General features: G+C 36.2%; 7 protein-coding genes across 15 annotated transcripts in view; 4 read left to right on the plus strand and 3 right to left on the minus strand.

Moving 5' to 3' along the window:
- LOC138900785 (uncharacterized) overlaps positions 1–950 on the plus strand; it is a 9,407-nt gene extending 8,457 nt beyond the window's left edge. Inside the window, exon 2 of the mRNA XM_070188345.1 lies at positions 534–950. Within this exon, the coding sequence (XP_070044446.1) occupies positions 534–778 (245 nt within the window). The 3' untranslated portion in view covers positions 779–950. The remainder of the gene's footprint in view (positions 1–533) is intronic.
- Positions 951–8,209: 7,259 nt separating this feature from the next.
- LOC104098123 (calcium-dependent protein kinase 8-like) lies at positions 8,210–15,240 on the plus strand. Of its 2 annotated transcripts, XM_009604788.3 has the most exons (9): positions 8,210–8,623; positions 9,550–10,087; positions 10,815–10,938; positions 11,029–11,172; positions 11,904–12,056; positions 12,176–12,291; positions 12,459–12,626; positions 13,072–13,302; positions 14,697–15,240. In XM_009604788.3, exons 2-9 carry the CDS (start codon positions 9,572–9,574, stop codon positions 14,850–14,852), a joined length of 1,608 nt encoding a protein of 535 aa, XP_009603083.1. In that variant the 5' UTR covers positions 8,210–8,623; positions 9,550–9,571; the 3' UTR covers positions 14,853–15,240. The 2 variants fall into 2 exon arrangements, with proteins under 2 accessions (XP_009603083.1, XP_018626972.1); XM_018771456.3 differs by lacking the exon at positions 8,210–8,623 and having other exon boundaries at positions 9,534–10,087.
- A 3,129-nt stretch (positions 15,241–18,369) lies between these two features.
- Positions 18,370–23,102, minus strand: LOC104098124 (uncharacterized). Its single transcript, XM_009604789.4, has 8 exons — positions 22,415–23,102; positions 22,197–22,290; positions 20,615–20,682; positions 20,379–20,425; positions 19,975–20,081; positions 19,162–19,211; positions 18,940–19,022; positions 18,370–18,858 (listed from the first exon to the last, which is right to left on the minus strand). Exons 1-8 carry the CDS (start codon positions 22,463–22,465, stop codon positions 18,744–18,746), a joined length of 615 nt encoding a protein of 204 aa, XP_009603084.1. The 5' UTR covers positions 22,466–23,102; the 3' UTR covers positions 18,370–18,743.
- A 519-nt stretch (positions 23,103–23,621) lies between these two features.
- LOC104098125 (pentatricopeptide repeat-containing protein At5g38730) lies at positions 23,622–30,171 on the minus strand. 7 transcript variants are annotated; one of them, XM_070188081.1, is made up of 4 exons: positions 30,064–30,171; positions 25,645–29,111; positions 24,098–24,142; positions 23,622–23,998 (listed from the first exon to the last, which is right to left on the minus strand). In XM_070188081.1, exon 2 carries the CDS (start codon positions 28,943–28,945, stop codon positions 27,173–27,175), a length of 1,773 nt encoding a protein of 590 aa, XP_070044182.1. In that variant the 5' UTR covers positions 28,946–29,111; positions 30,064–30,171; the 3' UTR covers positions 23,622–23,998; positions 24,098–24,142; positions 25,645–27,172. The 7 variants fall into 7 exon arrangements, with proteins under 7 accessions (XP_070044182.1, XP_070044181.1, XP_070044180.1 ...); XM_070188080.1 differs by having other exon boundaries at positions 24,098–24,153; XM_070188079.1 differs by having other exon boundaries at positions 24,098–24,153; positions 25,640–29,111.
- A 2,427-nt stretch (positions 30,172–32,598) lies between these two features.
- LOC138902076 (uncharacterized) lies at positions 32,599–39,517 on the plus strand. The gene is made up of 4 exons (XM_070189886.1): positions 32,599–32,958; positions 33,039–33,338; positions 34,195–34,423; positions 38,685–39,517. Exons 1-4 carry the CDS (start codon positions 32,599–32,601, stop codon positions 39,515–39,517), a joined length of 1,722 nt encoding a protein of 573 aa, XP_070045987.1.
- Positions 39,518–45,074: 5,557 nt separating this feature from the next.
- LOC138902077 (uncharacterized) lies at positions 45,075–46,034 on the plus strand. Its single transcript, XM_070189887.1, has 3 exons — positions 45,075–45,399; positions 45,544–45,721; positions 45,881–46,034. The coding sequence occupies exons 1-3, from the start codon at positions 45,075–45,077 to the stop codon at positions 46,032–46,034; spliced, it is 657 nt and encodes a 218-aa protein (XP_070045988.1).
- A 16,283-nt stretch (positions 46,035–62,317) lies between these two features.
- Positions 62,318–68,130, minus strand: LOC104098127 (uncharacterized). Of its 2 annotated transcripts, none has more exons than XM_009604792.1 (6): positions 67,591–68,130; positions 66,429–66,588; positions 65,480–65,785; positions 64,052–64,237; positions 63,130–63,348; positions 62,318–63,039 (listed from the first exon to the last, which is right to left on the minus strand). In XM_009604792.1, exons 1-6 carry the CDS (start codon positions 67,944–67,946, stop codon positions 62,479–62,481), a joined length of 1,788 nt encoding a protein of 595 aa, XP_009603087.1. In that variant the 5' UTR covers positions 67,947–68,130; the 3' UTR covers positions 62,318–62,478. The 2 variants fall into 2 exon arrangements, with proteins under 2 accessions (XP_009603087.1, XP_009603086.1); XM_009604791.1 differs by having other exon boundaries at positions 66,429–66,591.
- Positions 68,131–71,038: the final 2,908 nt, after the last annotated feature.

Consider the following 71,038-nt stretch of genomic DNA (forward strand, 5'->3'; position numbering starts at 1 on the left):
TAAAGCAATAATTTAACTCATGAATAGCCTCATTTTTTCAGAGTCATGGAAAGAAGAAGATAAATGCAGAAAGAAAAACATAATCTTGCTTTGACTCAAGATATGAGATTCATTTCTGCAGGACGCCTTAATAGCTATCTGTTTTTTCTTTTCAGTCTAAGTTCATGGTACCTGTTGTCCCCTTTGGCCCAATAGAACTCACCAATTTGTCCCTAGAGTTATGATGCATCGAGCCCAAAAGCACATATACCATGTAAACTTGTACTTTGTCTTATATAGCGCGTCACTTTCCTCTCCCTTTCTGATGTGGCATTTGCCTCAGATATCATATGTATCCCTTCTTAGGAAGTTTGCTACCATAAAAGCCTATCAGTTCTTCTTCTTGACTCGCCACTATTAGTCTCCCTTTGTCATGGGCGTCACAAATTTTCATATGTAATATAGTTAACATAATTGGTACTAACATGATGAGTTTATTAGCATGTCTGTGATGCCAATTTTCCTGACCCAAATACTTCTTGAAACATTTGCAGCTTCGGATTTGAGCCGCGATAGCTTTCAAATGACAGAAGAGAGTAAAGATCTTTCAGGATCTTTCTTAAATTCATTAGCCTTTGGTCTCTTACTCTTCACTATTTTCTACAATATACTCTTCATTACTGTAATCAAACCAGCAGTCGATGGGCCAGAATCAATTCCAGAAATAGACTTAACGCTTGAAACTCTACAAGCAGCACCATTACAGCAGTTGTTATCGATACCTCGAGTTTCAAAATGATCTGTGAAATTACATTGTATTGAGGCAGAAAGGCTGAAGCAACTGTATATTTCTTGTTTCAAAATAGTATTATCTTGATTTAGTCTGTTTAATGATGTAATCTCAGGATAGTGAAACTGTGATGACCCAAAATGTCATCTTTAAAGTTAATAATTAATTCTATATTCTAAGACCTCGAAGAGCACTATTTATCATTACTCGACTTGCGTGCGTAGTCCGTAAAATTTTTCGTAAAGTTTTTATGTGAAAAATGGATTAAAATGTGAATTAGAGCTTTAAAACTCAACTGAGTTGATTTTGGTCAACATTTTGAGCAAACGGACTCGGATCAGTGTTTTAACAGTTTCGGTAGGTCCGTATCGTGATTTGGGGCTTGGGTGTATGCCCAGAATCAAATTCCGATGTCCCTAGCCCGAGATATGGAATTTTGATGAAAAATTAAAAGTTTAAGTTCAAATAGTGACCGGATGTCGAATTATGTGCAAACTATCCCAGAATAGAATTTCGATGATTCCAACAACTCTGTATGGTGATTTTGGATTTAGGAGCGTGATCGGAATTTTATTTGGAAGTCCGTAGTGAAATTAGGTTTGAAATGACTAAAATAGGAATTTAAAGTTTAGAAGTTTGACCGGGGAATTGACTTTTTGATATAGGGGTCGGAATCCAGTTCCGAAAATTTTCATAGCTTCGTTATGTCATTTATGACTTGTGTGCGAAATTTTAGGTCAATCGGACTTGATTTGATAGGTTTCGACATCGAATGTAGAAGTTGGAAATTCTAAGTTTCATTAAGCTTGAATTGGAGCATGATTCGTGATTTTAGCATTGTTTGATATGATTTGAGGTTTCAAATAAGTTCGTATGATATTTTAGGACTTGTTGGTGTATTTGGTTGAGGTCCCGAGAGCCTCGGGTGAGTTTCGGATGGTTAACGGATAAAAAATGGGACTTAAACAACTGCTACAAAAGCTGCTGCAAATTGTCTTCTGCTGAGCAATCGAGCCTAGAAGTCGAGCCCAAAAATAATCGAAGGCCAGAAATCGAGACGAGGATCGAGGCAAGCTCGAAAGCCATAATCGAAGGCAGGCTCGAGAGCCATGATTGAAGGCAAGCTCAAAGGCCAGTGATCGAAGGCTCGGGATCGAGGGCTATGACCAAGGCCAGTGATCGAAGGCCATGACTGAGGTCCAGCCCGGACAGATTTGTAAGTTTATAAAACTGGGGATTTCGTCCCATTTGCCATTTTTGACGAACTTGAGCTTGAGTAGAAGCGATTTTTGACAGATTTTCAAGGAAAAATATTTGGGTAAGTGATTCTAACTCGGATTTGGTCAATATACACGAATATATCATTGTTTTCACCATTTAATTAGTGTATTGAGATGGAAATTTGGAAAAAATTTAGAAATCTCATAAAAACGATTTTTTGAGATTTCTGTGTCGATTCGGAGTCGGATTTGAGTGAAACTGGTATGGTTGGATTCGTAATTGAATGAGTTGTTGGATTTTATAAGTTTCGCCGGATTCTGAGACGTGGGCCCCACGGGCGATTTTTGAACTAATTTCGGATTTTATTGAAAAATGTAATATTTTCTTATGGAATTGATTTCTATAATTTTATTTGATTGTATCGAATTAATTATGACTAGATACGAGTCGATTAGAGTCGGAAAATCGAGGAAAAGACATACTACTTGGTTAAATTGGAGCAAGTCGAGGTAAGTGACTTATCTAACCTTGTGTGGGAGAAATTTTTTCTAGGATTGGTATTGATGTGATTATTGAAATGTGTTGAAAGTCGTGTACACGAGGTGACGAGTGTGTACACGGGCTAAATGTGAACGATTATATTTTTAAATTGTGTAGATCATTGTTGCGCATTTATTAAATTATTTTATCTTGTTATATTCTTCATCATTGATCTGAGATATATACTTTAAATTTGTTTGACTTTTTCCTGCTAATTGTTTTACCTGTTTAGTTGAAACTTGGTTTCTTTTATTCTGTGCATTATTTGAAGGTTGATTTTCTTTAAATTAAATATTATTAATATGAAGTATTTGACATTTTTAAACTTGATATTGAAGCAACGTATTAAAGAATTTGAAATATTATTTTCCTGAATTATTTATTTCTGAATATTTTTGTAAGATTTTCGTACTCATTGTGATGGAGCCGTGAGCTCTTTATTGTGGAAAAATATTATTGATGATTTATTTTGGCATGAGCCGTGAGCTCTTTATTGTGGAAAAATATTGTTGTTGAATTATTTTGGCAAGTTAAATTATTTGAGCACTTGAGGTACAAATTGTGATATATTGTGATATTGATACGCATGCGGTGGTATAAGGTCTGGGTATTGAAACGCATGCGATGAAATAAGAGTGGCTTGATACGCGTAGCTAGTAGGGGGAAACTACTAGAAGTCATGCGGTGTGATAAGGATGGCTAAAATGCGGGATGCTATTTCGAGAAAAATATTTTCTTTCAAGTAAATTGTGAAGGCTCCCGCAATGAGATAAGGAAATGAGATATTGTGAATTTATTTATGATTTGGGACTACGAGGCGGTATCTCGTGAATGCCCTTGTTGATATTGATTTATGGCCATAGTTGCCTTTGATTATTTGTTGTGATTTTCATAAAGTTGAAAGGAAATTCTGTTTTGATTCCACGAGATATTAATTGCCATTATTTTGTTTAATTAAATGATGACATGCTACTTGATTCATTTCCATTGTCATTTTATTTTATTATATTGTTAAACATTTTACCATGCAATTATTATTTTCTAGTAGGGTCTGACCTGACCTCGTCACTACTCTACCGAGGTTAGGCTTGGCACTTACTGGGTACCGCTGTGGTGTACTCATACTACGCTTCTGCACATCTTTTTGTGCAGATCCAGGTACTCCTTACCGACATCAGTGAGTTACATGTACACGGAGACTTCGAAGTATATCTGTCAGCGTCCGCATACTCCGGAGTCCCCTTCTATCATTATTGTGTTGCTTCCTTATTTTCTTTAGACCTTGATATATATAGAGACATTGATGATAAATTCTTAGAAGCTTGTGACTTATTTCTATCGGGTTGTGGGAGTTGAAATTGTTTGAATTGTAGCTTATTTATTTCAGATTTAAATTTTTATTCCGCATTGATAGGCTTACCATCACGACATCCTACAGAGGGAATTTGGAGTCGTGACAGAAACTGATGTATATCAATTTATTAGCACTAGCACAGTATCTTTCAAATTTGACTGTTAAAATTGCACATTCTGTTACTCATCTATACTATGTAATATGTTATGTTTTGATAGATGTCAATCAGTTGTATATACCTATAATATTCACTTCAAGCGTTTATATCGCCAGGACAACAATACAGTTAAAAGACAGATTCTTTTATGATTTTACACTTACTACCCAATGAATCATATGCTTTTTTAACCTGACTCGAACTCTTAACACATCGCTTCGAGGTAAAGGTGCTTTTTTCTATAGCTTCACCAACTGAAACCATCCTTGCTTGTCATATAACTATGGTTTGTGCTCTCAATAATTACTACGACTAATCTTTTTTTAAAAACATATTTTCTTATAAATTGTGCAAAATTAAGACGACAGTATATCATAACTAATAATTGTAATGCTGTCAGACTTTTTTATAATAATACATGGTTGGTTTTTTTTTTTGAACCAATTTTTTATGTTATGTTATAATATATATTTTTTTATAGCAGTTAAAAAATATCGAACAAATGAAGGTTGTATAGAAAGATTTGACTATAATATCTAAAAGCCAAAGGAACTGTCCATTCATCACCAAATTGGCTTCTAGATTTTGTCTGCAGTTCTAGCTAACCATATGGCTGGCAGTTATACGAAAATCATTCTGATCTCATAAATAAGAAGTGTCAATTTCATTGACTTCTTTATACCTAATTTACCGACATGCTGCTACTCTTTATGATATATTTTGAGTTTTGATATAGGTTTAACAAAATGGTTTTACTTAGAAAAAAGAGTTACGTCGAGAAAATATGTCGAGAAATATTGTTCATGACATTTGTGCCCCTCGGCACAAAAAAGCATTAAAAGGCGCGTGATCCATCACTCTCTCATACGCATATTTTCCCTTCCAAAACTGTTACATCTAACTCTTATCGGGATCCTTTCCACCAAAAAAGAATCTTGGGATGTATTTTCTCACTCGCATCATATACCTTTCACGCGCAAATGGAGTTTCCAAGGGTATAATGGTCAAAAATATTTTTTCGACGTTTTCTCTACGAATTTTCTCGATGTTTAACCGCACTCTTTGACTTATATGTGTTGATAGTGTAATTAATTTTATCTATCAATGCAATTTAATAAGCTTTAATTAATTATCTGTCTTATTTTTCAAGTTACTGTATTACGCTTATTGCAACAATTACATATAGTTATCTTTTACACGATATGATAATGAAAAAATTCTCTTACATTATAAGTATAACAAAGTTAAACTCTTAAAAAAGTAATTAATTAATAACTACATAATTGTGTGATTTATATTACCAAACAACTTAAAAAATAAGAAAATCGTGTTATTGTATACTCACTTGTTTGAACTTTTTAAAATTGATAAAATTTGTCATACAAGAAAAGAGGGCATATCTTTGACGAACTAAAATAAAAAGTTTGGTCAATCATGACAAATAAGTATATATTATTTCAAAAGCTTTCTTTCTGGTGTGTTTCTAGAAGTTTTGACAAACTATAAATAGAAGTAGTTGGGACTCTATATTTTCAAGTTCCTTCATATTTGGACAATAAGTTTCACGATTATTATTTTTTTTTTTTTTAAACAATGAATTTGTTGCCAAACTTTTCAAACGATTATAATATTTGTTGACAATCTTTCCAAACTTGGTTGTCTACCCTATTAACTTAGAGCAAAGTCGTCTACCCTAATTCTATAGCAATTAAAATCTGGCGGCTCATTTGGTTATTTACATAAAAATTTGGTTATCCATTTTATTTTTCGTTCTACGTAGTTTTGTAAATAAAAAAAGTAGTATAACACTTTCATGTGAGTTTGTTCTATTGGAACAAAGATAAAATAAAAAATTACTCGCGCTTGATGTTTGCACTCCAACCAATGAATACATGATACATGTTTTCAGAAATATTCTTATCACTAAGTCATACTAATATACATCTCCTATTTAATGTAACCTTGCATTATCATAACTTGTGGTATAATTTTAAGTGATATTTAGTGGGAAGGATCTTATCTAATTTCCCTCTGCAATCTGTTTTTCTTTTCCTATTTCTATTAGTAAAACCATGTCACCTCTTGTGATTTTATAAAAAATTTTAGTGTAAAATTTGAAATGACTGAAATAATCCAAGAATAATTTAGGCACAAGTAAAGTAATTCAGCAAAGGTTAAATAGAAAAAAATTATCATACTAGAAAGAGAACGAGGTATGAAGCTTTTTCTTCACTAACTCTTGAATCTCTCTAAATTATAGCTAACTCTCCACCTCTAAAAATTATATAGCAACACCCATATCTATAATACTACAATCTAAATATGGATACACTAACAAAACTTATTTCAATATAAACTTGGTAAACAAATCTACTAGACGTGAATTAAATAAACTAATAAATACCAAATCATAGACAACTTACGAATACTAATTAATCTTGGTTTAATTTCTAACAAAATTAGATATTCAAGTCATCTATTTTTTTAATTTTTTTATTCTCCTCTCTTTAATCTTTTAATTTCCGATCATTCTTCCTTGTTCTTTATTTATTTGGTGCCATTTCTACTTTAGAACTAGTTAAAACGTATCTTAACTGAGTAATAGTATGCATATTGAAGGTGTTTAATCATTCTTTTCATCTTACAAAATTTTAAAAATTTGGCCAAAATGAGTGGATCTCCTTACTCGATTCAAAATAAATTATACACGTATTATCGTAAATTATCAAACTCTATTTGTAGTGTCAAAACTCATTTTTTATTTTATCAAAATAAGTTTAATTTCTCAGCACGGTGACGGTTTGGAGCACCTTATCTGCTCGCCCTTCTACGTATCAGTAGTACTAGAATTATCCTCGTATTATCATATTTTGTAATTTTTTTTATATTACCTGTTGTTTTCTTTGCGTCGACTATCTTATTATTTTGCTGTCATTATTGTTTTTTTCTCTCTCCAATATTTCCAACATGACCTCTTTACTACCAATTTTTTTCTCAAACTTGCTTTTTTCCTTCTTTGAACCCGGGGTCTATTAGAAATAACATTTCTACTTCATACAAGATAGAAATAGAGTCTGTGTACTCATTATCGTTCTCATATCCTACTTGTGGGATTGCACTAAATATGATGTTATTGTAAATTTAATTTCTCAGTACTTGCTTATATAATTATATTATGATGACCAACATAAACAAATAACTCTATACACAGCAATAATTTAGTAACTAGCACCTTTAATGTAGTAAATAACTTACTTTACTAACGAAAAAATTTGATTTAACCGGTTAAGATATACAAACAAGTTTATATTAAATCATACTAATTTAAATAGAAAAGCAATTCTCATTATTGAAACTTTGAAATAAAAAGCATCCCACGACAATTTTCCAGGCATTCACCCTGAACATTTTGTCTGTATAATAGACATTGTGCTGGCTGTAAAGTGCCACAAATAAAAGAAAAAAAAAAGGAAAAAAAGTGAAAAGACGAGAAATATTTATGGTAAAAAATGTATTTACGAAAAAGTTAAAGAAAAAAATGCAAAATCATAAAAAAAAAAAACATTATCTATAAATAATTGATTTTATTTAAATATTGAATATTCTCTTGAACGTTAAGGTTTTGTCGCATTCTTTGGGAGGTACAATAGCAGAAAGGGTTGAAAAATCAGAAAAAAGTACAAAAGTGAAAGAGTTGTTCTGTCTCATTATTCTGTTTGATAAATTGATAGATCTAAAGATTCAAATAAACACTACAAATAAAGGAATACCTTACTCCTTTTCAAATTAATAGCTTTATTATCTTTTTCTCTTCTTTGCATAGGTGTTGATTTAAATTGGACTAGAATCAAACACAAAATAAACATATTTTTAATGTCTAGAATGATATTAAAGAGTTCTAAAAATATATTTTTTTATCTAGAAGTTGAATAACATATCGCGATTACCTAGGAAAAATTTGACTAATCGTTTGGCTGAAATTGAAAAAACATGACTACACGTTTGCTAGTGAGTAGTGATCATCACATTTATCACGTTAAGATAGAATTCCAATTTTAAAAAAATATTTTCTAGCAAAGGGCACAAAACAACTAAGATTAAAGTTTTACACGATAATTTAGGGCACAATTATAAGGTGACTTCCAAACATGTCAATGAGTCCCGGTTCTCAGGCTCTCAATTTTTGTCTTTTATAACAATTTAAGTTTCAAATTCTCAAATATGAAAAAAATTATTTACACTTATTTTTTTTCCAAATAATTAGAAAACAAAATAGAGAAAATATTCTAAAATTATAGAGAAATGAGAGAGAGAGGCAGGAGATGGGGTTCCAAGAGAGAAAAGTCTCTGTAAAAAAGAGCTTTGACTCTCTCTTCTCCAATGGAGGATTTAATTTTCACACCTTCTTGAATTAAACCTTTTTCCCATTTTCACATTCTTTTTCTCATTTCACAACTACCCCTTTTTCTCATTTATCATTTTACTCTTCATTTCAGGTCTTTGCCTTTTAATTCATTTTATCTCCATACAAACCAAAATCCAGATAGAACTAACCAAAAAAAAAAAACCTTCTTTTCTGCAGGTTGGTTTTTATTTTCTGCTGCATTTTTATTTATATTTAATGTTTTGTCGTTTCTGAGGGTTTTCCTGTATATGGGTATCTTTTTCTCTTCTTGTTTGTAAAAAGTAATTAGATTTATCAGAATCTTGAATAATGTGTCCAAATTATAAAAGATCTCTTAAAAATCCAATCTTTTATCTGTTTTCTTCAAGTTTTGAATATAAAAGTTAGAATCTGCATCAATCTTTGAATAACTTGATCTTAAAGCTCAGATTTTGATGTTTAGATTCATTTTTTTATAGGCAAAGAAGTAAGAATATAATATTTGGTTCATATTTAGCTCAAGATTATATTTTTTGGGTTTTAAGAATATAACATTTGGTTCATATTTAGCTCAAGATTGAACTTTTTCGGGTTTTAAGGGTATGGCGTTTGGTTCATATTTAGCTAAAGATTGAATCTTTTTGGGTTTTAAGAATATAACATTTGGTTCATATTTAGCTCAAGATTGAATTTTTTTGGGTTTTAAGAACATAACATTAGGTTCATATTTAGCTCAAGGTTGAATGTTTTGGGTTTTAAGATTCATATTTAGCTCCAGGTTGAATGCTTTTGGGTTTTAAGAATATAACATTTGGTGCATATTTAGCTCAAGATTGATATTTTTTTGGGTTTTAAGAATATAATATTTGGTTCATATTTAGCTCAAGGTTGAACGTTTTTGGGTTTTAACAATATAACTTAGTTCATATTTAGCTCAAGGTTGAATGTTTTTGGGTTTTAAGAACATAACATTTATTTCATATTTAGCTCAAGAATGAGTTTTAAGAATATAACATTTTAGTTCATATTTAGCTCAAGGTTGATTTTTTTTGGGTTTTAAGAATATAACATTTGATTCTAGCTCAAGACTGAATTTTTTTGGGTTTTCTTGATTTTTTTGTCAGGATTTGATATTTTGAAATTGTTATGGGAAATTGCTGTGTGACACCTGGTAAATCTTCTGAGAAAAAGAAGAACAAGAAGAAGAACAAACCAAACCCTTTTGCTATTGATTATGGGGCAACTCAATCATCAGCTGAAGGTGATGGAAACAAGCTTGTTGTGTTAAAAGATCCAACAGGGCACAATATTAATGAAAAATATGATCTTGGTTGTGAGCTCGGAAGAGGGGAATTTGGGGTTACATATTTATGTACTGATGTTGACACAGGGGAGAAATATGCTTGTAAATCGATATCGAAGAAGAAACTTAGGACAGCTGTAGATATTGATGATGTTAGGAGAGAGGTTGAGATTATGAAGCATTTGCCTAAGCATCCTAATATTGTTACCTTAAGGGATACTTATGAGGATGATAGCGCAGTGCACATTGTGATGGAACTTTGTGAGGGTGGTGAGTTGTTCGATCGGATTGTTGCTAGAGGACACTATACAGAGAGAGCAGCAGCTGGTATTATGAGGACTATAGTCGAAGTTGTCCAGGTATAGTTTTACAAGTTGTTGCAGTCTTGTTCATATATTTCATGTATTGTGTGTTGTTAACTCAGGATTATTTTAGTGAAGTCTGAGTTCGATAATTTCAACTGAAGATATCAAACTAGACAAGAAAGGAATGTTGTGATTGAAGTTTCTTGTTTGTGAGCAGATTGAAAGTTCTAGCTGAATATTATGTTTGAAGCTTAGATTTATGAATTTGTTGTGAATTAGCACTTACCATTTAATTGGATTCATTTCACATGTTGACCATATAGCAATTATTTTACTACATTCTATATTTAAAGTGGAGATCTTTTGTTATGAAATTGTTGCTAACAGAGTTATTAAAACTGTAGTTTATATACGGAAGCAATTATGGTCTAATACATAATAATGTGAGAGCTCAATTTACATAATGACAGAATAGAACGAACTGACTCAATTTCTTGATAAGGATTCCAAATGTGACACTTTTCAATAGAGAAAAGACTCATTTTATGGAATGTGTTTAAAAAGTTCATGTTTCTACATTAGTTGTTTGAACTGTTATCATAAAAGGGATGGTAACCGAAGCTAACATGAATGCTGATTATCCCAACTTTATACAGTTTAAACTATGTGGTCGCACATAGATCTATTGTCAAGTTTTACTCTCTCGTTGAGTTATGTTTCCTCAAGCAATGTCTGCTCCTCCATCATGTTCTACTTATGGAAAGTTTCAACGGCATTGCAGATGTGTCACAGGCATGGAGTAATGCATCGTGATCTCAAACCCGAGAACTTTCTCTTTGGTAACAAAAAAGAAACAGCTCCACTGAAGGCTATTGACTTTGGGTTGTCGGTGTTTTTTAAACCTGGTAATGCACTCAGTAATGTTACAGTGTGTTTGAACCTTTTTCATGCAAAAAAAAGGTTAATATTTGGAATAATCTTTATTTCTTTAACAGGGGAACACTTTAATGAGATAGTGGGAAGTCCTTATTACATGGCTCCAGAGGTCCTAAAACGCAATTATGGCCCGGAGGTTGATGTGTGGAGTGCTGGAGTTATTCTTTATATTCTTCTCTGCGGTGTTCCACCTTTCTGGGCAGGTCTGTTTCTTTTATTTGTCTTGTTTTTGTAACATGTAACAAACTTTGGTGCATATGTTTTGGGTTAGGCAACTTCTTAGAAGTTGGCGACTATTTAATTAGAGAGTGTCAAAAGGAAGAGTGACTACAAGAGTGAATCTCACCTCTATCTGAACTAGTGGTGGCAAAATGGTTAAAAGAACACAGTTATCCACCCATATTATCCATTAAAAAATGGGCAGGATAATGAACTTTATAAAAACGGGTTAAATATGGATAAGAACCATATTATCCACTTCGAAAATGGATAACCAATGGATAACTAATGGGTTTAACTTTTACATTTGTAAAGCTTGCAGTGGATATTAAGACAATGTGATCTCGTGAATGGGTTTAACTTTTACATTTGTAAAGCCTCAAATTGGGGGTTCCTCAAGTTTGGGAGACTAGGAATTCTCTAAAAAATGATCATATGCAAGAAGTCATTGATAATATGGATATCCATATTATCCGCCGGTTAATCCATTTTTTATCCGTATTAAATATGGGTCGGGTCGGATAATTTATCCATTTTTGCATTACCCGTTTTCGACCCACCCATATCCGGTCTGAGCCGCCCGTTTGCCACCCTTAATCTGAACCAATGAAATCAAATTTCTTTTTTACTATGATAGTCAGTACTTTGTGCCTCTAGCTATGAATTCGGTTATCATTTTCTCAAAAATTGCCTAAATTTTTCCAAATATGTGTAGAGACTGAACAAGGAGTCGCCCAAGCAATTATTCGCTCTGTAGTTGATTTCAAGAGAGATCCATGGCCTAAGGTTTCTGATAATGCAAAGGATCTTGTAAAGAAGATGCTTGATCCAGATCCAACTCGACGGCTCACAGCTCAGCAAGTTCTTGGTAATTTTTGTTAGTCATTGAGATGCTATACTTTCATTCGCTTGTTGTCTATTCTCTCTATTTCATAGTTTAATTTACTGACTTTTTCTTTGGGCTTTGGCTCATATACTTGAATGCAGAGCATACTTGGTTACAAAATATAAAGAAAGCACCAAACGTCTCATTGGGTGAGACTGTCAAAGCAAGGCTCAAACAATTTTCAGTTATGAACAAGCTCAAGAAAAGAGCTTTAACGGTAAATATACACTTTTCCCTGCAGTTATATACATATTCTTAGCATTCTGCACTATCTCAAAAGAATATCTTCATATATGCTTAATGTTTGAAGCCCAAATGATCGAAGATTCTCTGCTTTCTCATAAACGTTTCTCAATCTTATGCTTTCTTTCATTGCATGCACAGGTTATCGCGGAGTTTTTGTCAGCGGAGGAAGTGGCTGGAATGAAGGAAGCATTTGACCAGATGGATACAGGAAAGAAAGGCAAGATTAACCTTGGAGAACTTAAAATTGGTCTTCAAAAGCTGGGCCATCAGATTCCTGATGCCGATCTTCAGATTCTCATGGAAGCCGTAAGCATTCTCATGCCTTTCTTTTCGCCTGGTTTGATTTTCTTATACTTTAAAGGGCTAAATATATCATACAAATCAAGTTACTAATACTACCTAATGCTACAGTCCGCTTCGTATCTCTTTAAAATTTTCAGATTTCAGCTTAGAAAGGAAGGCAGGCATTACGATTAAATATTTAAACTTGCTATATAATATCTATAAATGATTGATTCTATATATATTAGATCAGCATAAGTTGAACCAACAAAACTACTATTTTATTTCTGCTGTGATGACTTTCAGTGTGAATCTGTCTTTAGCCATAAGAGAAGCCTCTCACTTTTCTTTGCGTACCTAATTGGGTTCTTATTGTTTTTCAGAAATTCCTTACTCTCGGATTCTTTTGCTCTTTGATAGAGTGATTATTATAATTGTTCCCTCTTTTATCTTCTATTCGCTTTTACAGGCTGATGTTGATAGAGATGGATGTTTAAATTACGCGGAGTTTGTCGCTGTATCGGTTCATCTAAGGAAAATGGCAAATGATGAGCACCTGCACAAAGCGTTTTCATTTTTTGACAGAAATCAGAGTGGCTACATAGAAATCGAGGAGCTGCGCAGTGCCTTGAGTGATGAGGATGATGGCAACAGTGAGGAAGTCATCAATGCCATTATGCATGATGTTGACACTGACAAGGTAAGTATTTGTGTCGATTCATATGCATCTACCGGATTTGGTACTTAGTTCATATATTTGTCATACAAATATGTATCTTTCATTGCATGTGGATCTATAAATTTAAGTTTTAACTAATGTAGTTTAAGCTGATGTTACATCTTAGTGAAGCCTGATCTTGAAGATCCCTCTTGACCCCGAGTTCTTATTCAGAGTTGGTGCTTCTTTGCTTTTATCAGTCATAAAACCCAAACAATATTCTATCTTGCATTTTTATGGCAGTAAAGACTAAAGAGCACCACATATGCTCTTACTTTGACTTTATAACTGCTTTCTCTACTACATATGTATTGACCATGACCAGATTTATCGAAAGAAGACGATAAGAATTGACCATGACCCTTTAAGAGTTGTGATATTTTTGCATTCCCTGCTGCTCAATCAGGATCTTATATGCCTTGCGATTTCACAGATCCCTAGAACTCTAGCCATTTGAATTGGGTGATGTTTGCGATTTTCTTTATTTTTTAAATGAATTATTCATAAATAACCCCCTCGACTTGTCCTAAGTTCCAAGAAACCTATTACCCAACGTACTGTCAAAATTGTATCTTCCATCACCCTGAGAGGTATATAACCAAATGAAAACATGGGGGTGTAGCACACGCTGCTACGTGTTAAAAGATCGCTTGATTTTACATATTTAAGGTTGTCCAGCCGCTGAAAATGAAGAGAGCTTCTTATTGGAAAGAATGGTGTTTACCTTTTTTTTTAGTTTTCTGACAACTCAAACAACTCTAGTCAATACAAAAAATCATCTGTTCCTATCAAACAACTCAAATAAGTAGAAACTACTATACTTGCACCAAACAAAAACGAAGACAAAATCAAACTCATTCTCTTTAAGATTCCTTCTTCCTTTTCTTTGAGAAGAGTGATAGCTAAGGAAAGAAGAAAAAGAAGAGAAACAAAAAGAGTTAATTTTAGTTTTTTCGATCACCTGGGAAGAAGAAAAGGAAGGAAGAGAAAGACAAAGAAAAGAAAAAAAAAAAGAAAGGAAAAGATACTTGATAAAAGAAATGCTACAACACATTATTTTGACCTTTTTTTTCCGTTCACGCGCATTATGAGGGTAATACACTCTCTATGTGACGTGGCGTCTTAGGGTTGCGGTAGATACATTTTGGACAAGAACCAAAGAGGTAATTGGTCTCCCACAAAGTTTAAGTGTGTTGTTGGAACTTCGGAACAAGTTGAGTTTTTTTCCTTTTTTTTTTTTACCCTTTTTAAAATTGTAGCTTCTGTTCCTTCATTTCTACTAAATGGCATTGAAGTATGTGGCAAATACAAGATTTTCAGCTTTTAGCTTGGTTACCAGTTTGGAAGTTCATCAGTTTCATTTTGTCACCTTACAGGATGGTCGCATTAGTTACGAAGAATTTGCTGCAATGATGAAGGCTGGAACGGATTGGAGAAAAGCATCGAGACAGTATTCTCGTGAACGTTTCAATAGTCTCAGCTTAAAATTGATGAGGGACGGCTCATTACAACTTGGAAACGAGGCTAAATGAACAAATGCAGAAGAAAAGAATTGTTAAAAGAGGAAAAAAAGGAAATCATTTTATGGATATTTCCCTTTTTTCTTTATTGAGTATGAAATTCTTCTTTACCTCTCTCACTTTGTACTCGAAAATTTTGCCCTCCCGTCTGAGCTCCATCATTGGCATATCAGAATATTGAGGTGAGGTCTGCAACTTGTTACCCCTTAGGCAATCTTGAGTTTTGCTAATTCTGCAACTTGTTACCCCCTAGTAAAGCAGAAAGCATTTAACAAAGAATCTTTGAGTTTTTTTTTTTTTTTTTGCCTTGTTGTAAATACATGGATTTGTTAAAAGCTCATTGTCATACTATCAAAAGCAAAATTAACAAAAAGAAGGCTCATTGTCATTGATTATATCATTGCAACTCTCCTAATGTTGAAAAACTAGATGTTAGCACAGCAACATTCTATTTACCTTTAGTTGTTTTTTTGTTGTTGTTGAACTTAGGTAGTATATACTAGTATCAGGTAAGAGCAGGGTTTTCTCTTTCTTTTCTTACTGGATATTGTGGTTAAATCTACTACTCTTTTAATACCCATATCAGGTAGAAATCAGGTTCTTCTCCTTTATTTGAGAAATGATAATTTTTGGGCTAGCTTGTTTGCACTTCAACTATTTTACCATATACATGCGATCTTCTACTTTTTTGGCTATTGTTACTGCTTCTCTTTTCCTAGTTCTGACATTATTGCCGTGATTATGCTTTCCTTGAGCTGAGGGTTTGTCGGAATCAGCCTCTTTACCTTCGCAGGGTAGTGTTTAAGTCTGTGTACATACTACACTCTCTAGACCCCACTTGTGGAAATACACAGAGTATGTTGTTGTTTGTATATGCGATCTTCCACCAACACAAGTACCAGATAATCCGGCTCACCACAACTTAGATTGATGGATATAAATCATCTAACATTTTGTCTCTATATATTTTGATTTGAAACCTGCCTAAAAGCTGGTTATTCCACTGGACTAGTTATTGATATACATTTAAGAGGTTATGTGTAGGTGTTAATTATTCTCATTGTCTAAGTTTCTGAGTTAGTTGGATTATATACCTAGGCAACTAGTACACTAACTACTGCATCTAGTAAGATATTCTACTGGACTAGTGGTTGATATTTATTCAAGACTTGAATGAATGTAACACCTAACTGAAGTCTTGTTGGTAAATTTGCATTGCAGTGATAAGGACCACTATCTAATTTATTCATTTCGTTGTCAAAGTTACTACTCATTATATTTAAAATTAATGGCGAAGCCAGAAAATTCAATAAGAGTGTTCAAAATTTGAACGCCCTTTGCTAGTGGACGGATGTTTGAAGTCTATTTTTTGGTCAATAACAAGTGTAATATTTTAAAATTTTAAGGTAGATGCTAGCATTTAGACAAGAGTGAGTTGTTCTAGTGGTGAGCACCCTCCACTTCCAACCAAGAGGTTGTGAGTTCGAGTTATCCCAAGAGCAAGGTGGGGAGTTCTTGGAGGGATGGAGCCGAGAGTCTATCGGAAACAGCCTCTTTACCCTAGGGTAGAGGTAAGGTCTGCGTACACACTACCCTCCCAAGACCCCATTAGTGGAATTATACTGGGTTGTTGTTGTTGTAAGGTAGATGCTAGCATTTCATCAATATAATAAATTGGCAAGTTCCATGCTAATACCTATAATATTTAATAAAGGTGCAAGTCTTGCCCAACTCTAGATACTCAATTCTCCTAAGGCTTGATGCCCAAAAGATGAAAAAAATTAATGTGAAATTAATAATGTCAGGTCGAATCAAGAAATGTATGAGACAGATACAAAATACTCTAATTTTTGTTCTCTTAGTTGTTTCTGTTCTTATACCTACCACTCCAATAACAATAATATCAAAATGAAGTCGAAAATATTTTCTCCCAAAGAGTGGATTACGAGAGATAGCATTATTGTTTGTGAGGAAAACTAGGTAAAATCATGGAACAAATGTAAACCATGTATTTTTATTAACCTAAATAGGAGAGTAAATTTTAGATATTCTTTCCCTCGAGTAAGTTTTATAAAAATCCCCTGAATCTTTCTCTTTGATTCCCTGAAGGTGAGGATTGAAGATTCAAATCTCTCCAGCAAATAAACATAATTAAAGAATTTTATATCTTAAGTTAAGACTTTGAATTATTCTATTTTTTTATAAATAAGTTTGGATAAATCTTGAGACAAGAATTTTGATTTTTACATTCGGATATCTAACTCTTATTTCTGCAATTTGGATCGTTCAATTACTCTCCTATAATAACAACAGGTGGAAACCTGTTGGAAAAGAATTCTTTATGGAAACCTGGTCATTTCCATATTTGGAAAAGAATGATGGATATCAAGATTGAGGCTAAGAAACATATTAAGTGGAGACTTTTTAATGGAAGGGCCTCGTTCTGGTGGGATAATTGGTCAGAACATGGCTCCTTAGTCAAGTTTATAAATGACCCTAATAAAGGAAAAGAGACAGTTATGGACTTCATTCATGAAGGTCACTACAACCTTTCTGCTCTTGAGAATATTTCTGCTAGGAATAATTCTCGATGTGAAAACACAGAGCCAGGGGCTGACCTTTGAATAGGAAAAAGAGTGGATCTGCAGGGTCCCAAATGAATTGGCTTATTCGAAAAAAGGCCTTATTCTTTGGAAGATCTATCTCGTGTCTGGTACTGCATGGTTTCACTCTAGAAGAACTCCGAATCATTCTCTTGAAGCTCATCCTCTTCATCATAAATGATCCGCTTGTCCCGACAAGGAGGTCAAAATTGAATCTGATTCCCTAGTCCTAATCAATGCTATAAACATTCATGCTGGAACACCTTGGCAGATTGCTCACTTGGTAGAACATATTAGAGAGCTAAGGCAGAAAGGCTGCTTCATTTTCTCACACTGTTATAGGGAAGCTAATTGCACTGCAGACTCACTGGAGTTTATATAAGAAGACTTCTTCTACTGTATTTTCTTTACGGGCGCTGACATTTTATCTATGAAGGTAAGAGCTGCTTTGAACAATGACAAAAATCAGTTAGTCAACTTCATAATTAGGACGAGAAAGAATTCCTTCGTCGTTTAACCATTTTCGTAATTGCTTTTGTTTATCTGGAAGGATTAATACCTTCCTCAAGCTACTTTTAAGTACCTTACTTTATACTCCACTGGAAGGTGCTCCCCGACTCATGATTTAGGAGTTGCTTAGTTTAGAATTACCAACTCCTCATGTAATGATATTTTATTTCAGAATTAATAAAGTTGTTTCGTATTTATTAAAAAAAAAAAATTGCTCGGTGCACTAAGCTCCCACTATGGACTGGGTTCAGGAAGGACCGGACCACAAGGGTCTATTGTACATAGCCTTACCCTGCATTTTTGCAACCAAATAACAACCAAATTTAAATAAAGAAAAAAAGAGATACATCATCTTGCCTAATCACCAACTACCTAACCACCACTGCACCTCATATTTAGAATATACATAAAGCAAATAATAAAAGGAAAAATATAACATAATAAATCATACAAGAGTTGTAGATTGATGCAACTTGAAATGACAACAAAGACACTTCGTTATGCTGATTTGGCACAACTGTTTAACCAATGTCAAAAATGCAAACCTAGAGAAAAGATACACCAACAAAAAAAAGAGCCGAGCCTTGAGATATTATCAATAAATAATCAATCAATTCTTTTGACTAAATGTCTAAACAACAGCTGACTTTGGTCACAATTTCCAGCATAATATGTGATGCCATACTCACCCTAAAGGTATTATTATACACTCACTTGTGAGAGGACTACAAAACTGGCATTGATTTTTGGCAGATCCCACCAGTAATCTTTTATCCATGTTAGAGATTCTCTAATGTGGTTTCGGCTTATAGCCATCAACAGCAAAGTTTCTTGTGGCTGCAGGAAGAGCTAACCGAAGTCCATCAAGTTCAGGTTTTGCAATTACTTGACAACCTAGACGAGACCTGCAGACAACGAATGCAGAACATATGAGAAGCTTGAGAAACTAGAGTAACTGATAAGTAATACGAATAGAAGGGACCTACGTCTCTGTGAGGCCAAAAGCAAGATCCAACATATCATTTTCTTCGTCTGTTGGATCTTCTAGCTTGTTGTAGTAGTCCACATCCTGTCCAAAGTCGTCGAAGTTCAGATAACAAATGTAGCTCAGTTACAAGATCACAACATTCAAATGGATTCTTGACCCAGGAAAGCCCCAGCTGAGGTGGAAGGGTTTACGGCATTGGCCTAATCATATGATTACATACCATAACAATCACATGACAGGTGGAACAGGCAAGTGACCCTTCACATGCTCCTGCATCAAAGCCAATGTTGTTTGGTTAAACTTGACAGACAACAAGGTATGGAAAGGTTGATATGCTAAGAAATGTAAATTCCACCAGAAACACCCAAAATTGTGTTGGCATACAATTTGTCCCAGTGCCCTAAATAATTGTAGGGAGTCAAAGATGTGTCATCTAGTAACGTTAATCACATCTGTGTAAAGGAGGCTGCTCATATTAAGAGTCTAAAAATAAAATTAAGATAGATTAGACCATAATTTGGCAAGAACTTTAGCACATGTCTAATATGCCCAACTACCGTTTCATTGGCACCATGCTTCTTCCCATGCTAGAGCTCAGTGGCATTGACTCTCTAGAGGATGTCTCAGAGATGCATTGCCAGCTTTTAGGCACATTCCCACACTCATCCCATCACTATCACTGCTTCACCGGATCTTCAATATGAAGATGAGAAAACTTGCAGTGCTCCCGGTATTACTTGTGAATTCCTTTGAGCTACCGTACACTTTCACTAACTTGGAAAAAACTTAGGAACTTCCTTCACATTTTTTCCAAGACTCAAAAGATGAACTTAGATAATTGTTTTATCTAATTACTCTATTTTTTCAGATAATAGATCACAACATCATCCCCAACAAAGGCATACTAAGTAACTGAAAGCAATGACCAGATTCATAAAGGTTTCTCATCACCCTGAAAATCTATATTAATTTGGTTGAGGATGACCAATATTGATTAGAAATATAAGAATTAACATGCCTCAACAAGGCTAACCTTCGAGCTCGATGTCATTTTCATGTGCAGCTTCTAACATAGACATTCCAACAGGGACCTTGATATGCTTCTCTTCTCCATCCTTGTCAACAAAGGTTACTGATATTCTGCAAGCCCAAGCAAAGAACATGGAAAATTTGAGGCGAACAAAAAAGAAGAGGTCCACAATAACTTCAATGACACTCTCCGTCAATTTATATGTCAAAGACAACTGCTCTGCTTCATAGCAGACTGAAGTTGCCCTTTAGATGTTCATAAATTTAGTTTTCTCTTTTACATAAAGGCAATGGTGACTAGCACCATATATGTATATCCAGTTTACAGAAACCTATTTCCTAGTTTAAGGAGAAAAGCAAGTGGTATAAGACAAGAGAACGGTGTTAACAATTCCTGGAAGAACTTACGTTTGCTTTTCCTCGTTCCCTGCAGTAGTGCAATATTGTTCATGCCTCTGAAACACAAAACGAAATTCAGGTCATCCACAAGAGGTGAAGAGATGAAATTACAAAGAAAGACACTTGTTTCCCAGAAAGAGATAAACGAAAAAGAAACCAAACCAAACAGGATTGGGTGCTAAGGAGCCTCGTAATTAATAATTCCACGAAAAATTGTATTACATCTATCTACCAAAGCTACTGACCAGGACCCGCGAAAAATGACATCTCGACAGAGGATCATGTGATGTCCCTGAGGTACAAGCTAGCAGTGCTGCAATACATCAACAAGAGGAAGAAAAAAAAAGTAATTTAGAACATGAAACAAGTTAAGCCCATGAAAATTTAATATATCTGAAACATGGGTTTCCATAATATCTAGATGTATGGAAAAGAAACTTCAAGTTCATTCTTCATTGCACTAGCCTCCTAATTTTTCGAAGTAATGTTTTAATAAGTAGAAAGATTTTATTCAGGGAAACAGCACCAAATTGGTGTTGGTTATATAAAAAATGTTATAAGAGATCCTTGTCCCTTTAAGCTATGCAGAGAGCAAAGGAAATCCGTCATGGCATCTTATATCATTTACATTTTTTCCAATTACACCATAAAGTTAGTAACTGAAACTTTGTATTCACCTCAAAAGACTTTTCCTAGCGAAGGTGTATGTCTTCCTTTCCATTTTTATAAATCCTGTTAACATAAATGCCAAATCGATTTACACTTCACATCACCATATCATTAGGTCTCTCTTAGAGAGAATAGTCTTTTACGTTCAATTCAAATCTATTTTCCAAGCCTACCAATTAAACATGAAGAGATATATACCATGCTTCCTGAACACTTCATTTCCCTTGACACGCCTATCCTGAAGTGGTATAAGATAGGTACAAGCACTTCATATGGACAGAACTTGCTTGTATAATTGAACTTGGTAAATATCAGATACATATGGAAACACGAGTCCATGCACGTAATCTATCTTAAAACATAGCAGCATCAAAAAGTCCCATTTAAGAGGTACATTTCTGCCAAATTTGAGCAGTGAGAAAAGTAGAGCTTTCCTTCACCCACATCTCTCCCTAAACTCCATCAAATTCAAGAAGTACAATCCCTCTTAACCCTCTCCATTCCCTTCTCACCTATTTCCTCAAACATCTTCAAACAATCTCCATTTCCTCGATACTCGAAGCAAGGGAGGTGTCACTATTTGGGTTACTTTTATTCTTTCTTCTTAGTCGAGTATAGGAGTATACTTACAAGTTTTTACAATTACAAAATTTACTCACCAGTACCAGACCTATTTTTATGACGGTAGTGAGCGGGACAACTTATTCGCACCTCAAGTATTCTATTAGGTACCTGTTACCTCCCCCAACAAATGTATCGGATAACTTTATTTGAACCCGATACCTCATTGTTCTACACTTCTAACCCACACTAGTTGCAAAAATACAACATGAGTAGACCACAAATTGGCATCAATTGGCACCACTAGGACAACACTAATTGGCCACTAAATAGCTTTCACATACAAGTTCGCAACCACTCTCTTGTTTTGGTTCACACAATCCAATAGAAGGATAGAAGCAAAACCCAGATACAGAAAGGCAATACCTTTACCAAAATTTACACTAACCCATATATAAATGAGCCTAGATATGACATACACCACTTAAAGAACTCTATGGAAACAAAAACCCCAGCAAAACCCAGATACAAAAAGGCAATAACTTTATTAAAATTTGAACAACTCCAAATACAAATAAGCCTATAAATGCCATATACCATTTAAGGAATTCGATGGAAACAAAACCCCAGCTCGATTCCTCGTTGCTGTGTTGTAACTCCTACACCCTACTTTCAAAAATGATCCAAAAGCCTACATTAAACAGAAAAACTTCAGAAATCACTCAATTAATATGCTTTGATATAAATATCTGCATAAAGAACATAATTAAAAACCAAATAAAAACACCATTCGAAGAAGAGAGAGAGAGACTTACAGAGCATCGAGAAAAGCGACGGGCGATTCGGATGACATGGAAGCCGACCATTTTCTGATCGTTCACCGTTACACCAGAGAGAAATGGAACACGGGTCGGGTTTGGACTCAATTTTTCAGATTCAGCTTCAGTTAAAGCCCTACTAAACCCCCAATTATTTATTGGGAGATTTGGGAGAGTGCGAAATTATGAAAAACTAGTTTGTCCTTTTCATTTTTTTTTTGTGGTGAGGTGGCGAGATGTTCCACATATCTTATGGAGTTTTTATTTTTATTTTGTGAAAAAATAAAATGAAAAAGAAGATGGAGGGAAAAAAAATGAGGGAGTATAATTTCCCTTTAATTAATAGGTTATCATAATCCCTTAAATTTTAAATATACTAGTTAATTGGCCGCGCTTCGCGCTGTCAAACATCTTTGTTTTATATTAGTTGATTCAAAGGAAATAAATTACTTATACTGCCAAAAATAAAACATATTATATAATGCAAGATGTAACATAAAAAAAAACTTTTGAAAAAAATCTAACAGAAAATCTAATTAAAATAAATAAAGCATTCACTACTTATTTAGTTTTAAAAGTACATGGTTCTCGAGGAACACCTCTTTCAATTTAAGAGGTGAAGTTAAATGCTCATTTTATAGTGAAAAGCTTATCAGACAACACGGATAAGTGTTATGGTTATTAATATAGTTGTAATTATTAATTTTATCGGAAACTAAAATGGGATGTTAAATCCATTACAGTGTAAATATTCTATAAAATTAAGAGGCAACGTATAACTGTTATATTGGTAATTTTTTTAGTTATTATGTTTCCTTTGAAGTCTAAGAGACTAAAAGATTTAAGGGAAGATAAATGCTGCTAAACAAATTTTACAATAATCTCGTGCGTAATTTTCTTTTCTTCAGCATATGAAAATTGAATGCCAAGTGCAACAAACTTTTAACACATTTGATAGACTGATGAAAGAAAATCCTCTTCTAAAATTAAAAAAAATACATTTCGGAACGTTTTTGCAACTTTACCTCAAATTTAGCCACTATGTAACATTAAAAAATTATATTATAAGCAAACAAACATACCATATGGTGAGAGGCTTCATGTTCCTGTTTCAAAATTGGTTAAGACTACTATTTTCTTTTTCTAACGAAACATATATTGTATCAAAATATTAATGCTATAAAGTCAGCATAAAATTATATACCAGTTCCAGATTGTGCATGTTGATTAACTTCAAGACTTTTGCAAAAGAGAAGAAAAGCCATATGTTGAATAGTAAATGAATTCTCAAAACCACAGGCATAGGTTTCCTTCACAAGATTTTCTTGCAAACCCATGTATCTAAGCTGCTGTAAACCTCATCATATGATGTGAACAATTCTTGTTCTATCCCGAGGCTCTTTGGTGCTGCAAGCTGGCCATGACTGATACCCAAGCAATATATTAAAGGGAGACTGAATACTTGAAAAGATTTGAGGATGATAGTTTTTAGGGACTGTTGCTTTGTCCAAAAAGTGCTCAGATATACTATATCGCAGAGTTCAGGAACCCAACATGAGAGAGGCAGAGAACTACCAAAAGCTGTTGATACAATAAAATAACTTCATGCTTAAGAGATGAACAATGATTTATGTACTAAAGGACACCTTCGAAATATTTCATATGGTTTCAATCATGTACCTCAATCTTCATTGGTCTCGACAGTTCCACTTTAGTCACTGCTATCTGCAACTCCTCTACAAGTTACATACGATACAAAGAATTCTTATAAACATAAAATCACTTTTAAAACTGTAAATACTTGCACATATAAGAATTCATACGCATTAAAAATTTTATCCCACAATTACAAGTGTCTACAGGAAGGTAAAGAAACAATTGTCATATTAGAGTTAGGTACTCAAATAATAGAGCCATAGTAGATGGATTCTCTATCGACGGTTCACAAATTTTTTAGAAAAATAATCAATCACATAGTCATTCACAAAGTATTATATTATTTTACACATATACTGTAACTTGCAAGTTAAGTCATTCTCTTTCAATAAAAGAAAATTCAATTCACATCCAAGTTCTTCATAAAAAATGACATAGTAATTCGTGAAGCAATCAAGATAATGATATTGCATTCAAACTTCAAAAACATACAAATACTACTGTCGTAAATTTTGGGTTAACCAAACTCTGTTTTAATTAGCAAAATAATTATTTAACAAATGAACTCAGTAACATAGTATTCAATAGTTTTCAAATCAAGGATCATAGGCAGAAAATGAGAAATTTACTCCTAAAAATTAAAATAGACAAGCATCCTAACAAATCAGATATTTTCAATTAAGTTTTTTCAAGGAAAAATGCCTCCATCTCTCATTACTGATCTAAAAAAGAACATGACTCAGCATGAGTAATGTCAGTAAATGCACATTAAAAGAGATCAATCATGTTTTCAAATTGGATGGTAGACCGAAAATTAAAATTCTAAGTTGATACCCTTGAAAAGCGAATATGATGCCCATTTTAGCTATTCGATAATATTGGTCTTACAAATCATTGCAAGAATGATATTTTTATATTACTCATTTGACAAAGCATAATTTCTATTACAATAAACCAACTGTAATGCAAACGTCATTTAACAGACAGAAAATCACTATAAAATACTTATGAGTTCTCGCTCAAAATTGAGTTAGATATGTTAAATGAATAAAAAGATGTAATCTCCAGATTAATCATCATTTAAGAAATAAAATAAACACATCAGAAAATACATTAGTATAACATAATCAGCCACTGTCACATGAGATTTGATGAATATCTTCTTGCAATAGGCAGAAGCAAAGCCGAAAGAGATGAACAGAACCAGTGGAAGAAGCAGAGATGCAAAGGGAACACAACCGATTATCGAAAAATCAGTCTTAAAGGATAAAAGAAAAGTAAAATAGTTATTATTATTATTATATTAGGCACTGATATATACCTAAAATATTCTTCCCATTCTTAAAAATTGACAGAATAATATCTTGACAAAGATTTTTCTATCACCGCCTCATAGTTAAAGAAAAATTATTTGATTCATAATCAACATAAAAATATGCTGCAAAATGTGGGAAGAAATACACTATTTAGCCTCTTTTTTTAATATTTCTCTACCCCTATTCAGCATGTCTTTTCTCTTCAACAAAAGTTCATAGCAAACAAAAAAGGAAAAAAACTGCAATTTACCTTACCATCATCTTTACACATCAGATTTTTCCTCCTTTTATATCTTCTCCTGAATTCTCAACCATTCTAAGGCCTGAGATAGACAAATAGAAATAGGAATTTAATACAGAGATATATGAAGACAAAGACTCTGTTCATTGTTGATTTATATGAAGACAAAGACTCTGTTCATTGTTGATTTATGTCCGCTAGAATTTAATGCGTGAGAATTATTTCGAAACGGTTCCCTGAGAATTTTGAGTGAGTGATGCCTTTTCTGTAACCGAGCCTTTAGTTTTTGGCGGAATAATAAGACAGGAAAGCCCTTAAAACTGATATAATAGATAAACCCATTTCCTGTTCAATGACAGATGCCACGTCACTTTTAAGGGCCCTCAATTATATAGATATATAGATTCTTGAGCAATTTTAATCCTTTAAATTTTGCCAAAAGCGTGCATCTTTTTCCCGTTAAATATGAGTTGTAAACTAAACAAGTGTTCGCTTTTAAATTGGATACACTGATACAGATTTTTTTCCAGTAATACTCCTGGCTATATAAAATCTTATTCAATCTTCCTCCTCTTGACCAGCAAGCTATAGCTTGTCAAATCTCTCAACAATAAAATACTGCAATTCCTCACTTTGCAACCCACTTTTATGGCTAAATTGGCCACATTAATCAGAGGAAATGGTACAAAATAACTGGTTACAATTTAAAGAAAATAACTCTGTAAACATCTCCTGTTTTTGTATCATTCATCTTCTACGTCTTAACATAAAGATCTCGTGTGATGGCCACCATATGAATGCATCTGTGCATCACTTAACCCCTGTTAGAATGCGCCGGCCTTCGCTTAAAAACCAAGAGTCTTGTCAGACCTTGATATTATTTCAAGAATCAAGAGAATACTAGGCATCAACATTGGCAAATCAAAAAGATTTCATGAATGCATTTCAGTTCATGCTTATGGCTCAATTGTAATACAAACTGATTTCATGGCAGGCCCATGAATAATATCCATCGTAGAATCTCCACTGCCTGTCGCCTAATGTCATCATCCCCTCAGAGAAAAAATGCTGCTAATGTTTACTGCATCATTGTAGTTTCTCTGCTTTGCACTCTTTTACTCTCGCCCTTATCCTGTCCACTTTGACCGATCGCGAACAGTCATTTGATAAAAAAAAATCCAATGAACTTCCACCCTATTATGTTGCATGTATCCTATAATCATTGCTGTTTGTTCACCAACCTTTCCACATGGCATTTCATCCAATAAATCCCTTGTTCCTTGTGCTTTCCGGACCAATAGTTGGACATGCAGAAACTAAGAAATATGCAGACTTTTCCATAAATAGTTCTAGCCTGGAATCACAAGTTTATGATAGAGAGAAGTTGACAGTGTGTGCTCTCGTCATATTTCCAATAGGAGCTTGTGAGGGCAAAACAATTAGAATCATAACAAATAACAGAGAGTGCTGATGCTTATGTCACACTATCCAGCTACTATAACCATCTCTCAAGAATCAAAGGCTTCTGCAGCCAATTTGTTTCTAAGACTGTATCTTTAGTTGTTGGATGTCATTGTAAACGGTTCTTGAAATCAGACCTCTTTGCACCACATTACTCCAAAACATATCCAAAAGGCTATTCTCATCAGAGTACGAAGCATTAAAACTTTTGTAGATTTTGAGAGTTATCATTAGCCTTCTTCTGTACATCTCGTCTAACAAATATGAAGCAGCATCAAGCTTCCCTACTTTAAAATAAGCATATGCAAGAGTAGCATATACTAGACTATCTCCAAGCACTCCCTTTGTTTGCATAATGTGGAAAACCTTTTCAGCACTATCAATTCTACCTCTCTTGCACAGCCTCCTTACTATTGCCCTATAAAAGGATAAGTCAACAAGATAACCTCTTCTTATAAACTCATCTATCAATGAGAGAACTGCTATATCATTATTCTGGTGGCAGTAAACATCCACAAGCCAGGAATACGAGTAATAACTGGGAGAAAGTCCAACACTAACCATGTTGAATAAAATTTCTTTGGCCCCATCCATATCCTTTGCCTTACAAAATCCATTAATCATAGCATTGTAAGTGAAGCGGTCAGGTTTTAGACCAGCTTCCAGCATCTTATTTTTCACTTTCAGAGCAGATCTCATGTCCCCGATCTTGCAGTAACCATTAATCAAAGTGTTGCATGTCACATTATCAGGTACAACTTTCTTCTCGTTCATCTCATTTAATAGTATATTTGCATCCTTCATCTGACCTTCTTCACACAATTTCCGTAGAATTGAGTTGTAAGTGACAACTCCTGGATACAAACCCTTTGCCTCCATTGCATCTCTCAATCTCAAAGCTTCAGTAACGCTGTTGGCTCTGCAATAGCCATCTATCAATGTAGTGTAAGTAACCAGGTTAGCGGTTGCGTCTTTAATTTCCTTGAAAAGCCTCAAAGCCTCCCTCATCCTCCCTTCCCTACAGTAACTGTAAATTAAGGAATTATAGGTTACAATATCAGGACATACTCCTGCTCTTTCCATCCTATCCTGCACGCACAAAGCTTCATAATGCATGCCTTTCCTACAGTACAATGATATCAATGTGTTATATGTGTAAAGGTCAGGAAGTGTAGCTTTAAACTCCATTTCTCTCAACAAATCTTCAGCCTGCTCTACATCACCAGACTTACAACAGGCATGCATAAGCACATTGTAGATATATATATTTGGAACCGCCCCCATTTTTTGCATCTTTTTGTAAGTTTTCCATAAAGTATCAGTCAACCCATCCTTCACCAATGAATTCAGAAGGGTAGTACAAGCATGTGTATGGAGCATAAGCTTACAAACCCTCATATGCTCAAAAACTTGAATTGCATCATGAGGTAGCTTTGAATTAGCATAGAAAATAACCAACCAACTTAAAAGATGCGAGTTCACATCCTTGTCCTGATTGGAGGACACAAGGGCATTCAGAACTGTCGGCGATGATAAAAAGTCTTTACGTGCCACCTTCTGAAGCATATCTTGTGCAGTTTTGAAGTGTTTTTGTTTGGTGAGTATGTAAATCATAGTCCAAGAAGATTGCAAAGAATGGTTGTAATTGGGAACTGATTCAGCCCACTTAAAGAATGACCATGAACGGGAGAAACAATATTGTGATATATCAAGAAGGGCTTGACTAATAGTGGTGGAAGTCACAAATGAACCGATTTTAGGCTTCAAAAGATTGTCCCAGTTTCCCTTGAGGACAGCTGCAGCAACAGCTTTGACCATTTCACTTTCAACATTTGCACGAACCAGGCTGGCCATGGATAATAAAGATAAGGAATCAACCCAAAGTTCAACACCCACTGATTTCCAAGGTTTCTTGCAGTTTTTGCTCAAATCATTATGCGATTCAAAGATGCGGAAAAAAATTATTGAGTACCGATTCTCGACTTTAGTGTATATCAGTCATCAGACTCATCGATGATTGCTGCAAAAGTAACATAATGACCATAGAGAGAAGATAACTTCAGAGTAAGAACTCAGATATGGTAAACAAAAAGTTACTAGTAACTACCAAAAAGGAAGACATAAACAGAAAAGCAAGCATTGTAACGATATAATGAATTCAAAGCCTGCATCTAAAAGGACAACGGCCTACGCCAACCCATTGAACAAAAATGGCTTTTTTTGGTACAAAGAAACGGCCCATGCTATAAGTATAGATATGTTCATATAGCTCCTAGCACCTATTTCTGTCCACCTATAACTGGTTGGTTACGCTGGTAAGTTTCCGTGAAAACAAACTACTGGAAGTCGATTGGCGCTTGATTTATGCGCTATTCGCTAGAGCCTATCAAATTTCCTCCAAAGCAACTTCCGCATATAGATGTCTAGCCAGCATTTGGTTCACCAACCAATTCTTCAGACACAAAACAAATGCCTTACACCTAATCCACTAATATGCTTATACATGCACACACACACGCATACACACACATATCTTTGTTTTCTTCTTTTCTATTTTATTATCCAAAAGTAAATGGCTGAAAAGTTCTTCCAGCAATTAAAAGTGACCCTTATTTTAGGTCCTACACTACAATTTCTAACTATTAACTTACAGAATTTCTATTCATCTGGAGTCCTAAAATTCTTCTAGCTGTTCTGGACCAATGTCCTTAGGAATTGGACATGTGAATATATATATATATATATATATATATATGACTGCAAAATTCAAATTAGGAAAATCATAAAGTACCAATAAAGATTGAATTTTGAGGCTCTGTTTTATAAACTAAGAACTAAGGAGTAGATACACAGATCACTGTAACAAAAATTCAAGAATTCGGATTCTGCCATTAAAGCCAATTAAAGAAAGGAATTAGGGTTTTTGTCATGATAAAGCTAAGAAAGCAGAAAATGTAGAGAGAGAAAGTTACCTGCAGTTTGATTTCGCCGGAGAAAAGAGAGAGAGAGTGATGAATCGTTCGAAATCATTCCGAGTTCGAGTACACTTTTGGTTGCTATAGTCACACTCACACGAGTAGTACATAGCTAAGTAATTTTTTTATAAGGTACATGACTAATAAATTTAAAATAAATAAATAATTAATAACTAAATTTAGCTTATTATTGAACAAATTGATAGTCTGTTTGGCCAAATTTTATTTTGGGCCAAAAGTGCTTTTTTTGGCCAAAAGTATTTTTGGACAAAAATTGAGGTGTTTGGTGAAGTTTTTAGATAGAAAAAAATGCTTTTGAATAGAAGTAGAAGTAGTTTGTGAGAAGCAGAAAAAAGTAACTTCTCTCTAAAAACACTTTTTTGAGAAACACTTTTGATAAAATATACTTAGAAGCAATTTTCAAAAGATTGGCCAAACACTAATTACTACTCAAAAGTGCTTTTCAAATTAATTAGCCAAACACAAACTGTTTCTCACCAAAAATACTTTTTTGAAAAGTACTATTGAAAAAGCACTTCTCAAAATAAGCTGATTTTAGAAGCTTGACCAAACAAGCTATGATTATGGGTTAAGTTGTCCTCAATTTTCGGGGAAGTGCACATATAGTCAAATTTGGGACCCCATGTAGAGGTAGTTTGGTACGATGGATAAGCAAAGATAATCATGCAATAAAAATTTAGTACTGTCTTATCTTTGTTTGGTTATTAATCTTATAATTAAAAATAGTATTGGATAACTTATACATGTCAGTAATCACAAGATAAAAGCAATAACATTGACAATCTCAAGATTAATACAACATATCAAACAATCAATAAAAAATAATATCAGACTAATTAATCCTAGCATAACTAATCTCAACATAATTTATCTTTCAAACCAAACGACCCCTTAAGACATACATAGTCCAAGTTATAAAATTTGGTAGGTTCAACCATTTCGAAATCAACTTTAGACATACACATTTGAAGTTGCAAAAATTTGTGTTTGTCAATTTAGACATTTATGTCTGAAGTTTAGCTTGATACTCTACCAACTTCTAACATTTATTTATGCCTAAAGTTTATCTTGACAATTTACCCGTTTCTAATATTTATTTATGCTTGAAGTTTAGCTTGACATTCTATCAACTTTCAGACATCTATTCCTAAAGTTTATAAAATTGAGATGCAAATATTGTAAATAAAATCCTGTGTTCGTTAAAAATCCTTTGATATGAATATTTTGCATATATGCAGTTCAAACTGTAAATTGAAGTATGTGTAAGTTGGCTTAAATATAATATTATTATAAAAAATGTGGGTCAAATTGAAGATTTTTCCATAGCTAGTTTTGACATCATACAAATTAAATGTAGAGACTAATACTAAACAGTAAAGAGAAGTTGAACATCCCACCAAATGTATTTCTTCACTCTTTTTTCTTAATGTGATTTTAAGCTGTTTCTTCGTTAGTTTACTTTGATTTTTTGGTCCCGTTTTACAAACATTTCTTGTGTTTCCCGTCGAATCTTTCACTTTTCAGTATACCTTTTGTAAGTTGATTGAGGGAACCTTGGAGCAACGGTAAACAGGGGCGAAAACACATGGTAAGAAGCGGTGTCATCCGCCAACACTTTGCCGAAGAAAAATATTAAATATTTGATAAATTATGTGTCTTTTTATATTTTGATGATCTAATAAACTTTATGGTAAAAAGTAGATCAGGACCTGTTACACATCCTCAAAGTGCTCAAGAATAACAAGTCTCAAGTCGGGCACAAGTTCCAATAACTAGAGTCAAAGAGACGATAGAGGGAACAAATAGACATCAGTTTCCTTGTTGACTGTACCAGTCAACTCCCCACAGCTATAAAGTCACTACAATTGTTCCTCTGCACACACGCAACAGTGCAAATAATGCAACTGTCACTTTATGGGGAATGCCTTGTACCGGATAATTACTTGCATCATTCAAGTGACATCACTTGTATGTTATTAATATGAAGCAAAGGAAAAACACACACTTGCACATCCGAAAAATCAATAAGTTTTCTCTCAAGTGTGTTGCTATCCTACAAGTGACTTCAAGGTTTCAAGAACAAAGGACCAGTTTCCAGCACTGAGTTACTATATGTCCTTAGTTATGTTGTAACTTTGTTAGAGTGATCTACTTGTAATTCCTACTTAGCTTAGCTAGAAGCATCGTGTAGGAAACTATTTGTAAAACCATAAACCTTGTGTTTGTGTCTTGGCTAGAGTTAGTCGAGTTGTGAGCTTTGTAATAGAGTTATTATAAAGAGGCTTCTAATAGAGTTATTACAAGTGAGTGAGGGATTAAGAGTTTAATTCCTAAGTTACAATAGTTTGTAATATGAGGTTTTCTCAATAGTGAAGTTGAAATCCTACGTGCCCATGAAAACTGTTGGCGAGCCAACAATGACAGTTCCAAAGACAAGGAAGGAGTACAACGATGTTGAGTGAAAAGCCATAGAGAAGAACTTCTGAGCAAAAAAGATTCTCGTCTGTGGTAATGGACCAGACGAATACAACAGAATCTCTGCCAAGGAGATCTGGGAAACTCTCCAAACAACACATGAAGGAACAACTCAAGTCAAGTAGTCAAAGATCGACATGCTCACCACTGAGTATAACTCTTCAGGATGATGAGTCCATTCAGGACATGCACACTCGATTCACCTCCATCATCAACGAGATCCACTCTCTAGGAGAGATCATTCCAAGGAACAAACTTGTCACAAAAATACTCAGTGTATTACCTGGTTCCTGGGAAAGCAAAGTAAATGCTATCACAAAGGCAAAGGATCTGCAAAAGTTGACAAGTGGCGAGGATGCTGGCATGACTTATCTGACAAAAAGATTTCAGAAAATGGTACGCAAAAATGGAGGCATTCCAAAAGGGGTAGCTCCAGCAAACCAAGAGGTTATAACTTGTGTCATAAATATGGGAAGTCAGGACACTTTATCAAGGATTATCCTCTCCTCAAGCAAGACCAGTACAAGCACAACACAGACAAAACAGTCAAGAGGAACCCGATTCCTCACAAAAGATTCAAGAGAAAAGATGTCGCCGACAATGTTGTTAAACAAGCTCTTGCTGCATGGGGAGATTCTTCCAGCGAATCTGGAGAAGATGATGAACAAGGTGACACCTCTATGATGGCAGTTGAAAGTGAAGCAGCTGAATATGACTCCATCTTTGCCCTGATGGCAAAATCTGACGATGATGAAGATGATGATGATGATGATGAGGTAAACTTTCTAGATGTTCAAAGAAATTTGAAGTCTTACTCTCAAAAGAAGCTTATGTTTTTGACCAATGTTTTAATTTATTCTTATCATAATCTTATAAATGACAAAAATATGTTAATTGTGGAACTAGGAGAGGTAGAACATGAGTGAGATGATCTGGTAGTCGTAGTGGTTGACCTAAAAGAAACCATCGAGGTTCTAAAGAAAGAAAAAGATGTTCTAATTGAAAGAATTGAAAACGTAGAGCATGATAGAGATAACTTATTGGTAGTAGTTGTGGATCTAAAAGAAATAATTTAGGAACTAAAGGGGGACATATATCCGGGAACATCCAAGAAGGAAAGGAAGTTGCAAGTGAGGCACACATTAAGATTGAAAATGAACTAAAATTTGTGAATTCTAGTATGTGTGATGAACTTGAAAGAAACAGACAACATCAAGAAGATCTAGGCAGAGTTAAAAATTACCTAAAAAAATCTCTGAAGTGGACCTGGTCCTCTGATACAATCACTTTCATGTATACAAGCAATAGTGGGAGCAGTCAGGGAGTCGGGTTCCAAAAAGAAAGGACTCCCTACAATCCACATAACAAGTATGTTACTGTCCTTGATAACTGGCTTTGCACTCACTGCTGTAACACTGGACACTTTAAAGAAAACTGTAAGGTTAGAATTCAGTCCCAACAGAAAAATAAGGTTTTTGTTGAAAAGGTAACTACTGCTAAGGAACTTGGTTCCTCCATTAAAAAATGTGCACTGCCTGCTTGGACAAAAAAGTTTAATTCGCCCTTTTCCTCACTACAAGGGACCCAAACTTGTATGGGTTCCTAAGTCTAATACTCGATTCTCTTGTGCAGGAAGCAGTGAAAGGAAACAGCCAAAAATGGTATATGGATAGTGGCTGCTCTAAGTATATGACTGGAAACATTGATGATTTCCTTTCACTCAAAGCCCTGCAAGGAGGGAGTGTGTCCTTTGGCAATGGCAAAAATGGATACATTCTTGGAGTAGAAAGAATTGGGAAGACGCCCACTCATTCAGTTGAGAATGTGTACTATGTGAATGGCTTGAAATATAGCCTACCAAGTGTCTCTCAATTCTGCGACAAAGGAAACAAAGTGAATTTTTTTATCAAAAACCTGCACAGTCACAAATCTCGTGACTGGTGAAGTTGTTCTATTGGTGAAAAGATTTAAAACATCCATGTTGCTGATTTTCAGTCCTTGCACAATGGGGATCTTACATGTCTGAGTGTTGTTGATGATGATGCTGAGCTGTGGCACAGAAGATTAGGATATGTCACGCCCCGACCCCGGTCGAGCAAGCTTGCACAGTGCCATCTACCCAACTCACCCATGAATAAAGAGAAAAATACATTTCATTAATTAGACTATAAGAGGTCATGTGAATAACACCAGTTCATTTCTATTAGTTACGTCATTAACAAGTCTTTGAAATAGAACACAATACAATCATAGTTAAAATGGAACAAATGATACGATTACAGCATTTTTAGTTAACCTTCCCAAAAATAGGTACAACCCACACTATATTTACGGAGCCTCTAACAGGAACAAAAGAGTACTATGACAGTACTGACAACAAAACCCCGGCTATACCTCAAAACGCTATGTATAAAGGATAGAAATACAGGACCCCGAAGTGAAGTGGGGCTCACGGTGGTGTCAACCACCTGTTATGGAACCAGTTGCATCCATTAAAGATGCAACGCCCCCGGCAAAATGGACATTAGTACATATGGAATAGTACTAGTATGTAAAACTAAACACCCTTTCAATAGAATAAGTAACAGTAAACGGAGAATAAAACATAAAATCAATAGTAAACTCAAACAGTAACAAGGTGTCAAGTTAGGGGAAAGGTAAATTTCAAGAAAAATTTATTAATTTAAGTTGGGAGATCTTTAGCACCGATACACTACCGTGTCTCATCACATTAACACGGGGATTTACTCCTCAATCACTCATACATTGGCACATGTAATTTTGGGGTTAGGTTGTTCCGACCTACCCTTCCTCGGTGACTAAACAATACTCCCAAGACATTCATTATTTAAAAGGATTTACCACACATTTCAACATCTTGTACTTGCCTCTTTGTTTCATTGGCACTAATGGCCCAAAATATAAAGTTATTGTTGGCACATTGGCCGTATTTCATATTCTATATTTACTGTTTCACTTTCAACAACAAACATTTCCATTCAAGACTTTAAATACACATTTGAGAAACTAACCAAATTAAGGGACTTAGGCACATATGATTTCTTACACAATTCGACATGTTAGTTTTCATTAGAATCACGTTTTTAAATCATAATATATTAACACACAACCCATGCATAATCACCTTCTCAAGTAGTAATTCAACATAATAAGAATATTTGGAATACAATTGAACGCATATATCTTTCGACGCAAGGCTTATTCAAAATAATCAATTTATAACGAGCAACATGGGACTTACAAGGATATTGTGGGGTTCAATTCTAAAAGAAGAGTTTAGCCAATATATCCCGGCTCGAGCTTTTTAAATCACTACAATATTCTGGAATTCTTAGCCTCGTCGATCTATTTAGAAATATAGCAAAATTGAACACAAATTAGGAGAGAGTTCATAGTTCCAGCTCACTTGAGCATTTTATCAAACACTAGGTGTGCATTAAGGTTTTAAGGTCCTTCTATGGTGGATTATTTCATCCCACTATCCAAAAAGAGCTCAACAATCTTCCCACTACCCTTGATAGTGCATGCATGTAAAATAAACAACTCTCATACCCAAGAATCATACTCCCAGTTACCAATCTTCTACCTAAACACGAAATTAAAGACTAGGGTTAGAACCTTACCTCTTGGATGAAGACCTTGTGAGTTTTCCTTGTGAATTCTCCAAGTCTTGAGCAAGAATTGATGAATAATTAGCCTAGGGTCCCCTCCTCTCTCTCTAGAACACACTCGTTTTTTTCTACCCTTCCTCGGTGACTAAACAATACTCCCAAGACATTTATTATTTAAAAGGATTTACCACACATTTCAACATATTGTACTTGCCTCTTTGTTTCATTGGCACTAATGGCCCAAAATATAAAGTTATTGTTGGCACATTGGCCGTATTTCATATTCTATATTTACTGTTTCACTTTTAAACATCATCACGGATCGTCAACAACAAACATTTCCATTCAAGACTTTAAATACACATTTGAGAAACTAACCAACTTAAGGGACTTAGGCACATGTGATTTCTTACACAATTCGATATGTTAGTTTTCATTAGAATCACGTTTTTAAATCATAACATATTAACACACAACCCATGCATAATCACCTTCTCAAGTAGTAACTCAACATAATAAGAATATTTAGAATACAATTGAACGCATATATCTTTCGACGCAAGGCTTATTCAAAATAATCAATTTATAACGAGCAACATGGGACTTACAAGGATATTGTGGGGTTCAATTCTAAAAGAAGAGTTTAGCCAATATATCCCGGCTCGAGCTTTTTAAATCACTACAATATTCTGGAATTCTTAGCCTCGTCGATCTATTTAGAAATATAGCAAAATGGAACACAAATTAGGAGAGAGTTCATAGTTCCAGCTCACTTGAGCATTTTATCAAACACTAGGTGTGCATTAAGGTTTTAAGGTCCTTCTATGGTGGATTATTTCATCCCACTATCCAAAAAGAGCTCAACAATCTTCCCACTACCCTTGATAGTGCATGCATGTAAAATAAACAACTCTCATACCCAAGAATCATACTCCCAGTTACCAATCTTCTACCTAAACACGAAATTAAAGACTAGGGTTAGAACCTTACCTCTTGGATGAAGACCTTGTGAGTTTTCCTTGTGAATTCTCCAAGTCTTGAGCAAGAATTGATGAATAATTAGCCTAGGGTCCCCTCCTCTCTCTCTAGAACACACTCGTTTTTTTCTACCCTTCCTCGGTGACTAAACAATACTCCCAAGACATTTATTATTTAAAAGGATTTACCACACATTTCAACATATTGTACTTGCCTCTTTGTTTCATTGGCACTAATGGCCCAAAATATAAAGTTATTGTTGGCACATTGGCCGTATTTCATATTCTATATTTACTGTTTCACTTTTAAACATCATCACGGATCGTCAACAACAAACATTTCCATTCAAGACTTTAAATACACATTTGAGAAACTAACCAACTTAAGGGACTTAGGCACATGTGATTTCTTACACAATTCGATATGTTAGTTTTCATTAGAATCACGTTTTTAAATCATAACATATTAACACACAACCCATGCATAATCACCTTCTCAAGTAGTAACTCAACATAATAAGAACATTTAGAATACAATTGAACGCATATATCTTTCGACGCAAGGCTTATTCAAAATAATCAATTTATAACGAGCAACATGGGACTTACAAGGATATTGTGGGGTTCAATTCTAAAAGAAGAGTTTAGCCAACATACCACGGCTCGAGCTTTTTAAATTACTACAATATTCTGAAATTCTTAGCCTCGTCGATCTATTTAGAAATATAGCAAAATTGAACACAAATTAGGAGAGAGTTCATAGTTCCGGCTCACTTGAGCATTTTATCAAACAGTAGGTGTGCATTAAGGTTTTAAGGTCCTTCTATGGTGGATTATTTCATCCCACTATCCAAGAATTGCTCAACAATCTTCCCACTACCCTTGATGGTGCATGCATGTAAAATAAACAACTCTCGTACCCAAGAATCATACTCCCAATTACCAATCTTCTACCTAAACACGAAATTAAAGACTAGGGTTAGAACCTTACCTCTTGGATGAAGACCTTGTGAGTTTTCCTTGTGAATTCTCCAAGTCTTGAGCAAGAATTGATGAATAATTAGCCTAGGGTCCCCTCCTCGCTCTCTAGAACACACTCATTTTTTTCTAAAATATCATATTTCTCTCTCAAAATAAGCCCCAAGGACTTTTAATCAAAACAGGGTCGGGTAAAAAAATTAGAAAAATAAAGCCCTGACACAGATCTGCGGTTGCATATGCGACCGCATAACGCTTATGCGGTCCACAAAATGGACCGCATAATGGCCCTCCGGAACTGGGGAATTCTTCCTCATTCTGCGGTCGCATAATGCACCGCAGAACTCCCCCTCCGAAAAATTTCATGCTGTGTCTGTGATGGGTTATGCGGCCAGCATAATCATTATGCTGGCCGTATAACGGACCGCATAAGGGTCCAAAAAAACTTCCCAAGTTTTTGCTTAAATCTGCAACGGATCTACTTTAGCACCAAGAAACTCTGGGTTTTTAGATAAAATTTTACGGGGCTTTACAGGACATGTAAGATTTTCATTGTTGAACAAGTTGGTCAAGAAGGATCTAGTCTGTGGGTTGCCTAAGTCAAGGTTCAAAGATCACAATGTGTGTGATGCTGGTGTAAGAGGAAAGCGAGTCAGGTCCTCTTTCAAGACCAAGAATGAAGTAAGCACCTCAAGGCCACTTGATCTTCTCCATATGGATCTATGCAGGCCTATGCGGGTGCCAGGTAGAGGAGGAAAGAAGTACATCTTTGTCATTGTTGACGACTACTCCAGATTCACATGGACCTTGTTTCTTAGAACCAATGATGAAACCTTTCCAGTCTTTGTTGCATTTGTGAAGCAGATTCAAGTGAATATAAGCCATAATATTGTAAGTATAAGGTATGATCATGGCACAGAGTTCGACAATGTAAAATTCGATGAATTCTATGTTAAAAACGGCATAAGTCACAATTTTTCAGCTCCTAGAACACCCCAACAAAATGGTGTTATGGAGAGGAAAAATAGGACTCTTGAAGACATGGCAAGAACTATGATAATTGACAGTGGCGTAACAAAAGGCTTTTGGGCAGAGGCAGTCAACACTACTTGCTACTTGGTGAACAGGTGTATGATCAGGTCCCTCCTGAACAAAACTCCATATGAATGGCTAAACGGAAGAAAGCCCAATCTAACTCACCTAAGAACGTTTGGATGCAAATGCTCCGTTCTCAATAATGGTAAGGAAGCTCTGGGAAATTTGACGCCAAAAGTGATGAAGGAATCTTTCTTGGATATTCCTCACAAAGCAAAGCATACAAGGTCTACAACAAAAGGACTCAATGTGTTGAAGAAAGTATACATGTAATCTTTGATGAATCATATCACCTATGTGGAAAAAATTTACATGATAAGATTGATCAAGACAGAGAGCAGCCGAAGGTTCCTGGAGAACTCATTGATATGGAAAATGGAAAGGCGGAATTGATGAGTGATAAGTAGGGATTTTTACTACTTATTTGTACTCTTTTACTTTCGTTTTAGCTCAAAATTGCTTAACCGTATTCCCGAAAATTAATGAAATATAATTTCTTGCAGGAGTGTTGGAATATGAGTCAAAGAGATGAGAATCAACTCAAGAAAGAGAAATTTTGGACAAGGACCAAAACAAAGCTAAAAGGGCAAAATGCGGACCGCACAATATTAAATGCGGCCGCAGAACATGAGGAAGCCTCTGACAAAATTTCTATACAAAGCGCGGACCGCACAATTATTGTGCGGTCGCAGAAGATGAGGTTTAGAGAGATGGATTCTAGGGTCATGAAGAAGTGTGAACCGCACTATTATTGTGCGGCCGCATAATCAAAAGTGCGGCCACACTAAAAAATGTACGGTCCACAGAAGTCTTGCATGTCAAAGATAAAATTCAAGAGTGCGCCGCACTCAGAAATGTGCGGACTGCGGAATTTGAAGAAGTGCGTCCGCAACCCAGAATTGTGCGGTCGTAGAAGTCTATCCTGTCAAGCTAGTGTCAAAGTGCGGACCGCACACATAATTGTGCGGCCGCAGAATCTCCGCAGGGGCAATTTTGTTCGATAATTTCAGCTGGGTATAAATAGCTCTTTTTGTCAAATTTAGGTTAAGGAGGGAACACCTGAGAATAGATAGCCGTTTTTCTTTACTGTTTTGGGTAACTTTTTAATAGTTTATCATTTTAACATTAGATTTTCTTTCCTTAATCATCTATTATGAGTTTTATCTTAGTTTCTTCTTTAATTTCTTCATTTTGTATGAGTAGCTAAACCCTTATCTAGGGTTGTGACCCAACCCTAGTATGGGTACTTAATGGGTGATTGATTTAGGGCTTATTTATGATTGGGTATATGATATTTAGCCTAGTTCTTGCTTCTAATTGTCTTAGTCTCTACTTGAGAAAGAGAGTCTAAGTCTAGGAAAACTTGGCTAACAGAAAATTGGGGTGAATTAAAGAAATTGATAGCCCCAATTAAAGGGTCGAGTCTAGAGATAGTAAGACCCGACTTGAGCATCTATCACTTGTTTCGTGAAATACCCATTTGGAAGTAGAAAAGAAACAACTGAATATGTGGAAGTACAATCTTGGGCACGTCATATATTTAGACTAGGTATATACCTAATCCAACATAAAGCTCTCTGTGGAATTGACCCCGACTCGCGCTGGGTATTTATAATTGCATCGACCGCCTCACAATCCCAATTAGTAGTGTGCATTTGGGCGACATCAATTTTTGGCGCCGTTGCCGGGGATCTAAATACGGATTTAGCTATATATTTAGTTTTGTGTGTAACTTGTCTTCTTTTCCTTCCGGGTTACTAACTTTTTTGTGAATTGATTATAGGCACAAAAATGGCTCTCAAAAATGATCCTCTCAGAAGTTTGCCATTGGGGGAGGAAGTGGACGATGACCAAGATGATGAGGTTCAACTTGAACCTCAAGCAAATAGGTGAGGCCGACCGCCTCATGACAATATTCCTGTCCCTCCCCCACCTCCACCAAAAGCGGCTGTACACCGGGTATTGCCGAACGAAGATTATGCAAATGCCATAGTCCCGCCCCGCATTAGGGCGGGGAACTTCCAAATCACCAATGTGATGCTTACATTGCTTGAGCAACGTGGATTCTTCACCAGGGCTCCGGGTCAAAATGCATACAAGCACCTCAAAGGGTTTGTGGATACTTGTTGGGAGAGAAAACAGACCAACGTCTCCGAGGATGCGCTAAGGTTGAGGCTATTTCCCTTCTCTCTATGGGCAAAGGAATTGGATTGGTTAGAAAGATTGCCCAACCATTCCATCCATATATGGGATGAGTTGGTGGAAAAATTCATTTCCAAGTTCTTTTCTCCCGGGCATATAGCTACACTTCGGGATGAGATTCTAGCGTTCAAACTAGAGCCCAATGAGCCTTTGCACGAGATTTGGGAGAGGTATCGTACCATGGTTAAAGAGTTCCCGAATAATTATATGACTGAGGCCATGATCCAACAAATATTCTACAGGGGGATCAACATTACAAATCAATGCGTGGTCAACCAACTTGTCAGTGGGAATTTCATGACAACGCCTTATGCCGAAGCTTATGAAATCTTGATGAAATGGCGGATACTTCATCGGCATGGAAAAGTAGATCTAATGTTCCTCAAGGTGATCCAAATATCATTCACCTATACAAAGAGCTACATGATCATGAGCAAGCAATTGCCGAGTTGACCATAATAATGAATCAATTGGCCAAAGCTCAACTCCAACAAGTTCAAGGACCTAAGCAAGTGAATATGATGGAAGGTGTCAATATGATGATAAACAAGAGAAGGCAAAAAGGTCAACAAGTACAAAACCATGTAGAACAATTTGTGCAAGATGATAGTGGGTTTGACCAAGGTGATTCGTACGATGAGTAAGAAGAAGAAGTACAATATGTTAACAACTACCAAGGGCAAAAAAATAATTCACAAGGCCTGAATCAACAACAATGGAGATCACAAGGAAATCAAGGAAATTAGAACAATCAAAGCCACCAAGTCAATTGGAGTGGTGGTAATAACAATCAAGGTAATTGGAGCAATAACAATAATCAAGGCAATTGGAATAATCAAGACAGCCAAGGAAATTAGGGAGGCAATAACCAAGGCAATTGGGGAGGCCACAACCAATGGGGTTGGAATAATAATAACCAAGGGAATCAGGGGTCGGGCTTTCAAAGGCCCCCGATGTATCAACAACCAAGCAACCCGCCTCCTTATCCGTCCCAAGGTTCTGGTACTTCCAACAATGAAATGGGATGGATTGAAAATATGTTCAAACAAATGATGGAGAAAAATGCCGACTCTAATGCTCAATTAGCCTCTCACAACACTTCATTCTGCAATTTGGAAGTTCAATTGGGGCAAATCTCACAAGCTTTAAACACTCGTCCTAAGGGGGCACTACCTAGTGATACGGTGGTGAGCCCGAAGGGTGGGAACAACACGGTACATGCCATGGCCGTAACAATAAGGAGTGGAAGAGGTGGAGATGCAACCACCTCAAATCAAAGAAGAATTGTGGATGATGATGTAGTGGTTCAAGAATATGAGATTCCAAGCAATGTGGTTCAAGCTAATAAAGAAGTGAGAATTGATATTGATGAAAGTGTGGAGGAGACCCAAGAAGAAGTGAACCCGTCTAGGGAACACGTGATTGACATACCGGAACCGGTAATGCCAAAGGAGAAGGCACCAATGCCAAGGCCTCCTTCGCCATACCCTCAAAGGCTCGCCCAACAAAATAGTGAGAACCAATTTAAGAAGTTTATTGACATGATGAAGAGCTTATCCATTAATGTGCCATTGGTTGAGGCGTTGGAACAAATGCCCGGTTATGCAAAGTTCATGAAGGATTTGGTGACAAAGAAAAGATCAATAAATTGTGAGACTATCAAGATGACACATCAAGTGAGTGCTATTGTGCACTCAATGGCTCGAAAATTGGAAGATCCCGACACTTTCACAATCCCTGGCACTATTGGGAGAGCCGATTTTGCCAAAGCTCTATGTGATCTAGGGGCGAGTATCAACTTGATGCCCTACTCGGTGTTCAAAACTTTGGGAATTGGGCAACCAAGACCCACATCTATGAGGTTACAAATGGCAGATCGTACTATGAAGAGACCATTAGGTATTATTGATGATGTGTTGGTTCGTGTTGATAAGTTTATCCTTCCGACGGACTTTGTGATTCTTGATTACCAGGTGGACTATGAGGTGCCTATTATTTTGGGTAGACCTTTCCTTGCTACGGGGAAGGATCTTGTTGATTTGGAAGCCGGCGATTTCACCTTCCGGGTGGGCGATGAAAAGATGGTTTTCCATGTGTGCAAATCTATGAGGCAACCGAATAGTAATGAAGTTTGTTCATTTGTGGACTTAGTGACTGAAGTGATTGTTGATGATGCTAGTGTCGTGATGAATGTTGATGATACCTTGGAAGCCATATTGCTTAGTCATGATGATGATGAGAAGGAAGGCTTTGTGGAATGTGTAAATGCATTACAACGAATGGGGTCGTATACGTATGAACCTTGAAAATTGTCCTTAGATCTTGAGAACCGGAAGACTCCTCCAACAAAGCCCTCAATCGAAGAGCCTCCCACTTTCGAGTTAAAGCCATTGCCTTCACATCTTAGGTATGAGTTTCTTGTCCCATGTTCTACTTTACCTGTTATTCTTTCCTCTTGCTTGACTAACATGCAGGTAAATTCTACTTTGACGGTGCTTCAAAAGAGGAAGAAAGTTATAGGATGGACACTGGCGGATATTCGGGGTATAAGCCCCGCCTTTTGCATGCACAATATTATTTTGGAGGAGGATGCCAAACCCTCCATTGAACATCAAAGAAGATTAAATGAAGCAATGCAAGAGGTGGTGAAGAAGGAGATCATAAAATGGTTGGATGCCAGAGTTGTTTACCCCATTTCCGATAGCTCGTGAACCTCTCCGGTGCAATGTGTCCCAAAGAAATGGGGCCTGACTGTGATAACAAATGACAAGAATGATTTGATCCCCACATGAACGGTCACCGGGTGGAGAGTTTGCATGGACTATAGGAAGCTCAATAAAGTCACTCGGAAAGATCATTTTCCGCTTGCATTTCTTGATCAAATGCTTGATAGGTTGGTCAGACGAGCTTTTTATTGTTTCCTTGATGGATATTCCGGCTACAATCAAATTCTTATTGCTCCTGAGGACCAAGAGAAGACTACTTTCACTTTTCCCTATGGTACTTTCACATTCTCGCGGATGCCATTTGGGTTATGCAATGTACCGGCGACTTTTCAAAGGGGTATGATAGCCATCTTCACCGACATGGTGGAGGATTTTCTTGAGGTCTTCATGGATGACTTTTTCGTGGTGGGGAATTCTTTTGATGAGTGCTTAGACAACTTGGACAAGGTTTTGGCAAGATATGAGGAAACAAACTTGGTTTTAAATTGGGAGAAATGTCACTTCATGTGGCAGTTGGAGTGGGTTTGGTGTAGCGTATCAACAAGATCTTCCATCAGGTCTACTATACTAGTAAAACCATGAATGATGCCCAAGGCAATTACACGGTGATCGAAAAAGAGCTCCTTGCTATGGAAAAGTTTCGCCTTTACTTGATGGGTACAAAGGTGATTGTCCACACCGATCATGCAGCGCTTCGTTATTTGATGAGCAAGAAGGATTCAAAGGCGAGGTTAATGCGGTGGGTGCTTCTATTGCAAGAGTTCGATCTAGAAATCCAAGACCACAAAGGTAGTGAAAATCAAGTGGAGGATCACTTGTCTCGATTGGAGGAGGAGGGGAGGCCACATGATGGCCTTGAGATCAATGATTCCTTCCCCGATGAGTAACTTTTAGCCATTTCAATGACCGAGATGCCACGGTTCGCCGATTTAGCAAATTATCTTGTGAATGGCATTGTATTGAATGAGTTCTCTTCAAACCAAAGGAAGAAGCTCAAACGGGATTGCCTTGACTATTATTGGGATGAGCCATACCTCTTACGGATTTGTACCGATGGTGTGATTCGAAGATGTGTGCTGGAGGAGGAACAAATGGGAATTCTAGAGGCTTGCCACTCTTCACCGTATGGTGGTCACCATGGTGGAGCAAGTACGGCGGCAAAAGTGTTGAGTTGTGGATTCTATTGGCCTACTCTCTACAAGGATGCTAGTGAGCTTGTCAAGCGTTGTGATGAATGCCAAAGGGCCGGTGGAATCTCAAAGAAGAACGAAATGCCTCTCACCACCATTTTGGAGATAGATATTTTCGATGTGTGGGGTATTGATTTCATGGGTCCGTTTGTTAGCTCTTGTGGGAACACCTACATTCTAGTCGCGGTTGATTATGTTTCTAAATGGGTTGAGGCCGTTGCTTTGACCAACAATGAAGCGAAGAGTATGGTGGCATTCTTGAAGAAGAACATCTTTACAAGATTCGGTACTCCAAGGGCTATCATAAGTGATGGGGGTTCGCATTTTTGCAACAAGGCTTTTGATACCTTACTCACAAAGTATGGTGTCACGCACAAAGTATCGACTCACTATCATCCTCAAGCAAGCGGACAAGTTGAAGTCTCCAACCGGGAGATGAAGAGTATTTTGTCAAAGACAGTGAATGCCAATCGGACGGATTGGTCAAGAAAACTTGATGATGCTCTATGGGCTTATAGGACGGCCTACAAAACACCGATCGAGATGTCTCCATACCGGTTGGTGTTTGGTAAGGCGTGTCATCTTTCGGTGGAACTTGAGCATAAGGCCATGTGGGCTTTGAAGAAGTTGAACCTTGAGTGGGATGTCTCCACAAACCTAAGGGTGGCATAATTGAATGAGCTAGATGAATTCCAGTACCATGCCTACACAAAGCTCGTCCCTATACAAGGAGAAGATGAAGTACCTCCATGACAAGTATATCAGAAACAAGGAGTTTAAAGAAGGGTATCTTGTGTTATTGTTCAATTTCCGGTTACGGATGTTTTCGGGCAAGTTGAAGTCTAAATGGAGTGGCCCATTTGAAGTGGTGAATATAACCCCCTTTGGTGCTTTGGACTTGAAGAATAAAAATGATGAGCTGTTTAGAGTCAATGGACATCGGGTAAAACACTATCTTGGCAAGGATGATGATGGCCACATCGTGGCGGTTCTTCATTCCAAATGATTGGTAATCCGCGTCATGCCGCGACGTTAAATCAGGAGCTTCTTGGGAGACAACCCATGTGTCTTTGTTCTTTTCCTTTTTCTTTTTTAGGCTTTGTTTTGTGCTAACTAATTTTGAAGTGTATGTAGGAATGGGTGTGCATTACAGGGACCGTGTCATAAAAAAATTGGCTAAGTGTTGAAAAAGTGCGGACCGCAGAAATCACTCTGCGGCCGCATAATTCTGTGTGATATCGCACAACTGGAAGACCAAAATTGCAAGTTCTCTGAAATTGGCCTGTCAAAATTCATAGCAAATCTGCGGCTGCACACAAAATTGTGTGGTCCGCACAAATTATGCGGTCGCACTCACTTTTGTGCGCACCGCAGAGTTGCATCGAGGTCCTAGTAAAGAGTGTGGTCCGCACTCAAAATTGTGCGGCCGCACTCACCTTAGGTTTGGGGCGACTTGGTCAGCCTATAAATAGAACCTCAATGCACTATTCACAACTTTACACACTCTGAGTTCTTGAACCCTAAGCAAACACAGTGCACGTTCAATTAGTTCACAATCTTCCTTCATTTCATCAGTGTAGATTCTTACTTGCATCCTTCATAACTGGTATGTTCATTACATCTTTAGATTTTTCAGTTTCTTTTAGTTTTTGTTATTTTGTGGTTGAGTTATTTTTAGACCTAAAATGTCAATTGTTAGTCATGTGTGCTTAAAATCATGTGGGTAATATCATATATGTTCATTGGGGCCTGGGTGGATCATTAATTATGTTTAATTGCAAAAACCATGTCTAAATTATGCAAAACTTGCAAAACAAAGAGTCAGTGTTGCGTAATTTCAAATTGTGTGGCCGCACAAAAAATTTTGCATTCCGCAGATCTTAAACTTAGGGCTAAAATGTTGCATGAAAAGTGCGAACCGCACTCAAAATTGTGCGGTCCGCAGAAAAATTGTGCGGCCGCAGAAAATTGTGTGCGATCACACTTTGGAACTTCAGAGAACCAGTGTTCTGGAATTAGGATTGTGCAGCCGCACTCGAAATTGTGCGATCCGTACTTCAGGATGTGCGATCGCACTTCAAAATTGTGCGGTCCGCACATGGCAGTCTACGGCCGCACTCAAAATTTTGCAGTTCGCACTGCCTCTTCTGCAGTCTGTTTTCTTGCAACTGTTATGCATCTGTGTACACTATTTTGAGCTCTAACTGACTTATGTGCCTCATATTACAGACAATGGTTCGTTCATGAGGTAGAGGAGATACATCTAAAGGGAGAGGTGAACCCTCCCGAGGTTGGGGAAAAGGCACTCAACCTTAGGGGGTGCAAAAGAAAACTTTGACAAAAAAGCAAACCCGGGGGAGAGGTAGGGCCACAGAGCCTTCTGAATCAAGGTCATATGTCCCCTTTAGGGAAGCCTACAAAGGTCACTCAATGGGAGAACAACCTGAGGCCCAGTCCCAACCATCACACTTCCCAGGGAGATACCAACTCCGTGATGAACCCTCCACCTCAACAAGTTCTTTTGAAGGTTTAGATGCCGGCAGCCAGGGTTCAGAGCCCTCCTCTACACACACTCCTCCTGCACCAATTGATATAGATGATGATGATGATGTTCCTGATGATGGTAGAGGAGGTGACACTAGAGTGGGCGGCCTTGAGAGGTCGAAAAAGAATGAGATGTGGGAAGACAGGTTTATGAGCTTAACAGCTTTCACCAAGTTCAGAGAGTGGTGGCCCCCGAGATCGCTCACATTTGAGCGGAAAATCTTACTGAAGGATTTGGATAAATACAATCCAAATGTCCTTAGGCAGTTCAAGGAGCGCCAGGGGTGGATGTGGTTCACCAGAGTGTCAAGGATGCCAAAGAGCACTTGGTACGAGAATTCTATGCCAATCTGGCACACATCAAGAAGGGTACCAAAGTTACCAAAGTGTGGAATTTGAAAGTTAGATTCGATTAGTGCACTCTGAACCAGTACTTGGGATTCGAGGAGTTAGAACCCGTCCAGTACTTGGAAAAGCTCTCTATGGGTGATGCAGTTCTCACTTGGCTAGCAGAGATATTGGCAGCTCTAGGACCACCACCATCGTGGATCACAGTGGTGGTTCCCATTGCTCGGGACACCCTCAATTTTGAGGCAAAAGGGTGGCAAATTTTTGTGTGCAGTCGCTTAGACCCAAGCCGGAATGAAAACAATCTTCCCCTCCCCCGAGCAGTTTTGTTGGCATCCATCATGGCCGGGTACCCAATAAATGTGGGTGACATCATCTCGACCAATATGTCGTTGGTGGTCTAAAGAGGTGAAAGTTCTTATCCATATCCCAACACACTCACAACATACCTCACGAATGCAAAGGTGGAGCCGAGGAGTTTTGATAAAAAGGTGCGGGCTAAACAGCCCTTCTCATGGTACTCTTTGAAAGGTCCGGGAAACCCAAAGTTCAAGGGTAAGGCAACTACCACAGGTGGCCAGTCTGATGAGGCAATGGTGGTGGTTACAGATTCAGCTGCTGAGCCTTCTACAGCTGCCATGCCTTCCGCAACAGCTGGTCCTTCCACCGAGATAGCTGACATGCCACCACCTCCACCTTCTAGACCATCTACATCAGTGCCAGTTCCTGCCTCTTCCACATATCCACTCATTATGCTGCGAGTCTCCCAGACATTGGTGAGTCTCAATAGCTGGATGCAGACAACTACTTTAAAGATGTCTGACATATCCAGTGATGTTGCAGCACAGTCCTCTACCCCAGCAGCACCTTAGGTACCTCCGTCAATGGAGGAAACATTGAAGAAGATCCTGGAAAATCATAAGACTATCACGGATACAGTGGTGGCGCACGGAAGAGCTATTGAGTAGTTGGGCAAACAGGTTAAGAAGATGCAGAAATCTCAGGCATCAAAGAAATCAGTGGAAAGATTAAGCACCGATGTGGCCAAGCTTGCATCAGCTGGGGATATTCCCCTTGACCTTCTAAGGATTCGGACCCTGCTGCCCACACAGCTGAGGAGATGCTCCAGATGTTCAGCCACCCCATTATTCCCCGACCAGAGGATGATGAGATCCAGTTGGAGGATCCAGAGGGTGCTGATGATGCCATGTACACTGAGACCATATAGGGAGTTCTCTTCACTCTCTACCCTTCCTTATCCTTATTTTTGTTAAGCATTGAGGACTGCTTATTTTTTTCAGGGGGGTGGTCTATTTTGGATAGTTTATTATGACATTGACATTGACCTGTAATAACTCTAATACTCTTTTTCTTTTATCTTTATTCTTTCTTTCGTTATGTATATATTCCTCCCTTTCCCTTAATGTATATATTCATTTTCCCTCGATTTGTATATTCATTTGTCTTACTTTCAGTAGTTTATTTTATAGCTCATGTAGTTTGTTTTTCTTAGTAGTATAACTTATTATTTACTTTAATAGCTTCTTTTTGATTTGGTAGCTTCTTGTTATGTTTAAGTGAGCAATAAGCCTTTGGTTTTCTTAATGCCACAGTTCTTTCCAAAGATGGGTTTTGTATGAACCGGGTGGCTCTTCCCAACGATGGATAGCGTGACAACCTTCTTAAGGGATTAAGTCCATTTTTTTGTGTTTAGGTAAAAATAGTAGTAATGAATAAAAGGGTCTCAAGCATGTTTCACTTGGTACCAACATATTTACCTACGGCCTTATGGTTAAAAATAAGTTTTTGGCAGAAAATAGCTCTATTTGTGACCTTTTAACTCTTGTGTTGACTTAAGCATTCATCGAATTGTTCAGTCGAGCCATTTGTGATTTTCAATCTTAAATAGGGTTGTTATGGGCCCTCGACTCCGTTCTCTTTAGAAATCTAGCAGCGTGAGAGGTGAGATATTTAGTTTCAAGTCCAAGTGCCCGTGCTAATAGTCTAGAACTTGCCCCGAATATTTTTCTAGGTGAAATTCTAAGTTTGGCTTGGCTTGAGAAATGATTGTAGGCTCTCCTTGATCCAATTTGAAATTTTCCATAGCCTACCAATGTGATATCCCTAGTCAACCCATATGAGCCTAAGCCATTTTTTATTTAATAACCACGTTACAAGCCTGTACCTGTTTGTAATGACCCTCTCTTGGCACCCGATCTTTTCTTGGCATTCTTGAGAAACAATTGGCTAAAACATAAGTTTGGGGGGGAGACGAGGAGTTTGGAAGTGATATAAAGGTACAAATAAGAGGAAAGAAATGAAGAAAAGGGAAGGCAAAGAAAAGAAATAAAGAACAAAAAGAAAAATACCAAAAAGAAACTGAATAAAGTAAAGAGTTGAAGGGATTAAAAAAAACAAGGATGAAAGTCATGGAGTAAACAAATAAGGAGAAAATGAATATCATGACCAAGAAAGAGTGACGTTAAGTCTCTCTAGTTCCCCCGAGGAATAAGAAAATGACTCAAAGAGTCGACAAAGTATGAGCCAAAAAGAGAAAATGGAGTGCTTAAGGAAAGATGATATTCCAGCAAATCATACCTTACTCCAAAAGCCTTCATTATATCCCGAAAAAGCCCTACATGATTTCAAGTCGAGTGAGCTTACATTAGTGGTGATTTACATGAGGGGCAAGCATATGGTACTTAGAGTCTTACTTGTGACATTCTTTTGAGAGAGATGAGCGAACTTTTCACAATCCTTGAATTGAGTGTTACATTCTAAAGTGAGATATGCTAACGGAGAGTAGAGGAGGAGTTTGGGATCCAAAATGACCTACATGAAAGAGCGAGCTTCCTTGATGAATAAAGTCAACTCTTGATGCTCTAGTGTTACATTAGAACTATTGTACTTAAAAAGTCAAATCATTGCATTGTTGATAATTCATAAGTATTGTGGGTAATTGTTGGTCCCAATTGATATGTGTTTGATTCACCATAGGCCAGCTGAAATAACTCTTTTCTTGTGTAGGTGGAAATTACCTTATTTGTTTGAGGACAAGCAAGAACTTAAGTTTGGGGGAGTTGATAAGTAGGGATTTTGACTACGTATTTGCACTCTTTTACTTTCATTTTAGCTCACAATTGCTTAAAGGTATTCCCGAAAACTAATGAAGTGTGCTTTGTTGCAGGAGTGTTGGAATATGAGTCAAAGCGATGAAAATCAACTCAAGAAGGAGTAATTTTGGACAAGGACCAAAACAAAGCTAAAAGGGCAAAATGCGGACCGCACAATATTGAGTGCGGCCGCAGAATATGAGGAAGCCTCTGACAAAATTTCTATGCAAAGTGCGGACTGCACAATTATTGTGCGGCCGCAGAAGATGAGGTTCAGAGAGATGGATTCTGGGGTCATGAAGAAGTGCGGACCGTACCATTATTGTGCGGCCGCACTCAGCAATGTGCGGTCCGCAGAAGTCTTACATGTCAAAGCTAAAATTTAAGAGTGCGGTCGCACTCAGAAATGTGCGGACCGCGGAATTTGAAGAAGTGCGGCCGCAACCCAGAATTGTGCGACCGTAGAAGTCCATTCTGTCAAGCTAGTGTCAAAGTGCGGACCGCACACATAATTGTGCGGCCGCAGAATCTCCGCAGGGGCAATTTTGTTCGATAATTTCAGCTGGGTATAAATAGCTCTTTTTGTCAAATTTAGGTTGAGAAGGGAACACATGAGAATAGATAGCCGTTTTTATTTACTGTTTTGGGTAACTTTGTAATAGTTTATAATTTTAACATTAGATTTTCTTCTCTTAATAATCTATTATGAGTTTTATCTTAGTTTCTTTTTTAATTTCTTCATTTTCTATGAGTGGCTAAACCCTTAGTTAGGGTTGTGACCTAACCCTAGTATGGGTACTTAATGGGTGATTGATTTAGGGCTTATTTATGATTGGGTATATGATATTTAACCTAGTTCTTGCTTGAATTTGAAAATTGATGGTTGCAAACATTGATTCACGCCTAATTGACTTAGTCTCTACTTGAGAAAGAGAGACTAAGTCTAGAAAAACTTGGCTAACAAGAAATTGGGGTGAACTCAAGAAATTGATAGCCCCAATTAAAGGGTCGAGTCTAGAGATAGTAAGACCCGACTTGAGCATCTATAACTTGTTTCGTGAAATACCCATTTGGATTTGAGAAAGCCAAATTGGAAAAAATCACTCAAACTACCGAGAGGTATAGAGTGAGTAATCACGTGTGATTGCTATATTATATCCCGGCCAACCAAACATGACCTAAAGCTCTCAATCTGTTAGGTAACCAACTAGGCGAAAGTTACAACCCTAGATCTTTTATAATCTGAAAAATAACAATATCAAAAAACATTGTCTCTTAGCTTTACAATTACAGCATTAACATAAGATTTAGAAGTAGAAAAGAAACAACCGAATATGTGGAAGTGCAATCTTGGGCACGTCATATACTTAGACTAGGTATATACCTAATCCAACATAAAGATCTCTATGGAATCGACCCCAACTCGCGTTGGGTATTTATAATTACATCGACCGTCTCACAATCCCAATTAGTGGTGTGAGTTTGGGTGACATCAATGAGCCAAGTCAAGGAACTCAACAAAGAAAATACAATAGAACCCTTAGCTAATGCAGAAGAACCTGGTTCCTCCATCATAATAACTGAAGCAGAAGATAAAGTTGTTGATGCCGTGCTAGGAACTCCTGATACTGAGTAGAGAAGTGGTACTCACCCATCCATAGATGCCAATAATGGATCCCATTATGAGGAACCTGGATCTTCCCATAATGAGATTCAGGTGTCTAACTAGAAGCACAAAAGTTCATATTCTCTCCAAAATGTGATCACTCCTCTTGATTCAGGAATTCAAACCAGATCAAAGACAAGAAACTCGTTTGCCTTCTCAGCTTTCCTTTCTCAAATTGAGTCTAAAAATATCATGGAGGCATTGAAAGATGCTGGCTAGATTACTACTATGCAAGATGAACTTCATCAATTTGAGAGGAACCGTGTATGGCACCTGGTCCCTCGACCCTCAGATAGAACGGTCATAGAAACCACGTGGGTGTTCAGAAACAAGCTTGATGAATTTGGGAATACAACAAGGAACAAGGCCAGGTTAGTAGTTCAAGTCTGCATACAATCAAGAAGAATCGACTATGATAAAAATTTTACAATAGTTGCTCGAATGGAAGCCATCAGAATTCTCATTGCTTTTGCATCTCATATGTAATTCAAATTGTTCCAAATGGATGTTAGAAGTGCATTTCTGAATGGATATTAAAGGAAGAAGTTTTCGTCAAATAACCACCTGGGTTTGAGTGTCATGAGCATCCTAAACTTGTATTCAAACTTACCTAGGTATTATATGGACTGAAGCAGCCCCCTCGTGCATGGTATGAAAGGTTGTCCAAGTTTTTTCTTGAAAATAGCTTTACAAGAGGAAAATGTGACAACACACTATTTCCGAAGAAACGGGGAAGGAACCTGCTCATTGTGCAAGTTTATATTGACGATATCATCTTTAGTGCAACAAATGACTTCTTATGTGAGGAGTTTGCAAAGCTTATGGAAAGCGAGCTTGAAATGAGCATGATGGGGGAATTGAATTTTTTTCTTAGGGTTGCAAGTTAAGCAAACCCTTAAGGGAACGATGATAAGCCAACAGAAGTATATTAAAGAGCTCCTGAAGATATTTGAGATAAAAATTTCAAAAACCATTGATACTCCTATTGCCACTGCCACCCGTCTAGACTTGGATGAACCTGGTTCTCCTATGAGTGAAACTATGTACAGAGGCATCATTGGTTCACTCTTGTATCTCATAGCTAGTAGACCTGATATTGTATCCAGTGTGGGATTATGTGCTAGATTTCAATCAAGTCCAAAGGAATCTCATCTTAAAGCTGCCAAGAGGATTCTAAGGTATCTTAAAGGAATGCATGACCTTATTCTCTACTATCCTTCAGGGGACAATTTTGGCATAATTAGGTATGCTAATGCTTATTATACTGGTTATCTAGTGGATAGAAGGAGCACATCTGGCATGGCACATTTTATGGGATCGTGTTTGATTTCATGGGGTACAAAGAAATAAAACTCTGTGGCTCTTTAAACTGCAAAACTGAGTATGTGACAGTTGCCTCTTGTTGTGCTCAATTGTTGTGGATCAAGCAGCAATTGGAGGACTTTGGTGTATTTTCTGATTGCGTGCCATTAGTGCGTGATAATACCAGTTCTCTCAACATGGCAAAGAACCCGGTTCAGCATAAGAGAACAAAGCACATCGATGTACGACATCATTTTCTTAGAGACAATGTTGAAAAAGGGTCTTATCTTCACGAAGTTCTGTAAAATAGAAGACCAGGTAGCATATATCTTCACCAAAGCACTGAGCATAGAGCACTTTGAAAAGAATCGATTGGCATTAGGGTTGATAAAATTAAACTTAGCACCAGGTCCCTTAATGATTGGCTATGAAAGAATGAACAGGTAAAACAACTCAAAAGTGTTTTCTAGCAAGTTCTAACTCATCTCTATATCATTACAGGTAGACACGCATAGAAACTACAGAGCAAACAAGCAGTTAATCACATTGCATGTTGGTAAAAGGATAAGGCTCACATTTACAAAGCTAAGTCAGGGAACCTGGTTCCCTTGACTCAGGTTAGTAGTTCCCTTGTACTATCATGCACATTTTTAATGGCTATAAAAGTGTCACATCATTAAATATTTCAGTCTCTCTCTCATCTCTTTAGAACTCAAACGTCATACCTATTACCAAATGACCCGTCTTCCCAGTGATTCATACTTGTTTTGTAACTGGTCCCCCACTTCCTCTAAATAACACCAAGCGTTGTCTCTTTCCTTAATTATCCACATCAAAGCCAAAAAATCGATTTTCTCTCTTAAAGCAAACACTCTTCCTCTCGTGTCCTCACTTCAAATCTTCACTATGTCTCAAACTCCAGAAGTTTCAAACGTTTCCAGTGTAGTCCCCACTGTCTCTTCGTCTCACGAAGCGTAGGAGTGAGAGTCTGAGTCCCATTTGTCACCCAGTCAAAACTCCATACCAGACCAACAACCACCTACTACTTCCTCTCCAACCCAATCAAGTTCTGGTTCTCACCGTAGTCGTAAGACTTAGAACCTCAAAAGATTCGTTGCCGCAACCTCTCCTTCTGCCTCGCTGAAAAAAATAGTAGAAGGCGAAACAGTAGACAGAGACGAGGGTCAGGAAGTTTCTAGACAGAAAGTTGGGGAGAGTTCTGAAGCCCTACAAAGTGTGGTTCATAGTAGTGAAGGCTCAGCAACGCCCGCTGCAAGTTTTGATCTGAATATTGCCAATCATATAGGTAATGTTCCTCTTGCATCCTCGTATTCTACTTTGGGGGTGAATGAACAAGAAGCCATTGAGAACATGTTACTAATCGCTACAGAGGGAGGTTTGGTTGGTGGGTATGAGCATGATAATGAGACCAAGGTGAAAGTCATAAGGATGAGGGTAGGGAACTGGTGCCCCCTGAAAATTTGACACCTGTCAGTACTACTGGGAAACCAAATGAGGGACCTGATCCATCAGCCCAAGAGGATCCCTCTGCTCCTACTTGAGATGAAACTCCTTGCTCCTCAAAAGAGCCCAGTTTAGTACTGATCCTGATTCTTCTCCTCACTTCGATGCTAAGCCATTGACCATTGTCTTTCCTGAGATGAGATCTCTATCTGAAGAGGAAAATGAAAATAGTGAGGAAGACTATGATAATGTGTCTGTAGCAAGCTTCTTTTCAGCTAAGAGTAGAAGGGCAGTTCCCAAAGATCACACTCCTAAAAGACCTATAACTAGGTTGCAAAAGAAGGAAACCCTTGAATCTGTTCTGAAGAAAAACAAAGAAGAGAAGAAAAGGATAAGGCTGATGAAAGGGGGGAAAGCTAATGAATAAGGAAGAAGTGCCTCCAGCACTTGTTGTTGATGTTGACAATGAAAAGGTGAATGAGGAACCTGCTTCCTTAATTCGTAAGTCCTCTAGGAAACTTGTGGTTTCAAAACCCAGGATAGAAAGGTGTGGAAGTGGAAATTGTTGAGGGAGAAAAGTCTGGTGAAAAATTGTCTGAGAAGCCTGGTGAAAAATTGTCTGAGAAGTCTACAAAGAAAGAGATAAGTGTGAGAAAGTATGGGAAAAGGAAGGCTGGTGACAACGAGGAATCTGGTTCCTCCAAGAAGGTCAAAGTAAGTCTGTCTAAGGATGAAGGCATAGAAAACCTTAGAAAGCAGAGAGTGTTGTGGGGCAGAACATTTTCTCCTGACATTCTTGACGTTACAGGGATGCGTCAACTGGTTGATATTTGTGAGTTTCAAAAGTGGACACATTTTTTCACTAATGAGAGCCTGGAAGATGATAACATCTGCTTGAAGGTCAACGGAGTAGATTTGATGATTGACGAGGTTGTGTTGGGGAACATTTTGGGTGTCACGCCCCAAACCTGAAGAGGCATGGCCGGCACTCGGTGCCATACTCGGCCCGAGCGTACCACTCTGTAATTGTGAACTCTGGAGGGGTAACCCTCAACTTAGGCCGATGAGGCCATATTCTGAATCATCTGAAAATAACATCTACAACCTGCAATACCAAACTAAACATCTACATAGGGTTGGTATAGCCATAATACTGGTATAAAAGAAATGTACAGTATTCGTCTACAAGCCTCTAGAGATAACTGAACGGTATCATGGTCGGGACAAGGCTTCGACCTACCCATCAAACCTGTATATATAAAATGGACTCCAAGGTATAGACCTGATAACTCCGAGGAAGTGGAGCTTACCAACCAAGCTGATGTTTGACTTTGTCTACTGGGAAGATCTATCCAGCTGTCTATCAGGACCTGCAGGCATGAAATGTAGCGTCCTCAGCAAAAGGGACGTTAGTACGAAATAATATATCGAGTATGTAAGGCAACAAAATAACTAAAAGCTAAAACTGAACTGATAATATAATAACTGAAAGTACCTGGAAGTCAGATATAATTGAATATATGCTTACCGGTTGATATTGACTCATCTCTCTCAATATAGCAAGTAAAATAGATGTCCGGCCCTATAAGGCTCGGTATGTGTAACTCTTGGCTAAAAGAAGACAAAACTAAACTGAATATGAAGTCTCGGTATATAGACTCTCTGCACTCTTGGCTAAAAGAAGACAAAACTAAACTGAATATGAAGTCCCGATAAGGGAGAATACTGTAGCTTATGAGACTAGGATAATGTACATAAATTTAGGAATAAGAAATTCTCTTTATGCCTCGTTATCAAACGCATGTAGTTACGTGATCATGCCAAAATGAATGAAAGGTTTAGCCTTAACATACCTTAAATGCGTTGAGTACTTAATACCTTCCAAGCAATTCTTCAAACAACTCAACTCAATCTACCACAACATAAGGAGATTCAAAATCAGTGTTTTGTAAAGGCTAAGTTCGCAACTTAAACTAGTAGCTCGTTTACCTATATTTGGGCAGCATCTCCCCTGTAACAAGGCTCTTCTCTAATACGATATAGCAACAACAACACGAACACAAAAATAACAACATGTATGCATCATTTTCCAACCTTATATCCATCACAATATATCACAAAATAGCCCACACACCCTAATCACTTCATACATAAAACGACAACCAAAGTAGTGTCAAACAACCTAAAAAATGTAACGACGAATGACCAGACCACTATTCCATCATTATGTTATGTTTCTCCATAACGTTTCTCCTCTAAAACTCCATAAAACATCAGCACAAGAGGCCAACACGAGTGGACTACAAAACAGTCCACTAAAAGTGAAATAAATCGAACTCACGGCTTCCGATCACTGTTCCGTGAGTTCTAACTACTAGAAAATGAATTTATCAACCTTCATTGACATTTAAAAGCTTAAATACATAAATTAGGTATTTTCATAACTATGAAGTACCTTCCAAAACTCAAACTACAAAGAAAAAGAGAGGCGATATAGCGATACTTACGTCGTAGGGATCGTTCTAATGTTATCGCTTCTTAATTTCGTACCCGAGATATTAATCTTCTTTGGAACCCTTGTAGAGAGATTGAGGTAAGTTTTTGGTGGTTATCTGATCGTGTTCTATGAAAAATGAAGAGAAATATGATTTAAAACCCTATATATATCAACTTTTGAAAAGTCAAAGAGGTGCTAGCTTGGTACCCTAGCATTGGCCCTTCTTCCGATGCTTATATCTTTTCATCCTGATGTCGTATGAATGAACTGTTAAGAGCATTAGAAACTAAATCCCAAGACCTTCCATTTTATATATAATATATCCCAAAAAGACATCATATAACGCAGAAAATGTATTGCCCAAAAATATTCAGCGACACACCTACTTGTCACCTATGCAGTCTGCGCTGTCTCGCAAAACTGCAAATATCTCTCTACTCAAATGTCATATCGATTAACGGTTTAATGTGTTCGAAACTAGACTCGTAGATAGTAAATTTTATATGTGGATCATCACTTAATTCATTGTATATTTGTAGAAAAGCTCAGCTACATTTGACCTAATTCATTTTATATGAGGTCTTTTTGGGACATATTAATCGTATGAACAAACGGTTAAGAGCGTTAAAAACTACATTCCACGACCTTCAATTTGGTATATAATATGTCCCAAAAAGTCATCATATAGCACACAAAATATATTTCTCAAAAAGCTTCATTGACACACCTACTTGTCACCTATGCAGTCTGCGCAGTCTTGCAAACTGCACATATTTCTCTACTCCGATGTCGTATCAACGAACGGTTTAATGTGTTAGACACTAGACTTGTATATCGTCAATTTGATATGTGGATAATCCTGTAATTCAAAGTACATTGGAGAAATGCTCAGCTACATTTGACCTAAGTTTCAGTATATTTATGAATGTAACATCTGATGATATTTGCCAAATTTTGTTCCACTACTCGTTTGACGTCAAAACATAACACACGACTATCATAAGATAAAAATAACTCATAATATAACCTCCTTATCATTTTGAGCACCTTAGTCTCACCCCAAAAGTACATGTTATAACATTCCCAACTTGTCGACTTTCGACGAAACTTATTTTTTTCGATTCGTTTAGTTTCTAAGCCTTCCAACACTCTTGGTACTTGGTATTAGTGATCTTAAATATTTGTAACATCCATGGTAACATGATTAACTTACTTTATATACTTTCAAAAATAATCTCATTTCTGAGCTTACATCAGTTGACTTACGACGTACTATCACGTATGAAAACATAGGGTGTAACATTGGGAGTGCCTATTGAAGGGATCTCATCCATTGAGGGGACTTGTTCTCCCAATTTCAGAAGTGCCATTCTGAAGGATGATGCTGTGCAACAAGGGGAACGGGTGCACAAGAAGGCCTTCCTTCCAGTGTATCAACTTATGTTTGAGATGGTGAAAAAAGTCTTGCTTCCACGTGCGGAAAGGCATTCCATTACATCAAAAATAGACCTATTCCTCATGGAAGCACTGAATGCCTACACCACTATCAATGTGCCTGGTCTCATGATAGAGCATATGAAGAAAGTGGCAGACTTCAAGAATGGCAATCATGGTCTATCCTATGGGTTCTTGCTCACTAAGGTATTTCACTTTTTCAAAGTCTTTTTGGGAAAAGCAACAGTGGGAACTCGCAAGCAGACCTTATCAAAGACCACCTTGGAGGAATGTGAGTGCATTGATAAGAAAGGAGGGGTTGGTAGCAATTCCACTATCTCTCAATTGATTGATGCTCAAAATTCTGCAAATGAGAAGATAAGGAGGTTAAAGGCACGGAATGCCATTCTTGTAGGGCAGCTTAGTCAGGCCAGGAGGCACCTAGTTCCAGCAGTGCACAAGGCACAGAGGTTGCTCGCCTCACCAAGGAAAATGCAGATCTCAGGAAACAGGTCGAGGACCTGAAGGAGTGGCTGCTTAACGAACAAGTGTTTGCAAATGCTTGAATGGATATTCTCCTCAGAACCCTTGCCTCCTCATCCCTGCCTCCCCCTTCTAGTGCTCCTTAAAACAGTCCCATTACCAGTGTCCAGTTAAATGTTGTTTGTCCTACCTTGGTCCTCTTTTTATTGTTTTCGTGGCTGGTACTTTTAAGTTTTATTTTTGTAAATGGTTGTGTAACAATGGTACTACTATTTATGTTCTCATTTCCTTCAAATTAATGAGCTTTTCGTCTTTTTGCTATGCATGTTATACTTTTATGCTTTGTTTTTAGCCATGTTGTATGCACACATGTGGCATGAGTTAACCATGCTGGACTTCTTTTTGCTTATTACTTGTGTAATCTTTTTATGATGCCAAAAGGGGGAAGAAAATTGAAAGGGGGAAGAACATTGAGATGGGGAACATGTTCTCTCGGGGGGAATACAGGATATATTGTATGGTGATCTGGTTCCCAGGGGGAACGTCAATTATAAGTTTGTCATCATCAAAAAGAGGAGAAATGATAAGTTATGTGCACTTTTATATTTTGATGATCTAACAAACTTTATGATAAGAACCAAATGGGGAACTTGTTACACATCCTCAAAGTACTCAAGAATAACAAGCCTCGAGTCGGGCACAAGTTCCAACAACTAGAGTCAAAGAGACGACAGAGGGAATAGATGGATATTAGTTTTCTTGCTGACTGTACCAGTCAACTCCCCATAGCTGTAAAATCACTGCAACTGTTCCTTTACACACACGCAACAGTGCAAACAATGCATCAGTCACTTTATGGGGAATGCCTTGTACCGGATAATTGCTTGCATCATCCAAGTGACATCGCTTGTATATTATCAATATGAAGCAAAGGAAAAACACACACTTGCATATCCGAAAAATCAACAAGTTTTCTCTCAAGTGTGTTGCTATCTTGCAAGTGACTTCAAGGCTTCAAGAACAAAGTACTAGTTTCCAGCACTGAGTTACCATATGTCCTTAGTGGTGTTGTAACTTTGTTAGAGTGATCTACTTGTAATTCCTACTTAGCTTAGCTAGAAGCATTCTGTAGGAAACCATTTGTAAAACCATAAATCTTGTATTTGTGTCTTGGCTAGAGTTAGTCGAGTTGTAAGCTTTGTAATAGAGTTATTACAAAGAGGCTTATAATAGAGTTATTACAAGTGAGTGAGGGATTAAGAGTTTAATTCCTAGGTTACAATAATTTGTAATCTGAAGTTTGCTCAGTAGTGAAGTTGAAATCCTACGAGTGTAGGTCATAATTTTTAATCCCATGAGCTGGGAGTTTTTCACGTATAATTCTGTTGTGTTATTTACTTATCTCTTATTGTATATTTGTGGGAACTGATAGAGAATCAGGTTCTCTATACAATTTGGTAGACCCTAATTTTCCATCAATATTAATACTAATATTCTGCAAAAAATGAATCAATATATAATTAATGACATTGCATCCTTGCAAAGAGTGCTTCTTGGTCTACTGGTCAAGCTCATGTTTTAGCTTATAAAGGTCATAGGTTCAAGGTTGGACTTGGACATTCTTTTTTCCGAACATCTTTGAGTGAGCATTTTTGATAAAAAGTTGAGGCTAAGGAGAATTGAACCTACACGTCCTTTTGCAATAATATTCAACTAAACCATTGGGCCAAGACTCTTCAGCTTGTGAGAAAATAATATTAAATATTACTTATTTTTATTTATTTATGTAAATACGACCTGAAAAGTTTTGTTATGCCCCTGGCGGTAAAATGGTCTTTGTGTGACCTATATGTCACGAGTTCGAGTTGTGGAAGAGCCACTAATGCTTGCATTAGGGTAGGCTGTCTACATCACATCCCTTTGGATGCCGCCATTTCCAGACCATGCATGAACGCGGAATGCTTTGTGCACCGGGCTGCCCTTGTTTTTGTAAGTTGCTATTTTGATTGTCATCTATCATTTCTAAAGAGACAATTCAATAGATGATTTCACAGGACTTAAAAGAAAATAGAAAAAAGTAATATAATCTTTAATGGCCATAATATGATCAAGAATCAGCACAATGAGCAATGAAATACTTTTATTATTTTCCCAAATTGTCTGCTTTACAAAAGGCTTGCACCACTCAATACTAAGCAAATTTTCACTAAGGCAGACAATAACATGACAAAAACTGCTAAGACAAAGAAGTCATTTGCCTTACTTTCACAACCTTTGATTTGCCTGTCTAGTCTCAGGGCTGTGCAAAGGGTAAACAGCTTTACTATTTTGCCTCACTAACAATGGTGATGAAGAATTCCCAATATCTCTAAATGGTAGCCTTTTCTGTACTCCTGATTCTTTGCTACATGAAGATTCTTTTCTTCTCCCAACAGGCGAAAGTTCCGGCTTACAACTCCTGTCAATGGCTCCCCGATTTTCCTTCAGACGATGCATAAACATGCGCTTTTCCTTCTCTAGTTGTTTCCCTAGAGAAACAGGCGGCAAATCTTTTGTTGAGATCACTTCCACACCTTTTTGTTTTTGCAACTTCTGATTGGCATTTTCTTCTTTCAACCGACAAATCAGCACGCGTTTTTCCTTCTCTATTTGTTTGGCTAATGACACCAGAGGCGAATTCGGAGTAGATGTTACCTCCCTCTGATCATGTGCTATAGCTTTCTTTGTCCTTGATTTTTCTAGCTCCTCTTTTGTTGCAGATAATTGACACTGCAGCTCATTTGCATTGGTTTCAAATGCTTGTGCTTTATCTTTCCATTCCTCCACCTAATAAAAGCCAAGACAATGAGAATACTTTTCAAGAAATAATAATAGTGTCTGAACTTTTTATAGTACTTAATAGTATTAGATTCTTACAGAGGACTGTAAAGATTGGATTTCATGAGCAAAATTAAGGGCTCGATTTTCCCAGAAATCGCGAGAAGCCTGCAGTTCTTCCATTTCACCCCTGACTTGCTGCAGCATTTCTTGCATTTGTGACCATTGCTCAGTTTCAGCTCTCACTTGTTCTACGATCCTTCGTACTATAACCTTGCAACGCCCTGAGCATTTGTTCTCCTCGAGTGGCATCAACTCCTGTTTGTATGAAAGAATGGGTGCAAAAACTATCTCATCAGTTCAAAACTAGGAATAGAACTCATTGTATGATGAAGACAAGTAGTACATTGCAAATGTTCAATTCTGATTTCTTACTTCCAAATGTTATAACATAGTAAAAGATTATCATCAATTCTTGAGATGTTGTGTGGAATACTCTCTTTTTAGGGTTGTTTTCCACGTAAGATCAACGAACTAAAATGAAAATCTCTAGAAATTCATCAACTCGACAACAACAAACCTCATGTAATATCACAAGTGGAGTCCGGAGAGGATAGTGTGCATAAAGACCTTACCCCAAGGCAGAGAGGCTAGAAATTCATCAACGCTAAAAATTACAGATTGCCACATAAAATAAAATTGTCAAATAAGGGCTGTCGCATCATCAAAATGTCATATCCAACACCTACAACTACAATTAGCAAAATAACATATCCAGGTCCCTCTACAATTACAGGACTTTATCTTATGTTGATATGGTCCACCATTTGGTGCTGATAAATTTAAAATAACTCTGTTTAAAAGCAGTATCTTAAACTTACTAAAGGACAACAGAAGAAAATAGTAAAACTTCAGTATTACAATACTAATAAGTGCTCTACAGAGTTTTAAATTATTGTTGAGGATACAGACAAAAGAAGTACAATTATATGTATAAAATATTTCATCATTCTGACTTTACCTGAGATGGTTGTCTAGTAGAAAAAGTTGATGAAGGGTCTGTAAAAGTATCAATTCTCTTGGAAGTTGAAGCAGAACTGGCAACAGAACTGTTTGCTGTGCTAGTAAGTGTTGCCCCATATTCTTCCTCCATCCTATCTAACATACCCTTTGACAGTCCATCCATTTTCATTCTAAGAACCTCCACCTGCAAAAAAAAAAATTTAAATATTTTATTTTCCTAAAGCCGAAAATAGAACAAAGTCACTTTAAATGTTGTGCACCTACAGTGTACAAGCTTTTCTACACTATCATGTTAAGATAACAGAGTACGAGGGTCTTTCGAAAACAGTCTCTCTATCTTCATAAGATAGAGGTAAGAAATACGTACACATTACTCTCCTCAGATCCCACTTGTGAGATTTCACTGGGTTTGTTGTTAGTTGTTGCTATGCATTGCTATCAAAGGCGAAAAGCACAAAAAAACTCTAAGGTTCGTTGGGGCTTTAAGCGCAAATAAAACGTGAGCTTTAATGAAAAAAGATGCAACGGAAGAAAAAGTAAAAATATGCATGTAGTCCAAGACTAATCATTATAAGCACGAATAACAATTATATGAACAAAGAAATTGAAAAACAAATTCTCGATAAAGTGAAATATCAATTGTTTAAGGTCGCATTTTCAGTATTACACTCATTGGCAAGGAAAAGTATGCCTTAGTGTTTTGATGAGACACTAAAGCCCCCACAAAGCGAGGCGAAGCGCTCAACGTGCTTTGAGTCTCGCTTCAGGGCTTAAGCGCGCTTTAAACTCGCCTTTGACAACATTGTTGCTATGTTAAGATAACCTACGTCAGCAACAAACTATTTTTGATGACCTAAAGATGTGGTAGATAACCTGTTATAACGTAAAATATATTGATAGTGTAAAGATTCTTGACGTAGGGCGCATAGGTTAAATCATTTAAAAGATAACCACCCCTTGTTGGCTTCTTTCCAAAAATTTATTACTATCTTTTTATTTTAATGGCCCACATGGAGTTACCAATTACCCCTATTCCTACTCCAAGGTGAAATTTTCAAATGATAGGAGGTTCTCAAATAGTTCTCCATCATAAAGAACTAATGCACACCACATTCAAAAGTAAAACCAATTATCATGTACTTTTCTCAACAAGAAAAGTCCCTTTTCTTTTGGTGAACCGATGGTCTACCTGAAACAGTTTCTTTACGTTCATAAAGTAAAGGTAAAGTCTGCGTACACACTATCTTCCCTAGATCCTACTTGTAGAATTTCACAGGGTTTATTGTTATTGATTAAAAGGCATAATCTTTTGCCTAAAACCTAATGACTTACTTTATAGCCTCTTTTAAGTTAAGTACCTAATCAAGATTACAACTTTTTTCTCTTTTTGGCAACTATACAATAGGTAAAGAAAACCAAAACTTACATCAGTTGGTGTATTCTTGCTTTTGTCGTTGCCACTTGAAGCACAACTTTCTTTGTCAAGTTCATTGTTTGATTGATGAGTCAGTTGTTGTAATTCTTTGAGAGTTTTTTCATCTGTTAAACCTCCAAGTTTTTCTAACCTTTTCTGTAAAAGGCATGCCTTTTTATCAAAATTACTGCAATGTCTCACTTCAACATCTTTACTTTTACAACTCTTCTTCAACTCCTCAAGTTTCTCTGCCAAATCTTCAATCTCTTCTTCTAATACTGCATTCACATTCTTCCCGTCAAAAATCTTCTTTTTCCCCTGCAAAAATCAAGCAAGAAAAGTATAATTCTTACTTTGGCTTTTTTATGGAGTAAAGATAATATAAAGAAAGAAAAAGATAGTCAGGTTCTGAACTAAATTGACATTGAACTTACTTAAAAGTAACAAAACATTAAAATAATTAAGGGACTTTTAAACTTCATTTCGAATGTTCTACTCTGTTCAATAAATAGACAATTTTGAAAACCATAACCCCATTAAAACTTCTACTACTACTATTTTCCAATTTTGAACAGTGGTGCATTTCTTAGACAGTGGGCTTGTCAAAACTTCTTTTTCATGATTTTTTTCCTTTGTTTTTTACATTAAAACACACACATGAATATGGTCTGCATATACACAGGCCCTCCCAGACCTCACATGTAGAACTACACTAAGTTTGTTATTGTTGTTGTTTGTACTTTCAACTATTAAAACTTGGATTTAAGTTATAAGCAGAGACGTTATAAAGACAATATTATCAATGATATTTTATATTATAGCAGGTTAGTTATCATCGTTACTAGGATATTAATTAATGTGTACGATAAAACTTAATACCTTATTGTGTAAATATTTTCTTATATTGTGAATGCAAAGAACTTAAAATTCTCTCAAGAAATAAGGAGAAAAATATACTAACAGAAATGAGAGTCTGAACAGCTGATCTGAGAGTCTTCTCCATTTTAACTCTATTCCTTTCCAATTTCTTCAAAGCAAATTCTCTTTCCATTCTTAAGAAATTACACTCTGCCCTTAACATCTCCGCTTGAAACCTCCACTTCTCCTCCCCTAACCTCTCCCTGCTGCCACCAATACATTAAACAATTTCTATGTCAAGAATCAAACGTTCACAATAAATAGAATCAGCATTCTTGCTATTCATTGTAATAATATTTATAATAGAGTAAAGGGTTTTCTTAAATCACAAAGTTACGTTAATTCATGCAAGATTTCTTAGCCCCGTTATTAAAAAAATTGTAAAAATCATGACTTTATGTTAAAATATTAAATTTGGTTCCACAAACCTCCCCCTTTCACCAAAACATAGACAATTTATATGTCTAAAAGCAGCATTCTTGCTATTAATTTACTCTAAATTTGAATCATGTCAGTGCAATATTCATAGCAGAGTAAAGGGTCTTCTTAAAAAACAAATTTGAGTTATATCAACCAAGATTTATTAACCCCATTTCCTGAAACTATAAAAATCATAACTTTATGCTAAAATATTGTTCATTATTTTTTTTAATTCCACACACATTTATATGAGAGTAAAGGGTCTTCTCAAAAATCAAATTTGCATAAATATTAGCAGGATTTATTTACCTCATTTTTTAAGAACTGTAAAAATCATAACTTTATGTTAAAATATTAATAACTTAGTTCATTTTTTTTTTTTAAATTGAGTAAAGGGTCTTCTCAAAAATCAGATTTGCATAAATTTAAGCAAGTTTTAATAACCCCATTTTTTAAGAAACTGTAAAAAACATAACTTTATGCTAAAATATGAAAATTGGCTCATAAAAGTTTATGATTTCACAAACCTCTCTCGACCACCTTCTTCTTCTTCTTCTTCTTCAACTATAAAAATCATAACTTTATGCTAAAATATTACTAAAACTTAGTTCATTATTTTTTTTAAATTCCACAGACAATTACAGGAGAGTAAAGGGTCTTCTTTAAAAGCAAATTTACATAAATTCAAGCAAGATTTATTAACCCAATTTTTAAGAAAGAGTAAAAATCATAACTTTATGTTAAAATATGAAATTTGGCATATAAAAGTTTATGATTTCACAAACCTCTCTCTGTCACCTTCATCTTCTTCTTCTTGTTCTTCAACTCTTTCCCTCCTCTCAGTTGCAGTACAGTTAGAGGTAGAAGTAGTGGGGACCACTATATTCACATTTGATGAAGAACTTCTATGAAACTCTCTTTCTTGATCAAATAAACTTTCTAACCTCCCTTTGTAATAATACTTCTCATGTAACTCTAAAGGGTTGCACATATTATAAAGATGTTTCTTTTTTGTGTTTTTTGAGGTGGTGTTTTTGGGATTTTTCCGGCGAGTTCTGCGGGGAAAATGGAGGATTTTTGGACTTGGTGGTGGTGGTGGTGTTGGTTGCCATTTTGGTTTTCTTGTTATTGTTGATGACATTTTCTCTCTCTTCTCTCTCTCTCTCTCTAGATTTCTCTGTCTTTGTCTCTGTTCTGTATTTGTTTCTCTGGTTTTTTCTATGTCTAGTCAAATGATAATCTCAGTGTTGTGTTGTGTTGTTTAGTGAAACAAGGAGCTTGCTTTTGCAGTATTTGGTGGAAGAAATTTGAATTTAACGGATAGACTGAAGACTAACTAGCCCAGAGGAAGTGAATGTAAACATATAGGAGTATATAGAGTGGGTAGTTTAAATGACAATATTGCCCTTATATTTTTGTCTCTTAACAATTATATACTTGGTAATTATACTTAATTTCTCTTGAGCCGATGGTCTATCAGAACCGACTTTTTTACCTCTGCAAGGTAAAAGTAAGGTCGCGGAGGGTAAAGTCTGTGTACACGTTATTCTTTTCAAATCAAACACCGTGAAAATATATTAGATATATTATTGTTATTGTAATAATTATACTTAAATTGCAGTAAGTCGCTAGTCTTGTTCTACATGTAAGGGGTCCTTTGGTACGAGGTATAAGAAGGTATGATGCTGTTATAAAAATTTAATATCACTTTAATACTTTGTTTGGTTAGCAAACCTGGTATAAGTTATCCCACGATTAAAATTAGTACCGGGATAACTTATACCTTGTAGAGGGTGGGGTAATTAGTGTCGGGATAACTTATACATTCTTCTTAGAAATTATGCAATTGTAATTTTTAATACAACATAACAAACAGTGGATAAAAAATAATACCAAAATAATTAATCTCATCATAACTAATCCCAACATAACTTGTCTCACCATAACTTATCCCGGCATAAGCCGTATTCAAACCAAACGACCCCTAGCTGTTTACGTTGCGTGCAACTCTTGTAGTTAGTATTTTTTAGATTATCTTATAGTATAAAAGTTCTTACCATTCAATATATGCAAGTTCATTTAACTGTATATAATAGTGTAAAAAAAATTACACTTTAAGTGTAGTTTTTCAGATTGTAGCAAGTACTAACTTATTAGATATTTTTTTAAGTTACTAATCTTATTTATTACGAAAGGTTACATAATTATCTTTTAATTGACATAATAATACAAAAAAATTGTAAACTCAATTTATATTGTTCACTTGCCAGCTTCAAATTGAAGAAGAAAAACTATTTTAAATAATTTGAAGGTCCTATAACAACAAATGGCCAAAAACTGTGAATATACTGAACTGAAATCATGAATTTGCATAAGGTGTTCAACCTCGTGAAGGTGAAAGAAAGATGTAATATTTCGAAATGGAAGTGAAATTTTTTTATTTTTTTTCAATTGGTACCCATTGTCTTCTTTGGGAATTTCAAGAATCTTGAATTTTTGTGAATTAATATACTTTTACTTTTACCATACACAGACTGTTCTTTTGCTATGACCAACCTGGCGTGCCACTGATCTTGTGTCTCAATTGGTCCCCTTTGGATTAATGAAACTTAAATCTATTGACTAATAAATAAATAAACAACAATATGTGAATTTTTTTTTTGATTTTTCATTCGAATCGCTTAAAATTTTGCGGGTCCACAAAAAACTACCTAAGGAACAATAGTCATCGCTTCTCCATGATCGTTCCTCGTTTTTTGACGTTTTAGGACCAAGATATGCATTGGAGCTGCAACTAATTCAAATTCGCGCTACGTAAAATTCATTAAAGGAAAAGGTGCTCCTATTAGGATATTTTTCATTCTTGAAACTTCAACTCGAGATATTTTATTAAAAATGAAGGATCTAATTCATCCCACAATTGGAAATCAATTTGGATAAACAGACTGAAAATCACTTGAAATGATATGTCAAAAGACAAAATCTCGCTTTTATTTAAACAAATAATATTATTGGAAAAACTATACAATATAGCTTTAAAAAATAGTATCCGAAAATATATAATTTTTATATATTAATATATAATATACATATATTATATATGTTTCATACAGAATTAGTGAATATATTATTTATATATTTTGTTAACGAATATAATTACTTTTGACCGAGCGTTATAACTTGCCCATTATTATTAAAGAGAAAATGCTTTGGCAGATCTTTACCGGAGTTGACATATCAAAAGACATTGATGCCTTAAGAAGGAAATTAAATACTTGTAGTACTGCAAGTAATTAAAAAAACAAAAGGGAGCCAAAGTCCAAGAAAAAGCAGAAAAAAATCACACGTTTCAAGATGTTGTGTCCCTCATTCTCTTAATTTCTTACTTGCCGTGTTCCTCAGCGTGACTTTAATTATTTAATTCATACTTTCACTTTGCTTTTTATTAATGAGATTACGATCTTTCAAGAAATTTTTTTTTAAAAAAAAATAAAGAAATATGGTCCGTGCCGTTTAAGTTGTGTCTATATATTATTATGGTAGTCAATGAGTTAATTAAATGCGATAGGTTTCTATCTTATACTTTTCTACCAGCAGATAAATTTTTTAAACTTTTAAACTCATTGATAGAGTGATTAAAACTTTACACTATTTATGCAGTTTAATCTGATATACAATATATATATTTTTTGAGCGAAAAAAGTCCTAATCAAAATATTGTGTTAAGTTATTTAACATACGGCAAAGGATCAAATATACCCCTATACTTTCGAAAATGGTCTAAGAATACCCCTCGTTATACTATTGGGTCATCTATACCCCTCCCGTCATACTTTGGAACAAATATACCCTTATTTTGGATGGAGTGTCACGTGGCGGCACCAAATTAAAACGACCTATTTCTTTTTTCTATCCGATCCGTTTTAAAAAACCCATCACCCGACCCATTTTAAAATTCAGTTTTTTTAATTTTTTTTAAAGCATATATTTTGTAAAAATTGGAAAAAAAATTGTAAAAATTTAAAAAAAAGAAAGAAAAGAAATTTACAAAATATATATTTTTAAGTTTTTTCAGTTTTTTTTAAAGTATTTGTTTTTGTAAAAATTGAAAAAAAAAACTGAAAAATATATATATTGTAAAAACTGAAAGAAAAAAAATGGAATTTGCAAAATATATATTTTTCAGTTTTTAGAATAAATATTTTTTTTTGTAAAAACTGAAGAAAAAAAAGA

The sequence above is a fragment of the Nicotiana tomentosiformis genome, chromosome 11, assembly GCF_000390325.3.
Source record: "Nicotiana tomentosiformis chromosome 11, ASM39032v3, whole genome shotgun sequence".
Lineage (NCBI taxonomy): Eukaryota > Viridiplantae > Streptophyta > Magnoliopsida > Solanales > Solanaceae > Nicotiana > Nicotiana tomentosiformis.

Coding starts and splice junctions, on each gene's coding strand:
- LOC104098127 (XM_009604791.1), bottom strand. CDS start 67,946: ATGTCATCAACAATAACAAGAAAACCAAAATGGCAACCAACACCACCA. Junction 66,592..67,590: donor GATGAAGGTGACAGAGAGAG/GTTTGTGAAATC, acceptor TATTGGTGGCAG/CAGGGAGAGGTTAGGGGAGG. Junction 63,040..63,129: donor TCCAATCTTTACAGTCCTCT/GTAAGAATCTAA, acceptor GGCTTTTATTAG/GTGGAGGAATGGAAAGATAA.
- LOC104098123 (XM_009604788.3), top strand. CDS start 9,572: ATGGGAAATTGCTGTGTGACACCTGGTAAATCTTCTGAGAAAAAGAAG. Junction 10,939..11,028: donor GTCGGTGTTTTTTAAACCTG/GTAATGCACTCA, acceptor TTTCTTTAACAG/GGGAACACTTTAATGAGATA. Junction 13,303..14,696: donor ATGATGTTGACACTGACAAG/GTAAGTATTTGT, acceptor GTCACCTTACAG/GATGGTCGCATTAGTTACGA.
- LOC104098124 (XM_009604789.4), bottom strand. CDS start 22,465: ATGGTCGGCTTCCATGTCATCCGAATCGCCCGTCGCTTTTCTCGATGC. Junction 20,426..20,614: donor GTCATTTTTCGCGGGTCCTG/GTCAGTAGCTTT, acceptor TTTGTGTTTCAG/AGGCATGAACAATATTGCAC. Junction 19,212..19,974: donor AAATGACATCGAGCTCGAAG/GTTAGCCTTGTT, acceptor GCTTTGATGCAG/GAGCATGTGAAGGGTCACTT.
- LOC138902076 (XM_070189886.1), top strand. CDS start 32,599: ATGGACCAGACGAATACAACAGAATCTCTGCCAAGGAGATCTGGGAAA. Junction 32,959..33,038: donor CAAAAAGATTTCAGAAAATG/GTACGCAAAAAT, acceptor AAATATGGGAAG/TCAGGACACTTTATCAAGGA. Junction 33,339..34,194: donor ATGATGATGATGATGATGAG/GTAAACTTTCTA, acceptor TCTCTTGTGCAG/GAAGCAGTGAAAGGAAACAG.
- LOC138902077 (XM_070189887.1), top strand. CDS start 45,075: ATGACCGAGATGCCACGGTTCGCCGATTTAGCAAATTATCTTGTGAAT. Junction 45,400..45,543: donor TAGTGAGCTTGTCAAGCGTT/GTGATGAATGCC, acceptor CCTACATTCTAG/TCGCGGTTGATTATGTTTCT. Junction 45,722..45,880: donor TTTGATACCTTACTCACAAA/GTATGGTGTCAC, acceptor ATGGGCTTATAG/GACGGCCTACAAAACACCGA.
- LOC104098125 (XM_070188081.1), bottom strand. CDS start 28,945: ATGGCCAGCCTGGTTCGTGCAAATGTTGAAAGTGAAATGGTCAAAGCT.